The sequence below is a fragment of the Rhamphochromis sp. 'chilingali' genome (genome assembly GCF_963969265.1).
Source record: "Rhamphochromis sp. 'chilingali' genome assembly, chromosome: 5".
Classification (NCBI taxonomy): Eukaryota; Metazoa; Chordata; class Actinopteri; order Cichliformes; family Cichlidae; genus Rhamphochromis; species Rhamphochromis sp. 'chilingali'.
This window is the reverse complement of record NC_137932.1, coordinates 17133222-17205062: the sequence shown is the minus strand read 5'-3', so window position 1 is coordinate 17205062 and position 71841 is coordinate 17133222. Positions and strand designations below refer to the sequence as shown.

The 71841-nt window shown below is 39.6% G+C and overlaps 3 protein-coding genes across 6 annotated transcripts; 1 reads left to right on the top strand and 2 right to left on the bottom strand.

The window, feature by feature from the left end:
• Positions 1 to 14218: 14218 nt before the first annotated feature.
• Positions 14219 to 30105, bottom strand: gpr176 (G protein-coupled receptor 176). Of its 2 annotated transcripts, none has more exons than XM_080881964.1 (3): positions 29233 to 30105; positions 20467 to 20719; positions 14219 to 16415 (listed from the first exon to the last, which is right to left on the bottom strand). In XM_080881964.1, exons 1-3 carry the CDS (start codon positions 29462 to 29464, stop codon positions 15176 to 15178), a joined length of 1725 nt encoding a protein of 574 aa, XP_080738090.1. In that variant the 5' UTR covers positions 29465 to 30105; the 3' UTR covers positions 14219 to 15175. The 2 variants fall into 2 exon arrangements, with proteins under 2 accessions (XP_080738090.1, XP_080738091.1); XM_080881965.1 differs by lacking the exon at positions 29233 to 30105 and adding an exon at positions 23349 to 23477.
• Positions 30106 to 31245: 1140 nt separating this feature from the next.
• On the bottom strand, positions 31246 to 39426 carry LOC308396562 (acyl-coenzyme A thioesterase 1-like). Of its 3 annotated transcripts, none has more exons than XM_080881967.1 (4): positions 38859 to 39426; positions 33556 to 34071; positions 33283 to 33485; positions 31246 to 32431 (listed from the first exon to the last, which is right to left on the bottom strand). In XM_080881967.1, exons 2-4 carry the CDS (start codon positions 34010 to 34012, stop codon positions 31844 to 31846), a joined length of 1248 nt encoding a protein of 415 aa, XP_080738093.1. In that variant the 5' UTR covers positions 34013 to 34071; positions 38859 to 39426; the 3' UTR covers positions 31246 to 31843. The 3 variants fall into 3 exon arrangements, with proteins under 3 accessions (XP_080738093.1, XP_080738092.1, XP_080738094.1); XM_080881966.1 differs by lacking the exon at positions 38859 to 39426 and adding an exon at positions 35082 to 35152; XM_080881968.1 differs by lacking the exon at positions 38859 to 39426 and adding an exon at positions 35060 to 35093.
• Positions 38249 to 69764, top strand: susd6 (sushi domain containing 6). The gene is made up of 7 exons (XM_080881969.1): positions 38249 to 38500; positions 45114 to 45299; positions 64517 to 64714; positions 65223 to 65417; positions 65547 to 65685; positions 66427 to 66899; positions 67366 to 69764. The coding sequence occupies exons 2-7, from the start codon at positions 45155 to 45157 to the stop codon at positions 67389 to 67391; spliced, it is 1176 nt and encodes a 391-aa protein (XP_080738095.1). The 5' UTR covers positions 38249 to 38500; positions 45114 to 45154; the 3' UTR covers positions 67392 to 69764.
• Positions 69765 to 71841: the final 2077 nt, after the last annotated feature.

The window sequence follows — 71841 nt, the reverse complement described above, 5'->3', positions numbered from 1 at the left end:
ACTATTTTTTTAGGGTGGCATGAAGTACAGGCTGCAGGAGGCACAAGCAAGCACAAAAAATTGAACATTGAATATTAGATATATTTTCTCTGGACAGTGTTACAGTTATGCATTATACAAATTACATAAGAGGTCAGCCTCCTTTTGCATTCGTCATCATTATGATTCTCAGAATTGGGGAAAAGGTTGCCATGGGGATATTTGCTGGCTACCGTTCACCAGTACAGGTAATTGTTCCTCTTCACTGTCTCTCTCATGTCCTACTCATTCAGTACTTTACAGGCTGCTCCAAAAAAAAGAAAAAAACATACATACAAAAATGAAAGAAAAAAATGTTGCCTCTCATTTTTGTGGATTGTTTCTAATACTTGTTTTTTCACGTGACACTTGAGATGAGACTGAAACATGAGATTGAGGATTCTTAGTTGCTTGCGTTAATGTCAGGAAATTAAACTCTGAAGATAAACAAGAAGTAAAATGTAAACTAAACCTCCAGCACTGAAAAATTAGGCCGACAGAAAAGAGCCAAAAACGGAAATGCATTTCGTCACACGGCCATTCAATAGACAGTTTATGACCACACATAAGAGGCTTGACCAAAAGTCCACATTCTTTTTTTCTGAAACACAGCTGGGACAGATCCACCAGCATTTCAGCATTTCCATGGTGTATCAGTCCAAGAGTACAGGGATTTTGCAACAGTTGCTCAAGACGGGACATTCTTCAGCAGACTGAAATATCCTCTGTATTTGGTTTGTTTCCTTTTTTGTTTTCCTCTGTTAAGAAGGCATCGCATCCACTATTTGAGTCAACGAATCCGATAAAACCTATCCCAGCAGTCAGGGCTGAAACACATAGATGAACTGTAGGTCACCTGTCTGTTGAAGGGGTGAAGAGAAAGTTATATACAAACTGTGCAATCTTTGGCATTTTTTGTAGATCCAGCTTAACACATTTTGCCTTTTTGCACTTGGCTGCTAGTAGCAAAGTTTCTAAATTACAATTTAAAATTTGTATAAACACAACACCAGTTTGTCTTTTCAAATAGGTGCCTTTAATATGCTTAATTAAGTTGATGATTAGGCTAGGGTTAAAGAGTGATTAGACTAGCTTAGCAAAAAAAAAGTCATCATTAAATGGTCGGGTACAAGGACTGGACTGAAAATGATTGAAAAAGCAGCCAATGTTCAAAGAAAAGCTTTGATCCAGTAGAAAATCTACTGCACACAATACCCAAAGAAGATCAGGTTTTATGTGATGAAACTGTAGACTGCAGTGCCAAAGGTATGAAAAACACAAATCTTTACCTTTCCAGTTAGAAGTGTATTCTGTTTTTTTTTTTTTACTCACAGAAACATCAGGTGTTGTTTTAAAATGTAAACACATCTGCACTTTAGACAGGAGAGAAACAGAGTCCTTCTGAGTAGGAAAAAGGAGTCTAAGCGGTTCTACATCACCACCATCACCTCTGACAGAACCTGTCAGGTTTTATGCATCAACAAAAATATATTACTGATGAAAGACGAGAGGCACAGGTGAGGACTGCGAACAAAAGGTGCCAGCTGAGCTCTGGGGCCAAGTCTGCATTGATGCACATTTAAATGACACTGAAGCTTTGAAGAATACATCCTAAACATATTAACAGCTAGTTCTATAACATGCACAGAGAACACTGAGGATTTTGGAAAGACTGCTGAAGAAATGTCAAGCTTTCAGATGTAACCATGATGACCTGACACTAACAGAGATGACACCTGTCATTTTCACACCTACACACTAACTCTGCACTCACAGGAACAACCCTTAAAACTGAAGGGCTGAGTGTGATTGCGTAAGCTAGCTCACTAAGAAAGTCCAAGCAATTTCCATTATTTATCTTTAAAGGTTTGACGAAATTACCATTTAGTCATCGCTTGTATACAATAAAAGAGTCACGTGACATCCTGCTGATGGGTTTCAGGCCGAGGTAATTGCTTTGACTCACTTAAACTCACACTAAAAGAAAAAGAAAAGGCTGTCGAGGCACACGACTGTGACAGTTTCTTTTCTGGGCTGCCAGGCAAGCTGAGCTAAGCTGGGTGGAAAAATTGGGTCTCTTGGCCCTGTTGCTCCCAAACAGCTGCCTTCCACTTGTCACACAGGCTTCTTTTATTTATTGAGACCGCAAGAGACACATTTCAAATATCATAGACCAAAGAAAAACCCTGTTGCTGAGCTGTCCTCTGTTACACACACCCCAGAAAGTCAGTGAGATGTGATATAAGAAAGAGTGTGTTCAGGGGGTAATAGCAGACCAACGGGATGAAAATGAAGACAAGACCAAAACATTCAAACTAGTCAAAAAAAAAAAAAACAACTTAAAATTTACAAGTCAAAAGAGCCCTCAAAAGCTCTCCCTTATTCAAAAGTTTCTATGTAGACTTATACACCTCAGAATCAAAAAAGAACCCCGCACTATTTGAGATGTTCTTTAACAAGTTTAGTGTACCTGTGATCAACCCAGACAAAGTAGAACAACTCGAAAAATCCATAACTATACAAGAGATACAGCAAGCAATAGATAATTTACAGAACTCCAAAGCTCCGGGTCTAGACAGTTATACTTCGGAATTTTACAAGGCCTTTAAAGACCATATCTCACCCCTGTTACTAGAAGTATATAATGAGGCGCTGGACAAAAAAGCCCTACCGCCGACTCTATATCAGGCAAGCATCTCTTTGATCTATAAAAAAGAAAAAGATCCTTTAGACCCGGCTTCATATAGACCAGTGGTTCTTAACCTGGGTTCGATCGAACCCTAGGGGTTCGGTGAGTCGGTCTCAGGGGTTCGGCAGAGCCTTCGCCATGGCTCATTTTGTGCACCAGTAAAAAAATCACATTTTATTTTTCACTAAAGAGGGGTTCAGTGAATGCGCATATGAAGCTGGTGGGGTTCGGTACCTCCAACAAGGTTAAGAACCACTGATATAGACCGATCAGCTTAATTAATGTAGATAATAAGATACTTGCAAAGATTTTGGCAACACGCCTGGAAACGGTTCTGCCAACAATTATATCTCAGGACCAAACAGGATTTATTAAAGACAGGCAGCTGTTTTTTAATATTAGAAGACTTTTAAACATTATCTATACGCAAGACAAGCATAATCCTAATCCTGAAATTTTGCTTTCTTTGGACGTGGAGAAGGCCTTCGACAGGGTCGAGTGGGATTATCTCTTCTCGACCCTGTCGAGGTTCGGATTTGGCCCTTAATTTATTTCTCTGGTTAAACTACTATACATCCAACCAAAAGTGTCGGTACAAACAAACAATGTCCACTCCGACTATTTCGATCTGAATCGTTCAACAAGACAAGGCTGTCCTCTTTCACCTCTGCTTTTTGCATTGGCTATTGAACCTTTAGCTCTTCTACTGCGCTCAACAGACGAATATACAGGGATCAGAAGGGGAAAAGCAGAACATAAAGTCTCGCTTTATGCAGATGATTTACTACTGTATATTTCTAACCCTGCAAAATCAGTCCCAGTAATCATGGAAATTTTGCAGAATTTTGGAGAAGTGTCAGGATACAAATTGAATTTATCTAAAAGTGTGCTATTCCCAGTCAACTCTAAAGCAATAGGTAACCCAAGTTGTTTCAATACCTTACCATTTCGGGTTTCTAATCAGTTCTAATATCTTGGAATAAATATCACTCAGGATTATTATGGTCTATTTAAACACAATCTCTCTAAATTATATGATGAAACCAAAAATAACATAGACAAATGGATTAATCTACCAATTTCACTAGCAGGGAGGATAAACATTGTTAGAATGAATATTCTTCCCAAATTCTTATTTTTATTTCAGTGTATCCCTATTGTGATTAATAAAGCCTTTTTTAATAAATTAGACTCCTTAATATCCTATTTCATATGGAACAGAAAGAATCCAAGAATCAAGAAAAGCTACCTGCAGAGACTGACATGTCAGGGAGGGATGGGGTTACCATGCTTCCGTCTGTATTATTGGTCATGTAATGCTCGTTCCATGCCGTTTTGGTTGCGGACTAAGGGGGCCGACTGGACAACGATGGAGAATGAAAGCTGCTACCCCTCCTTATTAGAAGCTATGATCTATTCAGCTCTCCCTATCCCTAAACATGACTTTAAAAATCCTCTAGTCTCTCATACAATTAAAATCTGGACACAGATAAGGAAACATTTCGGGTTGAAGGAAGCTTCCATACTAACTCCACTCATGAATAACGCAACATTCACACCATCACTTTCAAACATTTCATTTCTCCAACGGAACCACAAGGGGCTGCACTCAATAAAGGATTTATTCATCAACAAGGTTTTTCCCATATTCCGGCAACTGCAAGAAAAATTTGACTTGCATAGTAATGACTTTTTCAAATACTTACAGAGCAGAAGCTTTGTAAGGAGGCTTTTTCCATCTTTTCCAGGTCGGCCCCCAGACTCTGCCTTAGATAACTTATTTCAGTTTGATCCACTCAAGAAAGGACTAATAACAAAAATTCACAACGCATTGTTACAACTGGATGGAATTGACACACTTGACTATCTGAGAGAGGCCTGGCAGTGTGACCTTGGTACGAGAATTACAGACAATCAATGGACAAAAGCCCAGGAAAATGTACACTCTTCCTCTGTTTGCATTCGTCATGGACTCTTACAGTTTAAAGTGCTACATAGACTCCATTTATCAAAGTTGAAACTGTCAAAAATATTCCCCAATGTAAACTCGTCCTGCGAAAGATGTAAACAGCAACCTGCTTCACTGGCGCATATGTTTTGGAATTGTCCCTGTATAGCAACATATTGGAATAATGTCTTTCATATCTTGTCTAAAATTCTAAAAAAAACACTTAAGCCAGACCCAATCTGTGCTTTATTTGGAGTGAAGCCGGTTGTTGTAGACCTATCAGCCACCCAAAATAATGTGATACGTTTTGTGACGCTGCTGGCACGCCGTTTGATTCTACTAAATTGGAAACAAAAGGTGCCTCCAACCACATCAGCGTTAATACAAGATTTATTGAGACACTTGCAGCTGGAAAGAATTAAACTCCTACTAAAGGGGAGGCTGGAGGAATTCCATTCAACCTGGCAACCTTTTATAGATTTCTTCAATACTGTACAGATATAAATGATCACTGAGCCTCATTGGTAGTTCGATAAATAACATCCTCTGTCCAACGTTGTTTGTTGTTGCTTTTTTTTGTTTTGTTTTGTTTTGTTTTGTTTTTACTTTGTTTAATTTTTATTGTATATATGTAATCATTTATATTTGAATCTTAGTTGCCTTTATGATAAAGAACACTGGAAAACCAAATAAAGAGATTTGAGAAAAAAAAAAAAAAAAAAAGCTCTCCCTCAGGTTATGTACTCCAGTCCGAGTGCTGACTGCTGAGTTGAGTCAGCCGTGCACAAACCGTTAACTCCACAGGATAAAACAGCAACCTCTGAAGCTAAATAATGAAGTGCCAAAAACTACAGTTTCTCCAATGGCCACTTAAAGCTGGCTTTAAAAGTGAGATAGTCCCTCCTGTAGTTGCAAAAAAGCAAAGTCCAAGAAAAAAAGAAAACAAAGGAAGAAAAACTACTTTCAAGTCATTGAAGAGAATATTAGGTTTGTTTTTAGCTCCTACGATAAGCTTATGAAATAGCTAGTCATCTATTGTCTGTCCAACCCTTCAAAGTTCACAAGAATCGTTGCACCTCCGACAGCAATGCTCAGACTTTTTCTAATAGGTTTTGATCCAACTGTGCTTCTGGTCATGATTATGTTTGTCATTGTCATTACTGCCAGAGTAATGGTCAGGTTTTAGTGAAACAAGATTATTTTGTTCTGGATATCACTGTTTGCGACGCTTGCCTTCTCAATAGATTCTCATTGGTTTCTTTCTTGTGATGGGTGAGCCGAATAAGCTACTACACTACGGATATTCTGGTTTAAATTATGTTCGTTCTGAAAGTCAGAAAGGAGAATTATCCAGGATATATCCTATTCCAAGTTATTAGCCAATGAGAATATAGCTTCCTGAGTTCCTCAGTGAGTTTGAGTGTTGGGCATGACACATTAAGTTATTGCTGTACTAAATTCAGTAATTATAATAAAGTTATAATTGTGCCTACAGTAGAATAAGAGTGGTGATTGCTTTAAAATCTCTGACTTTGCATCTGTCTGCTTGCCATCATTTGGGCACTCCACATTAGCACCACCACTCTATTCATGTCCTTAATACATACTCACACTTGTTCTGTCCTCAGCCTCCCATTTGAAACCAGCACTGAGGGAAGCAATGGAGCTGCTACAGCACCTGCACTAAAGGAACTGGGTTCAGTTGCCTAGCCATCACGCTAACTAGACATCATCATTTGATTCCACTTATTACCAGTAATGGCTACAAAAAATAAATTATACATTTGTTTGTTTAAAAAAAAAAAAACTTTTGTGCTGTGTTTGTATGTGAGTTCAATTTACATCTGTGTGCTTGTTGTTATTTAATGTTTTAATGATACCAATAATGGCTCTGTGGACCACTTAGTGACTCATTTTCTCAAATGAAAATAAGGCTTGACCGCTGCATAATGACGAGGAGCATATTAAATTATCATTAACGTTGTTGTGCATTTAAATGAACTAATCACCTTTAATGCTGCATTGTTATGTGGTGTGTTTCTGAGACCTCTGTAGCTGTGGCAACGTTTCTGTTCATGTACAGGATACACCTGATGAGTGATGCACAAATATAGTTTTCTTTGTGACGCAGCAGAGAAGTCCATGTTCCTAAGCCTTCTTTTATAGCATGGCTTCAAGCAAGAAGGCAATTATCATTCAAATGTTCTCATCACACTGAGTCTCTGGCTCCCAATTATTGTGTAATTGAAGTCTCTGGGTTTATGTTCTCAGGCCTCTCTGTCAGCCAAGCACAGAATAGCTGATCAGTAGTTAAAAGCAGCTTCAGCCTTTCTTGTTTTCAGTACTACATTCTACCAAAACCAAAGTCCTGTACAATCTGGTCATTGTTATATAAACCTTATATAAACTATTTTTTCTTTACCATAGTTTCTGTTATTTATTTCACCAACTGAAACAAGTTACAGTTGTGGTCAGGAGCTTACATACACTCATCATGGGCATGAATGTCATGGTACTTTGGGGCTTTTAATGATTTCTTTGAATTTATTTTTGTATTTCCTTTAATCTACACACAGCCAGAAGTATAGATACAGACTCAAATATATTCCGATAGTTCTACAATAGCTTTCATCTTTTACCGTATTAGTCATCATGATTGACTACAACTGGTAGTTACTCTTTGCCAGCATGAAAAGGGTTCCTCTGGAAGCACTGACTGAACTGACAGATTTTTAGAACAATGGAAAGATCCTAAAACTCAGTGAAGATCTAAGAAGGAGATCTATACATTTATACAAGTTATTTGAATGTCTAAGCACTTTGCTAAACTGTGAAGGAAGACCCAAAATCTCACCCTCAGATGTGAGGAAATTAGGTCGTATGTTCAGGAATAACCTAGGAACCACCAAAAGTTTCAAGCCTGCCATGAACTGGAAATGCTTTTTGGCCATAATACCAAAAGGTGTATTTGGAATATGGAATATAGGTGAGGTTTTTAAACCTAAGAACAGTGTAACTGCTGTCAAGCATGCTGATTATCATCATGCTCTGGGGCCGTTTTGCTGCCAGTGGTACTGTTAGGTTGCACAAAAAAATGGAATAATGAAGAAGGAGGAGTACCTCTAAATTCTTCAATTTCCGCTTCAATTAACAGCTAGATGACCTAAATCTGGATAAATTTAGGTGTTCCAGCAGGACAATGATGTCAAATACACATCATGGTTTGGAATGTTTAAGCAGGCTAAGATTAAGCTTCTGAGGTGACCTTTCCAAAGGCCTGACCTCAAGCCTAAAGGAAATTTGTGGACTGCTAAAAAGCCAGGCCCACTCCAGGAAACCAACCAATTTCAGTGAAGTCTTAGACCACTCCTCTGCAGAGAAGTCAATCATCCAACCAGAATGTTCCCATTCTGTGCGCATATTTATTTACCGGTTGGGTTAGAATTAAATTGAAAAAAAAATTCCAAACTGTGCAACCAATTCTTGTTGGGTCTTTTGGGGGTTTTTTTAAAAGTAATTTAGGATGTATGCTGGACAATCATTCAGCCCTGGGAAAAGAAAAGTCCACAATTTATTTATTTATTTATTTATTTTTTTTTGGAAGAAAAGTCCACAATTACCGTAACATTCATGCCCATGATGACGTTTGTAAACTTATGACCATTTATTACATTTTCCATCATAAACTACCAGCTGTGTATAACAAGAAAAGGCAGAAGTAGTTTGGTGCCTTTATATGCCCTCAGACTTTGACCCAAGAGGCTATTTGTGTTATTTATAGTCAGTGTTTATTTCTTGTGGAAGATTTTTTTTATTACTTCCCACAAGCAGTGTAAATTGTTTAGAATTAACAGTTAAATGGCACAAATGGCACATCATCAAAATAACATCAAAATTCCATTCAAGACCATTCTTCCCAAACGGGGATGTTGCATAAAGTTTGGGGATGTGACACAACCAAAAGGATTCAGTTTTAAGTCTGCTGTTTGCTATTTTAGCCACTCTGGGAACCCATCAGCTCGTCTGCGGACTTAGCCTCCGAGGTCAAGGGACAGTTTTTTGGGGCTTCGAGTGTAGCTAGCGGATATACAGGCCAACTTTCAGTTTTTCCACTACATTTTTTTTTTCTAAATAAAGCTATGAGCAACTATTCAGATGATAGATGATGTTTTAAGATTGCATTTCAGCTAGGGCATTCCCTTTTCTGCTCTCTTCATGACCTGTTTGCCTCCATGCACGCAACAGCTTGCTCAAACCTGATTGGTGAATAGAACTCTGACCACAAAGTCCTGCATATTAAAATGCAGATTTTAAACTAATTTCATTGAGTCTAGTTCACCACTTGTCAAGATTCTTTAATGGATGATCACTATCAGCCCTTAACCACTTAGCCAATTAGCCCTGAATATTTTAACCTAAATCCTGATTGTTGACTAACTATAATCTACATCATCTCTTTACAAAAGATACTACAGTTTCTAACATTATAGGCAAGTAATATTGTTGTTTAGTTTGCAGGACTTGTTAAAAATACTATACTAGACTTGGTGAACTCCTCAAACAGTCTTACCTGTTATCTTTGTTGTCAGAGTGTTGTTTCTACTCTTCACCAGCAGCTCACTTATGGCTTTCAAACTGTGCAGCCGAACGATTCCACACCAGACTTTGTAAAACTGGTTTTTAAGCTGGAGCCTTTTGGAATCATGAACTGATTTTATTTAATATGATGGTGGTTTATATTTCTGCTAGAAGAGCCTCTGCTTTTGGCTGTTTAGGTTCCAGTTTATAATAGTCCTCCCATTTTTTATTTCAAGAGAGCATCTTCTTGCTCCTTTGACATTTTACCTGAGTCTTTGTTCAAAAAATGCCTTTCAGTCTATCAGTCCCTGTGTGCTCAGTAAAACTGATGCTTCACTCTGGTCAGGTCCCTGTCTATTTTAAGAATGGCATCATCCTGCTTCAAAAAAAATTCTAGTTACATACCAACCTTATAATTAGATTTTATTGCTGGGTTTCAAGAAAAGGTTTTGAGAAGCAGCTTACAACTGTTCTAGAAAAATACGACATTATTGATCTTTTTTTTTATCTTTTTCTGGTGATTATTTCTCTGAAACTGCTCTTGTTAGAGTCTCCAATGACATTTTGGTGTATGGTGATGCAGGACATTGCTCTGTTATACTTATCTCTGTTGATCGTCACATTATGCTTGATTATCTGAGTTACTGGGTGGGTATAGCTGGGCCTGCTTTTGAGTTTACCAGATCCCTATCCAGCACATTTCAAGCACGCTGAAGGACATTTCTTTTCGCTGCTATGTAAGTGACATCATCTCTCTCTTATGAGACCCAAGACGTTTCTTAGTTAGAGAACTTGCATAGGTACTGTAATAAAAGTTGAATAGTTGGCAATTATTGTCAAGTTAATGAAGAAAAATGAGAAGACCTTGTTTGTGGCTCCAACAAACTTGAACCCAAGGTAATGGAAACTCCAGGTTCCCTTGACACATTTGCTCAATCTTCTATGAGGAACCTTGAGTGAACTTTTGACTCAGTCTTTCTTAAGAAGGAGCAAACTTACAAAATATTGGTAAGTTCAGTTCTTTTGTATCACACACTGAATTGGAGATTATTCATTCATGCCTTTATTTCATATTATTATTTAGATTTATTCTCTGTTTACTTGTCTGAACAAAACCTCCTTAAAATATCTGAAGTTCTACTGTAAGGCTTCTGATCCACTCGTATAAATCCTTGTATCGCACATTTGATAATTCTGTTACACTGACTCTCCATTAAAATCAGGGTCCACTTTGAAATTCTAGGCCAGTGAACTTTTACATCCATATATGCTCCGGAGGTCCCCTGAGGTTAAGTGGTTAGGACCTGATGGCTTTGCATGATACAAGACATAGCACTAAAGAAGAGAGAGTTTTAAAAATGGTGGCTGCCAGTTTCTTGAACTCTCTCTCAGTGAACCCAGAAGCTGGGGGCTCAGTGATCTCTTTAAAAGTAGGCTAAGCTTTTTAAATCTTTTTAAATTTGCTTTAAATTAACTTTTTGTCTTTGATTGTCACGTACCTTGTAATATTTATCTTGAAATGTGCTACATAACTACTGTTTATTTTAATGAAATACACAAATTTAAAATTATATGACTAAACAACATTTCCATGCTACTTTGTCATAGCATTTCCATCATTATCTTTGGTTTTACTTCTTAATGGCACCACTGAATTGATCGTGCCCACTGACTTGGTAAACAGCACCTAAAATCCAATACTATCTTCCATAAAAGGGAAAAAAACAAGGACGGTAACCAGTGACGACAATTCCTGCTTAGATTACAATAAACCAAAGCTGATAACAAATACAGACTTTGTTCTCTCACTTCAGTTACTCAAAAATCTGTCATGTGCTCCTTCTTACAAAGACGGCAAAGAAGATTAAACTTTTGCAGTCTAGATTGCAGCTGCTATAATTTGCTGTAATTAAAAATGTTGAAGCATGTTTTACTTAGTTTTTTTCAACTATCTTTGCAAGTCACATAACAAGAGACAGTTTCAGACTAATAAAAGATGGGGGGACTCTTTAGTTAGCATGCCTAAATTCAGCAGCTTTTCGAATGACAGAATACATTAGAGTTTTTATGTAGGTGGTAATCCACTGAACTGCTTCTAATACATCTAGACATTGACCACCCCGTTAGTCACAATAACAAAATCCTTGACAACATGACTAAAGCTCAGCCACAGCAGCAGTAAACTGAAAATATTGGTATTTTCCTGCAAGTGCAAGGAGTCCTCTGTACATGGTGCCTTATGAGGGGATTTTCCAAAGAATACAAATGGAGCACAAATCTTGTTGCCTGAGGACACCAAAGGGAAAGCCAACATTTCAAAGCACACCTACATCATATTGATAGTGGTACAAAATATCCTCCATGTCTTCTTTTGATTGGATGGAAGCACTTTTTTCATGGCCCATTTGGGCCACATCAACCTACCACAACACCTGCAGCTTCTCTGCATGTGTCACTCATGTATGATTTTTTTTCAGTTTTCAAGTTCCTCTATGACATAAATTATTCCCATAACCTTATCAGTAAATTTTACACCAAGGTATTGCATCTGATTCAAAGACACAGAACACTTTTTTATGGTTTTTCTCAAAAGTGATGTTTGGTTTCCGTTCGTACTTCTTTAGCATTAACCACTGACAGATGATGAATCCAGCTGAGGCCATGAGAAACGAAAAACCTTCTGATGATTTCAGCCAGACAGTTCTATTTTTATGCTTCCTTTAAGTTGCGAGTTGTCTGCAATGGTAGTTAGCTGCGTCTCACACAAGAACGTGACCCAATTTTCTGTCAGAGATTAGGTTATCCTCCTCAGTGTCAATCACTGCCTTTGAAGCACTTTCAGTATCACACTCTCTTATGCCATTTTTATTTCCCAGCAATTACTTGAACAAACTGGGTTTCACTTTGATAGAAGTTTAAATTATTTTATGTTATTTTTTTAAGTAAGCAGAAATTACCTCTCTATGTATCGATACACAGTACTCAAACAGTAAATAGTCACTTTATAAATTTTTGTGCAGCTGTCCAATATCGTGCAAAGGTCTTGAGCCAGATGTTATCATAATTTTCTTAAATGGTCTTGTACAATAGTTCTCCAGGCTGCTTTTCACTTTCAGTCCAGTCCTGGGACCTGCTAATTTTCCAGAAAATTGACCAAGGAATGTTTCTTTTTCTGTGTTTGTTTTATTCTTTTGTCCACTTAACACTGAGTAAATGAGCTATTTTAAGTTTTATTTTTAGGCACTTAGTTACCAGAAACCAGCTGCAAATTAATAAGTTAATTAATTAATTAATTTCAATTAAATAAAAAGATATTTTTTCCTAATTCTTTGGGTGAACTTAACAGTATTTGATTAATAGTTTGGGGAGGTTTTGTACTAACAAGGTGAATCACAAAACGTTATTAGCCAAAAGTGTGGCATCTTTCAACTTGGTGTGTAGCATATCCTTAATAAAAGTAATGAAATTTAATAAGTGGAAAACAAAAGAAGAAGTTACAAGTGCCTAAGGTATCTGCAGTGGATTAATAGTATCTGAAAGTGATGCCCAGCAGGCAGCAAAGACCTGACACTGAACATGAGAGATTCATCTGCATTTCAGCTGATCCATCTACTGTTCACTGAAGCCTCAACAGAAGAAATGGTCTCAGTGGAAGGGTGGCTGTCAAGAAGTCAGGAAGGAAGAGATACGGGGAGAAAAAGTTGATATATACCAAATTTCACAAGAACTGCACAGTGACAACAGATCTTATGAAGTGGTGGATTTAAATTTTTCGGTACAAATCATTGTACACAGGAGGTCAAGAGGTACAACACTGAGTGTCTACAGCCATCTGTAATAAATGATGGAGGTGCTGTCATGGTTTAGGGCTGCATTTCAGTCAGTGGTGTTGAAGAATAAAAGGTGGTGCTGTAAAATATTGATTTTCAAGCTTGTTATATTTGTGCAAACTCTGTTTTTGCCTTACATACCATATTTCCATTTATGTTTGCAAATGTTTCAATAAATCACTGCACCCATTTCCCATTTTCTTAGCAAAATATAAAAAAGGGAGGGGCTGACTCAAGACTTACGCAGTGTACTCTACAAGTTACGAAATGCAGTGCACACATGGACTTGCCTCAAGGCACAGGGAAACTAACACTGATTTAACTCTGTAAGAGGTTTTCTGTGGGTTTTGATTTATAATTTAATATTTGACATGAATTTACATAACTCTGTTTTTCTTTTTGTCTTTCTTCTTCAGGGCCATGTTAGCCTAAGAGCTTAAACTAAAAATTCATTACTGGCACTGATCAAAAGCTTCAGAATGGCATCTTAACCAACCTGTGATGGTAAGACCTCCCCAAGGTCAAGAACTACTGTATTCGTTTAGGAAGCAGACTTTAAACCTTAGTGTGACTTCTCTTTTTACAGTTACAATATTTCTGTTGTCAAACCCTTGATCATTGCAAGAGAATCAGGTTAGGGTCTTTGAATAAGCCTTGAATCAATTTGGGTGGGAAATACAAGTCAATATTCTAGGAAACAATCAATAATCTTCTCCTTTTGGCAACACTGAATAACATTTTCTGCTCGGTTTATCCACTATATCTATTACAGCAACTACCACACACAGCCTGACCGCTCAAAAAGTCACTGCTGCATCCAGTGTATTTGAATAAAGCTATTACTCATCTCTCTCTTGCTTTTAAGTAGCACCGGTGGATATTATTTCAAGTCAAGCATGAGTGAACGATTCGCCTGATAACAGCATGGGTAGGATGCAGCATAGATTCAGCTCCTCTGTGGACATAACAAGGAATTGTGGGTAGCCCCGAAGGGAGTTACGGCTTGACAAATATTTGAAGTGTAGCCCAGCTCTGTTTACCTCAGCCAAAGGTGCACGTCAAAGCTTTTACTGATGAATTCTGCATCACAAAGGAGACAGAGCCAGAAGTGTCAATCAGAGATATTTAAAAGGAAACATGTTTTACAGAGCGTCAGATGATATAAAATGTGCACTTGGTATCTCTGCTCCTACTTATTATACAACATTTTAATTGAGCAACTGACTTTCAGGAAATCTGTGAGAAATCATTAAGATTGATGTAAGGTCGCTAAAAGATCCCCAGTGTGCATGAACCTGCAGATTTCAGTATATGTGATGCACTTCCAGAAACCAAGACTGAACACACAGTTGAACTCGGATTGTTTCACATTGTAAACATGTATTTGCATACTCTACGTCAGTGTTTTAATCTTATGAAAACCATCGACATCGAAAGTGAAAATCACGACAACATCTAAGACATTACTAGAAATGTTCAGAAAGTGGAATTTGACAAAAAACAAAGGCAGCAGACAATACCCAAAACATTTCTGTAAATCAAACATAGAAAAGAAAAGTCCCACAATGGGTTAAGTGAAAAGACCAACACTGAGATGTGTTCATATACACAGTGCAATCAGATTAGAACTATTTTTAAAAACTGTTTTGTTAGCAGGTCCATAATGGTTGCTTGATTATTTGCTGTGGAAATATATTATCCATTATCAGTGCATCCCTCAAGATAATTGGATTTGTACAGTGTTGTTTGACTACTGATGTCACCTCCAATAAAAAGAAAGATTTATGAAGGCATCTATTTTCCTTCATCATGGAGTCATTGTGGAAGTCCTTAATTATAAAACTGGACCTCTCGAAGAGCTGTGAAATTGGATGGAATGGACATATTTGTCAGACTAGAAATATTATATTGATATCAAATTGATTCACAAATGGAAATACAGTGCTTCAGGGAACCTGCTTTTCTGCAGTAAAATGTCGAACCTGAACTTCTACAAGAGCTACAACTGCAAATCAGAAGAAGGAACCAGAAGAAACCATGCAGACATCATTGTCTTCTCCCAAAGGAGTTCTGATTTTTCCAGTGTTGCAGATCAGAGGCCAACAGTACAGTTCATGGATCCACGGTGGGAATTGTGCTGACCTTGTTGTTCCTGCTGATCCTGCGTTCTGGCTTCTGCTTTGGCACTTTGGTCTGGATCAGCTCCTCAGGCGTGTTACCCAGCGGTGGCAGTAGCCTCTTCTTGCTATTCCTGGTCTCAGGTAACCACTGAGGTGGCAGCTCAAAAGGTCCAAAACCAAACTGTGGGGAGTCCTCTGCTTCTGTAGGTGTAGCAGGTGCCACTTGTGATGAAGAGGCATAAGCGCATGTATGGACTGGAGAGGCCCGGGGGGCTATAACTGAAGGAGGGACCTCCTTGGTGATAACCAGCCCTCCTCCTGTGCCCTGCAGAGAGTCCTTTTTATTAATCACTTCACCTCTGAGGCTTCCCATTCTTGACCCACCTTTCTGGTCATCTTTGGGCCCTGAGCCTTCTCCTGATCCTTGAGATGGGAGCTCCACATCATTCTCCCCATCCTCCTCCTCTTCTTCTTCAGATGGTCTGAAGATCTGCTGTTGGCCAATGTTAAACATCTCTAGAAGCTGGCTTCCAGATCGACCAGCAGTCTCCAGTCCTACTGGCTCCCCAATCACGCCATCTGCTCCTAAAGAAGCCAGACCTCCAGTGCTAACCACGTTACGGCGACTGTAACGTCTGTGAATCCTGGCCAGCAGGTCCAGACAGCTGTGACGCGCTGAGCGGTTAACAGTCAGAAACAAAAGTGGGTTGGTGAGCAAGGATACCTTAGGAAGCCAGAGGGCTGTGAGATACAGTGAGACAGGCAGCTCTTTAGCATCTGCCAAAATAGTGCGGTAAAATACTAAGGCCCCATAGGGCGCGCTGCAAGCTGAGAAAGCCAGTACCACAGCCAGAAGAGTTACATGAAGTTCGGCTTCCCTCTGGGACACGTATGGGATAGAGATGCTGTTCTGGGGAGTTCGCAGAGCTGCGATGATCACCTTCTTCTTCTGGCTGGCACTTAGTGCTCTGCGGATCAGAAGCATGAGAAGGAAGACCAGAGCCAGGGGGAGGATCACTGTGGTGATGTTGTAGATCAACACATACACCATGTGACTCAGCGAGCGGGCGGGGTCATTTGAGCAGGATGAGGTCACGTACACATCAGTCACATTGGTCACAGCAAACACGGGGAGGCTGACCACAGTTGCATGGACCCAGATATAGATGACCAGATCTCGAGATCTTGCGTCTGAGATTTTCCTCTCCAGTGGGTACAACACTGAGTAGTATCTACAGACAGAAAGACAAAGTAATTCAATGCTTAACAACATGTATTTGATATTTGATATTTGATAAACCCACTCAATGTCCATTATGCGTTTCCTACTTCACCTTCTAGAGGCTTATTCAGAGAAGGCTTTCTTGCCTTGCTGAATGGAAGAAGTAATGAGTAATCTGTTTTCGGGCTAAAATAGAAGCAAGAATCCACATATGAGGCTGTGAGGAAGACTTTATTCCACTTTACACAAGTGCCTTACATGTTTGAGGTTCCTCGTGTTAGAACATTTCTTACAAGCAATTTCTTTTGAGTTATTTGGAGCTAGCTTGCTGACAAAGCCAACTAGCGTTAGCTGCTAATTTAGCAGTCTCTCGTCCAAAAAGTTGTGACTTCTGGCTCAACAAAATAAATAAACCACTCACAACTCTAAGCACTTGTTACTAAGCTATACTTGTTACTTAGCTCTCCTATGTAATCTGTAATACAGTAGCTAACTGCCTTCTCAGCCTGATTGTAGAGGAGAGCATCTATTAGCAATAGGTACAGGGCTGATAACAGCTGATAATGGTTATTAAATGGTCTGATAACATTCAAATTGGGCGCTTTCCCCAGTGGAGAATTTTTTACATCCTAAAGCTTGCAGCAAATCAATAGAGGCATAGTTTTGGTGATGTTCACACTGTGAAAAAAAAGCTTTTTCCTAAGCCAGAGTGTCACCTGAGTCCAGGCGTACTGAAAATGCTCACAGAAATCCATCTTATGGTGATTTATGTGAAAATTATTTTAAAATAAACGTTAAAAATACTGACGTATGAGCTTGAAGGGGTTTTAGCAGAAAGGTAGTGCTGGTATAAAATTATTGAATCCATTATACAAGCTCCAAATAGACAAAAAGGTGAGAGGTGCAGTTTTCTGGGAGTTTTTTTATGTAGTTACTAAATTTATCCTGCAGCCTCTTCACATATTTATTGTATTACATAGGCTTATTATTTGTCACAGCCATTTTGAGGTATTTTTATAAACAGGAAAAACAGGAAATTCCACAGGAAATGGACAAAGCTCAGTTATCTAAAAATAAAGCCAATTGTGCCATTTTTAGTGGCCACTTTGGATACATTCAATCATGAACATTTAGCCCTTTTTAGATCAAAGAATTTTAATTTATCCATGGTATATTAACTTCTGCAGAGGTTAAAATTATATGGGTGATCTCTTGATAACTGCAGTGCAGATAATAGCATGCAGATTGCCTCACATCCTTTTGTTTTCCCTTACTCATAAGGAGAATAAACGAAATGAAAAAGTCATTACTACGATGTCCCTTGACTATCTTGTCTGTGCTGCAGTATGATTGTGTGTGTTCGTGTGTATGTACACTGCAGTCCCAACCTGTGTACAGAATATCTACAGCCTCGATTACCCTCCTGGAGAATAAATAATTCATTGGTTTGATATCATTCTGACTGTACCAGTTGCTATGGAGGCAACATAATCTCTATAGCAGTGAAACGAGGGCTGAGAAGAGGTTGCAACAATACAAAGTCTCCCTGCAATCACTATAAAGTTGGTAGAGGATATTCACGTACTACTGCAGTCATCCATATTATCCCTGGTATATTTTAATATTATATATTAATAAAAATGTGGCTTCTGTGCACTTTTATGCTCCATTTTGAACATGTCTATTCATGATATTTGCTATTTTTTTCTGCATTACATACAGAAGCTGTGTTATCTTAAGCTGCAACATGCAAAGAGATAAAAACATGATTCGATAAATATCATATAATAATAAGTCATGTATACGATTCTGAAAAAGGAACTCTTTTAGGTTTTCTCAATACTTGTATAAGTATATTTTTTATATTTCGTATAAGTCTGTGCATCTGTACTTGGGCTGCCCACTGTTTTCTATGCCAATTTTCTATTTTCTTACTGGACTTTTTTTTAAGCAAAAACAACACTGGTGTGGAGAAAATGCAAACATTAGAGCCACTGAATAACTACAGTCATTTTTACACATGAGTTCTGTACAATGTTGAGAGACTCAGCTGGGAACAATCTGTGAGAAAGGTCAACTATGGACAAAGTGGACAACAGGAAATAGTCACAGTTTTAGGAAATATTATACACATAACCAGCACCCACTTGCAATAATTAATGAAAGCAAAAGGTTAATTAAAGGGTATAGCATAAGAAAATGAAATTAAACTAGTTAAACAATATGCTTCAAACACTTCAGCTGAGATAAAGTGGGGAAATAATTAAAATTATCACCTGTTGATTTTATAGGTTTGCTCATTTACAAAAATGCAGAAAAGTAAATTACATAAAGGTTCAAAATTGATTTGCATATCAGTGAGTGAAATAAGTACTTCATCCCCTACGAGCAAGTCAGAGTCTGTGTGCTAATGTGGCAGACAGATTGTGTTCAATTATTCAAACAATGACAAATACTCCTGATCTCAATTTATGTGTACAAACCACACCTGTCCAGAGAATCAATTTCTTCTACTCCAACCTCTCTACCACCACGGGAAACACTAACGAGCTGTCAAAGGACATCAGGGACACAATTGCAGTCCTGCACAAGACTGGAATGGGCAAGAAGCTTTATGAGAAGGTGAGAACTGTTGGTATGATTATTTGGAACTAGAAGAAATATAATGACCATCAATCATCCCCTATCTGGAGCCAAATCATGCCTCATGGGGTGAGCTACACAGGACGAGCATGTTAATGATCTCAAGGCATTTTGGACCAAGAACATCATTGGTAACACACTACGCTGTAATGTAAAGGATTCAGAGAAGGCTTGGAAGAAAGTCCTGGGGTCAGGTGAAACCAAAATCGAGCTCTTTGGCATCAGCTCGAGCCGCCGTGTTGGGATGCGGAGAAATGCTGAGGATGCCCCAAACCACCCTATCATCCCCACAGTGAAGAACGGAGGTGCTAAGGGTACAAGATGACTTCACTGCATCGAGGACACTGCCAATGGACAGGGCTATGTACAGTCATTTTGAATGAGAATTTTCTTCCCTCAGCCAGAACACTGAAGATGAGCTGTGAATGGGTCTTCTAGCGTGATAATTACAAACATTAACCCCAGGTTAACAAAGGAGTGGCTAAAGAAGAAGCACATTAAGGTCATAGAGAGTCCTAACCAGTTTCCAGACTTCAGTCCTGTAGAAAAATCTGTGGAGAGCGCTGAAGCTTTGAGTTGTCAAGCGACAGCCAAGAAACCTAAAGGAGTTGGAGAGTTTCTGTAAAAAGGAGTGGGCCAAAATCCCCTCTGAGATGAGGGTCAACCTGGTGACCAACTACCAGAAGTGTCTTACCACTGTGCTTGGCAAAAAGTGTTTCTCCACCAAGTACTAAGGCGCGTTTTGCTAGAGGATGAAATACTTATTTCACTCAGTGACATGAAAATCAATTTGTAATCTTTGTGTAATGTTTTTTTCTGGATTTTTGATTGGTAGTTTTTCTTTTCTCCATTAAAAAGAAACTACCATAAAATGAGACTATTCATTTAGTTGTAAGTGAGCAAACTTACAAATTCAGCAAATTCAAAGTGGTACTGGGAGGCCTGGGACACACGCTCCACCAATCACAACCCTGCACCTCCTCTTAACAGGGTGTTAAAAGAAGGTGTAGAGATGTTTTTCTGCTTTAAAAAAATCTTTCAGAGTTGGATTTCCAGGTGTTTAAAGAAAGAGAATTAGCCGAGTTGACTATGCTAAGCAACATATTGACAAACTGATCAGAGAGCTGATATAAAGGACCCACTTTTTTTGCCCCAAGCGGTCCATCCAGATACAGAGAGGTGAGTAGGAGGTGCATGTTAGTGTCTTTCAAAAGCATCATTTAAACACAGTGATTCTGGCTACAAACCTGAAGTGAGAAAAAATAAACACATCACTCATTTTACTGAAAGGATAGAGTGCTCTTTGGGTTTTGTAATTTCACGCACAATCCACACTTGATGACTGAAAACAAATGATGCTCCCCCTATCTACTTTAATTCTGTGTATACACTGAAAAGTATCATGTTTTTGCATTTACCTGTCCAATGCGATGGCGCTGAAGCTGAGAACGGTGACAGAGCAGAAGAGTTTGTGGAGGAACTTGAGAGCTTTGCAGAGCACCAGCGTGTGAAGCCACAAGCAGCACCGAGGATTGGCTCCGAGTGCCACATCAAAGGGGATGCACACCAGGCCGGCACAGATACCAGACCATGCCAGGTTCTTGATGAATCGATTGGTCACTGTTTTAAAGACGTTTGTGCAGCAGGTGCACCACAACACAGTGGCATTACCTGTCGAGAGAAAGAAAGATGTTTAAAGATTTAGAATAAAATGAGATTAAGTTTGCCTACTAACCTGCACCCCTCAGTAGAAGCTACAATTATCGACTCCTATAAGTCTGCATCTCTGCCAACCAGTCAAGTTTTGTTTATACGCACTCATTGTAATAAATGTAATGAAGATTTTATTCATTTAAAGGTTAGCTCCAAGGTTTGGTGTCACCAATCCTGCATCCAACCAAATGTGAAATATGGTCACAACTTGGTTTTCTGATCTTGAGTTAAAGTGTAGAATTATGGTCATATTATCAGTTCACATACAAAAACTTGAATTCTACAGTCTGTGTTGTCATAAGTCTAACTCAGTTTAAATAAAGGTTGGAAACCTGAACGCTGGTACAAGCAGCCCTTTCCTTTTGTTGTGCTGGTATGAGTTTTTACCAGGCACACCATAGATCTCAAAGAAAAGACCTGGTTAGCTTGAAGACTAAATTGCCCATTGACAGGAAGGAAGGCTTACTTATCTTACTGATCTGCTATAGCACAGATTAATGATTTCTCAGCTGCTTATTCCTGACGTCCATCCAAGACAAACACTGCGACTGAACAATGTAAGGAATGCAAGTACTTCTCGGACTGAGATTTAAGCCAACTGACAGATGTACGAAAGGAAAGAAAATGTGTCACTTTCAATCTGCCCGTTTTACACTTGCCATCAATGAACTCATCTGTGAACTGGAAGTCTTTACACATTAGATTGGAAGCTGCCTCACAGCAGGACGAGGAATCCGCTACCAAGAATACTGCTTCAAATCAAAATCAAACTCTTTATGAATTTGTCCAAAAAAAAAATGGGGGGGAAAGTTCAATTTGAATGTTATTATTTGCATCTGGACACCCCTTTTTACCCCCATTTTACTGCAAAAAGGCTTCCCCTGTGACAGTTCAAGGAGTTTCAGCCCCCAGACTTGCTCTTTCTTTTCTTTTCTTTTCTTTTTATTTTTGGGGGATTTCTTGAAAAAATTATGAAAATTGTTTAAAGGTAAGCGCCTTCTTGTAAAGACTTGATGGCAGAGCACAGGACAAAATTAGTGATGCAGGTGCCGCTAAAGCATAAAATAAAAAATAGCCAAATGAAATAAATCTATATCAGCAATAACAAATTCGTGCTGTATGTCACTTGTAGCAGGTTCAAAGAGGGATAAAAAGAAAAAAACAAAAAAAAAAACAGTTGGTCCACCCTCATAAGACATCCTCCCAATCATTTACATCTAATAGCCTGCAAGCTGGAACTTACTAAAAAGAAACTGCAACTGCAACCAAATCAAAAAGGACAACAGGAGACATTTTTATGTTTCTATTTCTCTCTGCATAATTTGGAGTGACAAAGTGGTAACGATTGGTAATTAAGTTTCAAAAGGTGAACTTTTTCCTTCTTGCACTGCATTAACTCATGTCAGGTCACACGGGACCCTGTGTGATTTCAGCTCCTTCAAAAGTAATTACCCACAGAGTGTTAGCTGCACTCTGGCTGAGAGCAAGATGTTCTGCAGTGAAGGAAACTGTTTCACGTTTTTCCTGAGACCTGTGCTTTAAAATAAAAGGTCTCAGTTTGTCAGAAGAAAAACGCATTCATCGTCAGGTGGATGGGGGAATAGAAAAGTAACCATAGTTTATAAAACTAAATGAAAGAGAGAAAAAAGACCTTTTCTATGAAAGCAAGGTCGTATATAACAACCACTTATCCCTGATTTCTGTTGTTATGTACCTCAGGAGGTTTCAAATGGAGGCGGAAGAAGCTGTTTTCAACAGGACATGGTGTGCTTTAACTATGCAGAACTCGATTAACATGCTGTGATACAGAATAGCACATAGGCGTGGTATTTCGGGGAAACCCTGGTAAAAGTACATTCTGCTAGGCTGACTAATGTGGAATAATTAAATCAGCACAAATATTAATTATTTCAAATGCAAACTCATGACGGGGGACATGGACCCGTACAAAGCCGCGTCATATAACGTGCGGAGGGCGGTGAAAGAGGCGAAGCAGCGCTACGGGAGGAAACTAGAGTCACAACTCCAACAGAGTGACTCTAGGAGCCTGTGGCGGGGACTAAGGACAATAACGGACTATAAAACACCAACAACCGGTATGACGAACGCGGCCGTGACTTTGGCAGACGAGCTGAACACTTTCTATGCTCGCTTCGAGGCTGCAGCTAAGGTCTCCAACAATGCTAGTGTTAGCGGCGCTAACGGCTGCAGACAGGAAGATACTGCCAGCACCGGAAACGTGCTCGTCATCTCCGAGCATGAAGTGAGGAGAGCCTTCAAGAGAGTAAACACCAGGAAAGCAGCAGGACCAGACGGCATCCCAGGTCGTATCCTAAGAGACTGCGCATACCAGCTAGCTCCTGTGTTCACTGAGATATTCAACATCTCTTTATCTCAGTCGGTGATCCCCACATGCTTCAAAGAGTCCATCATTGTTCCTGTCCCGAAGAAACCCCACCCTGCTTCTCTCAATGACTATCGCCCTGTAGCCCTCACCTCAGTAGTGATGAAGTGCTTTGAACGCCTGGTCAGAGACTTCATCATTTCTTCACTACCAGACACACTGGACCCACTACAGTTCGCTTACCGTCCAAATCGTTCCACAGACGATGCCATCTCTCATCTCCTCCACACATCACTCACTCACTTGGACACTAGAAGGGGGAATTATGTTAAAATGCTCTTCATAGACTACAGCTCTGCATTTAATACCATAATTCCCTCCACACTCACCACCAAGCTGGAGCATCTGGGACTCAGCTCATCTATGTGTCAGTGGATCTCCAACTTCCTAACTGGCAGACCACAGGCAGTAAGGATGGGCGGACATGTCTCAGCCTCCACCACTCTCAGCACTGGAGCCCCCCAGGGGTGTGTTCTGAGCCCCCTGCTGTACTCTTTGTACACATATGACTGTGTGGCCACTACCAGCTCCACCACCATCATCAAGTTTGCTGACGACACCGTCGTGGTGGGCCTGATCTCTGATAACAACAAGACGGCCTACGTGAAGGAGATTAGGAATCTGGAGAACTGGTGCCAGAGGAACAACCTCCTTCTAAACGTCAGTAAGACAAAGGAGCTGATAGTGGACTTCAGCACTAAGCAGGAGAGGAACTACCAGACCCCCGTCATCAACGAGTGCCCAGTGGAGAGAGTGGACAGCTTCAAATACCTCGGAGTTCACATCACGCAGGACCTGTCATGGTCCTGTCACATCAACACCGTGGTGAAAAAGGCCCGACAGCGTCTCTACCACCTCAGACGCTTGAGAGACTTCCAACTGCCCTCCAAGGTGCTCAGGAACTTTTACTCGTGCACCATAGAGAGCATCCTGGCGGGAAACATCTTAACCTGGTTCGGGAACAGCACCATGCAGGACAGACGAGCTCTACAGAGGGTTGTGCGGTCAGCTGAGCGCACCATCCGCTCCGAGCTCCCTGACCTGCACTCAATCTACAGCAGGCGGTGCTGGACCAAGGCCAGGAAGATCGTGAAGGACCTCAGCCATCCCAACAACAGACTGTTCTCTCTGTTGAGGTCAGGAAAGCGATTCCGCTCCCTGAAGACCAACACAGAGAGACTGAGGAGGAGCTTCTTCCCGCAGGCGATACGGTCTCTCAATCACACCACCACACAGTACTGACCCACACATATAGTTCTTACACACACACTGGACTTTCTGGACTTTGGTTTTGCACAACACTGGTCACTATATTCTTCATTTCCAGTTAATACTTGTACAGCTGCTGTTATTGTGTATATATTTATTTATATTTAGATTTCTTCATACATTCTTATATAGTTCTATATTGTGTATTGTGTATTTTGTTGTACAGTTATTTTATTTTCAACTTTAATTTATATATTTATCTTTATCTTATTCTTCCCAGTTAAATTTACCCTTCATTCTAATTTGTGTTGTACAGTTATTTCATTTTTAACCTTAATTTATATTTTATTCCTTCCTAGTTAAATTTACCCTTTTTAATTTTTCATATTTATTTCCTATCTTATTCATAGCCTTTCCTTTTTTGTTTTCTTTAGGTCACGAGCAGTTGTCCAAGCATTTCACTACATATCGTACTGTGTATGACTGTGTACGTGACAAATAAAATTTGAATTTGAATTTGAAACTACATAAAAAGAATGTTTATTACAAATGTCTGTTCATACGGTATGTTGACATTTTATCTTGCTACCTTTGGTCTCTAATGTGAGGCAATTAATACCCAGTCTTTCAAAAAAAAAAAAAAAGAAAGGAAGAAAGTGTGATACTACATTTATAAGGCGATAAAACTATTACTTAAGATATTTTTGTCCAGATCATTTCCAGAGTCATGCTACCATGTGATGTTCAAAGCAGATTTCAATAATCAAAATACAAGAGTTGATTTTTATCTTATAGATTTCAGACAGAAAATAAAAACCAAATTTAATCTCTGTTAAATACTCATAGAAACTGGTAGCTGCCAAAGATTAAAAAAAAACCTGCTGTGACAAAAAACAAAAATCGTTTTATTTTTTGTTTTTTCAGGACTTGTATTGTCTGGAAAAACAACATCACCTTGTACTTTTGAGCCCAGAATGCTCGCTGGGCATTTGAGGAACACCTTGGTAACCATAGTCAGAGCAGCCAATAGCGAGAGAGCGCAAACAGTACGGATGATTATTTTGCCCGCTTAACAAATGGCACCCTAACTAGTGGTAGCAGCAACGTGGTCTGCTTCAATTTGAGCTGGATCATTTTCCTATTGATGTCTAACATGTGCTGTTCGACATACTAAGTATACTTAACAGTTTTTTACTTACATCCTGGTGATTTATAATTAACCTAGTTTTAGTGACAGGCTCATTTAGGTGCAGTAACCGCAGAGCTAGTCAGCCACATAATTCCCCACAGACCTTAATACAACTGTTGGCAAAGTCAGCCAGTGCCATGCACACTGTGACACATTAATGAGATTTGCAGTAAAACTCAAATCTTTGCCTTATCAGTGAAACTGCATAATTATGGCAGCAAATGTTATACATTAAAAAAAATCTAAATTTTGAGGAATGTATTCTCCCTTTCTAGGAGAGTTAGATGAGAAAACTGGAATGGCTCGCACATCTGTGCATTGAGGGGGGGGGGGCATTTCCTGCTGATGCCTCTCTCTTTACTTCAGTTTAGTTTATATTTTAGGAAGAGTTACAGCTTTCTAATGGGGCCTATCTACGTCTGTTTCTGCAATGAAATGACTGCATCAAACTAGTTTCCTCTTTATTTATGGTGTAAACAAACAAGATTTCCTAACTGGTCAACTTTGGAGGTATTAGGCATGTTTGGCATGTTTTAGCACTTTCCCCTCCTACCAGGGTTTAAGCGGTTATCCTTAAAGGTATGAGACAGAAATGCCCTCCTGATCCAAATCTGAAAACAGAACAAGTGTTACAGAAACATTTCTGAAACGTGACAAAATCAGAATGAGACTACAGTCACATTTGAGAAGATTGTGTCTCTACACAACTTAAAGATGATAATGTAGAGCGTTACAAATGCAGTGGTTAAGTGGTGTAAAAATAACTCCCCAACTTCTAACGCCTTTCAGCACACCCACCAACAAGTGCCCATGATTCTCTGGCAAGCTACACACTTCCTATCTGGACACACGTGTATCCAGGTGGGAACATTGAGGAATTAAATGGGATATTTAACACCTGCCAAAGTACTCAGCAAAGTACTTTTGCTGAAACCACTATATGGCTATATGTCAGTCAACTCCCAAAACAGCATTTTACAGCACACTGTGGCTTTTCAGACCCGTTAATCAGCAAACCAGCTTGATGTTAAGCCAAGGATCCCTACATTTCAAAACATAAAGCAAAAGATGAAGGGGAGGGAACCTTAAAAGAAGCAGAGGAATTTCTATCGTTAATTACTTGTGCTGGAAAACAAACCTTCAAATTTAGATAGCAGGGTTTTTTTCCCACTAGAGAGACTGTTCGTTGGCCTAATTTGTGATAGAAAAACCCTTCTTACATATCCATTTCCATGGGTTCAAATGCTCCACATTCATGCATTATAGCTGAATGTCATTCAAAGCTTCACAGCAGATCCTACAGTTATAATTTATTAGTCTTATTAGTGTTGTTTTGTTGCACACATCTACAATGTGTGTTAAAAAAAATCTTTTAAATTTAAAAAAAAAATGTCATTCTTCTCGAGTTTGAGTATTTCAGACCAGAAGGTGGATGATTCAGCGAGTTAATACCGATACAAAGTGCACAAACTAAGTGAAAACAATCTGCATCACTGAGAATTTAATGTGCTCTGGATGTTACCACATTGAGGCTTTTCAACAAATTTGCAGTTTGTGCAACATTTAATTTCCTTCACCTTCGCACATCTCTGTGTGCCATAAGAGAAGAAGTCATAAGCAGATACAGAAGGCAGTTACTTTTATCTTTTCCATGTCAAATGCCTCAGGTAATAAACATGAATCCTTCAACGATTTGTATTGATGTGCACAAGTTGTTAATGACACAGATGCCTCCAAAACAGACATCTCCCCATAAAAATTGCATGTTTTTTTTTCCCTTTCAGCCAGTGATGCAGGTTTTCTTTTGGGCACTAAAACCCCCATAGAGACAACAAAGTGCCTACATAATGGAACCAGCATATCCTGCTCATCTATGATAATAAGTGATGTCTGAATATAAATATGATGCAGCTAGGCTTTTATCATACAATCAAAGCCTTTTTTGAAATCATTAAAAGTAGCTTGAGAATTGACCACAGACACTTTTTTAGGGGACTCAACTTCAAAAGACAGCCCCGTGGAACCATCATCATTTTAACACTCATCATTTTATGCTGCAGGTAATATAATGCATGTATTTAAAGGTGCCCACTGATGAAGTGTTCAGTTTCTGACTGGTCCTGAAATTGATTCAGATATCTGATGCTAATTATCTTTATTTTTTCCAGTAATAATTATTACTGTGATTATTGTGATTATTTCATTAGCAAAGGGGAACCCATTACTGTTATGGCACACACAGTCTGTTTGTATTTTATCACTCATTGTCTTATAGCTGTCATTAATATGTCTCCAAGAATCTTAGTGACCACACAAAGGTGCCCTGTTGTATTGACGTTAGAGAATTTATGCTATTCACCTTCCTGGAAGTGGGTTTGGTTCATTGGTGTATGTATTCCCTGCGACACGTAGAGCATGCAGAGAGAAACAAAAAGGCATTTTGAGCCATGCTGGCAGAGGGCAATTTTTACAGCTAGTCAGGGCACGCTTCTCTGACTCTGCGCATTGCACTGAGCAGCAGGAGGTGGCACTGGATCAAAGCAAGTCATTTGGACGTGTTTTTTTTGTCCGTTTTGTATCAGTTGCACAATATTTCATCATGGTGAGCTGTGCTCCTGCTTCTCACTGAGCCCATATGTTTCCATACAACACTAAGGCTGTGTGTGTTTCTGTAGCAGGGCAGAGAGGGCAACACAAAAACATTTGTGACAAATAACACATTTATTTGTAGCAATCATTAGAAGCGGGTTAATTATGCTTCTGGCGATCTATATGATGGAGACGGGATGTCAAAGCCAGGAGTGTGCAAGAGCAGTAGATCATTCTACACAGCTCCTTCCACACTTATACCACCATCATCATCACTGATGTCTAGTCAACACATATTCAACTCTAAGGAAGTTTAAAACATGTAAGTTACTGCTACTATTTATCAGTTTTCTGGTGGAAAAAAACAATAAAAATCTTCTTTGCTGACTTAAATATACAGCAAATTTTGCCAAAGTATTTCTGCTTATTTTAAATGGAATGCATCCACGTCAAACCAGAAAATCAGGAGTTATGTGTGTGACTGGTTTAGTGTTATTTGAATGGTTTTAGCACCTTGATCAAACTTATACATGACTGCAGGGGGCTGAGAGGTAAGCAGAGTAAGCAGGTGACATGGGCTGTGGGTTGTTTACATTTGGCAGCTGCTGGTGGTTTTAACGGGATATTAGATTAAAAATAATAATAATGTACCCTTGTAGCAGTTTTGTTTGTTTCTAATAAACTGGCCTACGCACTCATTTCTGTCATGCTTTTCTTATCCTTTACTTTTTAGTCGTCGTTTGACTTTTCTTTTAGTCGAAGATACTAGTTTACTATACTGACCAGAAGATGATTGATTGGCTGACTGATAAACGCTGGAAAAAGTCTCAGATATTTCAAATACATTCTACTGGGACACAGGTTGTCCGCACAGGAAGATCCCCTACACAAATCTTAGAGTCTCACTGTTTTCAATTGTATTTGAAAAGCAGTGCCCTGTAGTTCAAAAACTGTGCAGCTGTTTAATCTAAATTTAGCAGAAATGAATAAGTAAATACATAAACGAGGCTGGGTTTTTAATATGTTTATGATTCCCTACTGAGTTTGCATTGAATGTGTGGGAGTACTGAGCGGACTTACCGATCAGCGAACCTAGGAGGATGAAAACCTGAACGGTGGTGGTGAAGTCCCGGTAGGCTTGCTCTCGCACGAGTCGCTGCCGCTCGTCCAGCCCGGTGCCCTCGGCAGGCGGGCTGCTGTCCCACCGGGTCGATGGGCTCGAGGCGTTCAGTAGATCCAGCCAGAGGTGGGCTGCTGTGAAATTGACTGCACCGTCCCCCACCATCGCTGCCCGGCTCCCTGCACTATCCATGTCGATTCACGCCGAGATCCTAAATATGCCTTTCTGTTGTTGATGTTTGTTTGTTTGTTTGTTTTTCAAGAAAGCTCACAAAGAGTCAACAGCCAAGAGTAAAGGGGCATTTCTGACCTGCTTTTTTTTTATAGTAAAAAGGGGGATAATCGACATATCACATCTTATGTTGCACGGGAGATCTCCATGAAGATTTAACGCGGACACAGGCAGGAAATGCGTTCCTCTGCCAGCAATGAGATGGTCTTTTGTCAGTAATTATGTCTGATAAATTGGGGAGGAAAATACATGTTAAAATAATCCCAGTCTGTATCAAAGCACGGGGAGATGGAAAGCCTACGCTGTATGCCCCATATTTCCCCAGTAATGCGGATGCACGGCAGAAATCGGTCACTGAAATCCGTGCGCAGTGTGGCTGGATGGATGCTGGACTATCTGACGCCCAGTGCACCTAAAACCACACCGGTTTGCGAAGTGTCCATTCCGGGAACGACGCCTGCAGCACCGAGAACACAGCACCATCACCCCTCGCCGTCCAGAAAAAAATAAATAAATAAAAATATGTGTGGCTGACAGACTGTTACTCCTGCTGCCGCTGCCAATCGCACTGTCAGAGGCCGTTTATTGGTAGACTGGATGGTGCGGGGAGCCTGCAACTGAATATTTAACAACGTGAGGTGCAAGACTGAAGAGGAGAGCCCTCCTCTTCATGTAGCACCGAGAAACTCCACTTAATCTTATGAATGACAAGCAGCATGGAGGAAGAGGAGCCTGGCTGATACCGAGAAATAAAGGTAACGGATGGCTACATTCCTAATAGGCTGTTAAATCACAAAAAAAAAATACTTTAAGGAAATACTTCATTACATTACTTCACCTTAAAAGTCGTGTTTCTAAGCACTTTATAAACCTTTATATTGGTCAAAAGGCGGGATTAAGGATTAAAATTCAAAAACAAGGGTAGGTTTAACTTCACTCTCTTTTCACACTGACCCTGTTGTCTTGGTCAGTCTGTACTCTCATGGGAGCTTGCGACATTCCTCTCATGGTTGCTGAAAATACCAAAAATAACCCCGTACCAGAGGACATTTCATGGATCACTTAGCATTTTAATTAATAATGGACTTTCTTTTGGAAAATACCATGAAAAAAATGTTTAAATGTAGAATTAGTGCCATTTAAATACACTCCATGTTTTCCTGTTTGTTAAATAAGATGACATCCTATTACACAGAAAATCCACATTTTCATGTGATCAAAATATCAGTGAGGGACATATGTCTGTATGTTTTTCCCAGCTTTCGAATAAGACTCCCTTCTCTGGTGCAGTGTACTCTCGGATCCTTGCTCAGATCATCACAGTATATACACATTCTTGAAACAGGCATGGAAATAAAACCAGCACAGCAGGATTTATAATAGTATTTACATATTTGCTTTTGCTTTATTATAGGTTATATTGTACATGACAACAAATTTCTTTCATTTTTTGGGCAAACATCAAATATTTTTTACAAAGATCACTTTTTTCAGCTTTCTTAAAATACAGAATTATTCCAGTCCCTATACAATTTAAATATCAAATACTGCTAGATAAGTGCCAGAAAGATAAAACAAGATTAAAGACGCTTAACTATTGGTTTTCAGTAGGTGATTCCATAACATGCTACCGTTTTGATAGTTTTCCACTCAAGCTGAAGTTACAAACTGCTCCATGCATTTTCACCAGTTCAGATGCCCAAAAATCTGGCACCAGCACCACATATTTACCCCCCCCCCCCCCCCCCCCCCTTTTTTTTTTTTTTTTTTTTTTTTGCTATACAACATTAAACACTAAATAAGTTACAAATAGCACAAAAGCAGAACTGGTTCTGTACCAACATCATGTCAGTGGAGAAGTTATCATATGTAGGTTATTTTATAGGTAGACATTTTGTCAAGTAACTGCAGGAAAAGTCCAAGTGTCTTCTACTTTTGTGAGATACTTCAACAAAACAATCAAGTTTGAGCTGATGGCTGTGGCTTATGACGTAGACCACTACTCAGACCTTGAGTCTGCATCAAGAAGTGGGGATGACACTAAATTCAACACCCTACCCCAACAAAACTCTGTAGTGCTCTTTATGTGCAGTCCCTTTACATTTCCTTCCCATGACAAGACAAAATCTCAGATTCTTTTTACTATAGACGATTTTTTGCTACAAGCCCGTGTCCTACTGAAAAAAACTCATCTGAAACCAAACGATTGTTGGAGTGTTTCCGATGCAGAACACTAGACGGTTAATGGAGTTCTCACAATTTTACTAATTAGAAAATACAGGCACTGGTAACCATTTCTAAGAACAACCATTCAGAGATGCTCGATGGATTAATACAGTATCAAGTGCTCTTGTTGCCCAAGTGGGTCTTGAAGAACTCCTGGACTCTTTCCCACAGGTCCAGCTGAGCCTCAGAGTGGGCTTTTGGCTCCCCACCAAACACCACAACACTCCCTACAGCTGGATGAAAGCCAGATGAACAATAAGGCATGTACGGCACATCCAGAAAGTGACCAGCTTTTGGATAAGTAACAACCTCGTAGGATTTTTTGCCATGCTTTTTCAAAATTTCAGCAGCCTGACTGGCAAAAAACGTGCTGTTCCAGTTGTGGTCATCTTCAGAAGCAGCAAACAGGAAATGGCAGGTGGCTCGTTCAATTGGAATCAAAGACGCCCTGTTCTTGCCCTTGGTGGGGTCTGGTAAGGCGTCACGTATATCTACAAGCCCAGACTCTGTGAATTTCACATTCTCCATGACAGGGGGCAGTGGCGGGAATACAATGTCTTTGTAGTGTAAAGGAAGCACAGTGTTTGCATTACAGGCATTAATACAGACAGTCGCTGAGATCCCAGAGAGAAAAGATGACATGCTCAAAGCCAAGGCACCACTATGAGAGATTGATATGACGCCAATCCCAGGACCTTTCACCTGAATCAAGAGGTTTTATGTTAGTTACATTTTTTAAAGTAACAGGTGCACATCTGCTAATACAGTGCAGATCACAAATTGATGGACACTAGCATTTCTTTGTTCTTTAGGCTCAGCTTCAGTTAGAATGGGTTTACTTCAAAAAAGAAAGATATGCGAAAAGAGGAGAAAAGGGAGCAGCTCATATTGTTATCCGTTCAAGATGCTGGGAGTTCTGCAATGACTGAGAGACATTTAATTGTGCAGTAGAGGACAACAACCTTGTTATATATATCCAATGTGACCAAAGAGGGAGATTATCCTTAGCTGCACAAGTCAATCGACTCATTTTAGTTCAAGAAATATGAGAACAGGGTGTTGTATGCTCACTAGGACTAACAAAGTGTTTGCTGTTGTTTCCATGTCTGACAAATACTTTCTTTAAAATATAAAACTAAATTTTGCTTGTCTTTGTGTGTTTCTACTCAATTACTTTTGAACCCCTAAACATTTTGTAATGTTATCGAACTATTACTACCACAGATCATTACACCTTGCTGTAAACCTCCAAAATCAAAATTACTTATGGCCAATTAACTATTTCAACTAAAGAAAAAATGACAAAAAGCTTGTAATATTTTAAGACTTAAGAAATATAGAGGTTTCATCATTAATCCATGATGGTGATATCAGAAGAAAAGCCAGCAGGTGGCAACATTGACACACTAGACACAAATATAGGCCTCTATCTCAAATCCACTTCAAATGCAGATGTTTGAGCAATATTTTCACAACCTTCACATACATAAGATGCATAACATTGAATTACTTCTAATAAATATGTCCTTTGCTGTTTGCTCTTCAATACTAACCTCTTGCCGCTTCCTCAGATATGTGACCGCCTCCTCGAAATATTCCAAATCCAGGTTTTTAGGGTTTTTTGGGAGATCCTGGTAACGAAAATAAGCCAGTGCCAGAACAACAAAGCCTTTACTTGCCAAGAGGCTGGATCTGGGTTCAGTGAGACCTCCACCAAAAGTGTACAAATCTACAATTCCTGGGAATGGGCCATTTCCTAAAGGGGGGGACAGTTAATGTTGACTTGATACCTAATTTTGTGAATAATTTGTTAAAATCCTACTAACCTGGTGGTATGAAGAGGACACCTCGTATTCTGCCCTCTTGTAAAGGTATTCTCTTCATCCCCTCAATCATGTATCCTCTCTCATTAGATTCAGATGCTAAAACCTCGCCAGTCTCTCCATTAAGAGCCTCCAGGGCCATGCGTGTTGGGCTGAGCACATCCTTCTTCATGAGTTTAGTGTGTGGTGCGTCTGGTGCCAGGGCCCAAAACAAACCCATGGGCTCCACGCCGGTGTAACTACCACCCAGAGAGGGTGTGCGGAAGACATCCACCTGACCACTTTCATCTGCTTTGTACAGGGCAGAGGCTTTGAAAGTGACACCTTTGTCATCAACCAGTCTGGACCTCAGCTCCACTGGTTTGTGAGGAGTGAGTCCCTCTACTTTTACCTGCACCATCTTGTCAAAGAAGCTGCGAACACTAGGGAGAATTTTCAAGCGGATCTGTGATTGCACCATTTCAGCTGTTTAAGATGGGAACGGTTGTTTCACTGTAGCCTGGAATCGTGTCACTGCACCTGTCAAGGCAATTGAGAATTAAGTCAATGTAACTGCTTTCACCTAGAAATCACTTTTATGGGTTAACATCATCATTTACAATAGAAATATTCACAAAACAACAAAAAAAAGAGATAAATTTTAAGAAAAACTATTTATACCACAATACGAAACCTAACTGGGCTCATGAGATATATCACAAATCTCATTTTGCATTTAAGCAGCCTATGCATGGTGCCTAGGTGGAAGATAAAAGACAGTCTGTATTCAGCAAGAGGCCTTGAACATAGCCATTGCTCCAGTTTAGATAATTTATTTTGGAGATTGACTACAACAACCAAACAAGGACCGAAGCTGTGAAGTTAAATTGGAAAAACAACAAATGTAGATATAACTACTAAACTTATGATTATCTGTACACTTGCTTTTCATATATATGTAAATTAAAATAGCAATATACCCGGTATAGAATTTGGAGAATACGTGGGGTATTGTAGGATGTGTTCTCTCCAGCCTTGTTGGTGAGCCTTGTACATTAGAATGACGGCATTGACACAAGACCACAAATGAAATTTAAGAATAAAATGGATAAATTTAAGTGAAAGTAACCAAATGAACACTATAATGTACACGTTATTATTAAAATTAACCTTTTACGCACAATAAGAGAGTGACGAGTCACATTGGCACAGTTATCAGGGGACACTATGGTCTGTCACACTTTCTAGCTAAAGTGTTTAAGTAAGAAATGGTTTGATGGTCATCAGTTGATGGGAAAGGCTGGTGTCACGCTGAGATTGAGCAGCCACACGGCGTCACACAGTAATGTTTAACTGGGTGAAAGGTCAAGAAATTCTTTCGTTTTCTCCGGTTGACAAAACAACAAGGGTAGAAAACACAAACAAGCTAACTTGAGTTGCTTTCATTGTTTGGGCTAGCTATAGTTGTGGGCAACCAACAGGCTAAAACCAGGTCAAAATGTTTATATTAATATCAGAATTAACACACCCCCTCTCCAGTCTGACCGTACCTGTCCAACCTTGAAGCTTTAATGTACAAAATCGACGCTAATAACGGAAGTAGCACTGTCCAAGTAGAAAGCAAGCGGAAGCAGCCACTTATAAAAACGGGGGCGTCGGGGGTACGATTTAAGATCACCTGTAGCTTTGTCGTGTTTGTATTGCGTTAGTGTAACACTCTTTTTTACCCTGGTTTTCTAAATATGCCTTTCAAAATGTCAAAAGTGAGAGACATTTTTATTTCATGACAGTTTGAGAAGAATTGTTATCACCACCACCCCCACCATCCGCAATGTAACCGTCCATAATATTTTGAACCAGGTGATCTGTCAAAAAGCGATCGTCTGCGCGTGATTTCTAATGTTTCTATACGATTTTATGCCTAATGTATTTGCTTATGTTGGTAACCTGTAGTCAACTGGAATTACAAAGGGTTTATATAAAAATAACAAAATTGCCTGTTTTGCAAGTGTGTTCATGAGTCTACGTTATTGTACCTACTCAGTTTTCTACAGTATAATCAGTTCAATCATTTTTGGCTACTTAAAATATCCTTACAGAAAATTTATGTTAAATTTGTCGCAATTTCTGCTGCACATTCATTCACATAGACGTTCACATTCACATACAGTTTTAATGTCAGTTCCTGTTTTTATATGGATAAATAAAAGATACATACTTACACTTTAAAATCATTCATGAGAAATATGTCTGAGATTTCCTTGACAGATTATGGGGCAACTCATTTATATAACTAAATACCAGTAATCATCCATTTTTATCACGACACTAGAATGTAAATGAGTGTAAATTAACACATTTCTAATGATAAAGTAATTTATACGGAGATCTTTCTTTTTTTTCAGCAAATATCATGAAGTAAAATACCTATACATGTAGGTAAGTAGTCGATGGAGCCACTAGATGTCAGCACTAGTACAGACTTCTAATGCACAGTCTCACTCAAAGATAATACAGGCTACTTTACATATAGCCTGGGTCTTCTGTAGAAGACTAGCACTTTTTATATATACATATATCTTAACACAGAATAGACATTTGCATCCAGAGCATGCCCCAGTCTTATCTGTGTGAACACAAATCCAGAACAGAACATGATAAGTCATATCTCATTTACTTATCTAATGTATTTCAATGTAGAGCGAGAGATATTAGTTGTTAAACCACCTTAGTGCATACATTTAAATTTTTATGAACAAAGCGGTTGGACAGTGGGTGTCCCGCTTCTTGTTTCTCTACTGGGTATGAGTTTCTTTACAAGACTCAGTGGCATGTCTAGGTGTCAAACTGGAGTCTTAACATAATCCTATAACTGGCTGACCTTTACTTGGGCCTCTGTTATCAGGGAGATTTCTTCTCAGGGAGAGGAGAAGAGAAAGGAAACTTTTATGGAAAGAGGGGAAATTAAAACATGACAAAGGTGTGAGTAGGGATTAGGACGGCATCCAAATTTAAGCAAAACTGGAAAGGGTAAATTTTAAAAATGTGTTTTAAAAGCTATGCAGACACAACACGTTGGCAAAACATTAAACAGTCGTCAAAATTAGTGATCTCTTATTGGACTCTGAGGGATTTAAAAGGAAATTATTCACGTGACTCGAATGGATTTAAGAGGATAAGAGAGATTACTGTATGATAGGGATGAAATTAAACTCACATTAAAGATAATTCTGGTTAATATCATCCAATTTAAAATCACTCAGTGAGACCTTATTTGGTTTCCATGACTTCTTTATCGGTATTTCTTTTTTTTTTCTCTTTAGGACAACCATTCTTTAAAAGTGGATGACAGAATTGGTTAAATGTTTTTTGATCTATCGGCAGTGATGTTTGCAAGCAATTGATCAACTTTCTTATGGTAAGCTCTAGTAACATAAGGGGTTTAAAAGGAGTGACTACCCTCTTTCATCCATATTTGCAGTAAAACTTCATGATCTGCAGAGCTGAGTGACGTTACAGTGATGTGTAAACTGCATTTAGCTATAATGAGAAATCTCAAAGATCTCACATTTCTCCTCTAAGCGAATGAAAGCAAAAATTTTCCCACTCGTTTCCTGCCTTCTTCTACAGGCATATTGCATAAAGGCAGACATTTAGATCATGTGTCTATTTATGCATTGCCTCCTCAGTTTAAGAACCAGCCATCTGAGTTAATACACACTGGGATGTTCTTTCACTGTAGCATCAAAACCAATAAAAAAAATCACATCAAAAGATCTAATGACACACTCACAGAGGCACCAACCAAGGCATTGTTGGTTGCCTCTGCAGAAATCATCGGGAAAATTATTCATTAGATATAAACCCTGGGAGATAATTCAAATACTAATACATTTACATAATCTCACACTTTACCTGTGATATAATGGTAATGTCCAGAATGTATTTGTTTTTAAAGCATGGTTGATGTATATAGAGTATATTAACCTCAGTAAAGGGGAGACAGACAGGCACTAGCATTCTGTTAAAGAGATCATCAGAAAGAGCAAACCTTTAAATTAACAAATAAATTAAAAAACACCTATGCATGAAAAAAGTATAATAATTCAAACATGAAAAATGCAAGGCGCACACAAATAAAGAATCTATTAACATGTCCACAACCCCTCTGGACTATTCTTTTCTATTCTTAGCATTTTAGATTCTGTGGAAACACAGGAACATCACATTATTCCATTCTTCCCTAATTCATGTAATAACGTTAAATGTTAATTGACAAATAGTATGTTATAAAATTAGATATTATATACTAGATATATTGTAGAATGTTAACAAAATGAAAAATCTTTACAGTCATTTTTACAGTATTTTACTGTCATCTCATAAAGCATAACTGATAAACAGGTGAATATTATTTTCGATTATTACTAATTCTCTGATAATATTTGGCTTTTTATCTCTTGAAGCTGATATCTCGGGATATCAGATATTTATTAACCCAAATCTGTTGGCGAGCATACTCATACGACTTTATAAAAACTACATGCAACTGTAGCATACTGTTAAGCATTTGCATTTTTATTGTCCTTTTGTTTGATTTTTTTTTTAGTGATTCTTTTGTTTCCCCTCACCAAAACTCTGCGCTTTTATTTTGAAATCCAGCCCAGTGACTTGACAACCCATGGATCCGCCCTTTTTTTTTTTTACAGAGGTAGCCATGGACACCGCGCGAGAGCGAGTCAGCCCCGTAGAGTTCTCACAGCGAGTGTTTCCGCTCACCTAAAATAAAGAGCTGGCTGAGTCGAGGACAGGGGACGAGCGGAGCGGCACTGACGGAACTTGACGCCGAGGACGTCGTATTTTTATATTTCTATACTCAGGTCCGAGCGTCTCCATTTATACAGTCCTTAATGCCTCGAATGTGAATGTAAGAGAGGAGGGCTCGCCGCCGCTGGTAACCTTTACGTTGGTGAGTCTTGAACGTATTTTCGCCAGCTAAGCACACACAGGCCACACGAGAGCTCTTGGTCTTCTCTCTTCTGTCTCTGTCTTTCTTTCTGTCTCTCTCTGCCCGTCAGTATTTGGTCATTACATAATAATTATAATAATAACCAGGAAAAGCGTAACCAATCTTAGGGTCACGCTTACTAACTCGTTAGTGTAAGTAATTAGTTTGATCTTTTTCCTTTTATTTTTGTTTAACAAACGAGGTCGATTATTAAACTAAGCTAGCGTATGATAAACGTAGTTACTGTTTGGCTAAATGTCATATTTTTTTTCTCTGACGGTCTCTTGGATATAAGTTTGAATCTGTGGAAATATCTCACCTTGACTTGTCAGATACAGTGAAACAAAGAGCAAATTGTCTGTGGTAGCTGGTGAGTCCCGTCTAACAGTTACCCACTGTAACAACGTTACAGCTGGTCATGTGAACAAAAAAAGGAACGAGGAAGCAAGAAGTCTGCTTGTATTGTGTTGTTTATGGTGCATACATAAGAGGCTGAGTCGGTGAAGAACCGGGTACATCCAGGTGTATTGCTTGTTTGAATCGTGTTGTTTTCTCTTTTTATTCAGCTTTTTTTTTTTTGTTCCCGTGGCATTGGCAGCCCACCACACTCTTTGTTTAAATACCTCACTGTACAGTTGCACGTGTTGAAGCGTGTGACTGCCGTAGGACTGCTAAAAAGAGCCAGCTGACCACATTTGATACAGTTGCAGAGATGCATCTTTGAGCTATTATTTGTCTGTGTGTGTGTGTGTGTGTGTGTGTGTGTGTGTGTGTGTGTGTGTGTGTGTGTGTGTTTGCGCTGGGGGGGTCTCTCATTCCCAGCAGTGCAGTTTCCCACCCCACGCTTTTGTTCCAGTAAAACTTTTTTTTTGAGTCGTTTCCTGTTACTAGGGAAAGGGTAAGATGTGACACTTGACCCAAAGCGGAGAGCAGGGAAGTTCAGATGTGAACTGTTGTGTTTATACCGAAGATCAGAGTCTGGGAAGTATTCAGGTTCAATTTCCTATTGTGGTCTCTTGATAATACAAGGCTGAGAAATGTTTTGATCCGATCTCTGTGCGCCACCTTCTTATTGTTTTGGTCGTTTCATAACATATACCGTATACAGTAGCCCTTTATTTAAGCTCCGATTTTCAGCCCAGTTATCATATTTTGTAATCATTTTTACCTTTCTATTTTTGTTTTAATAGAAATACAGCATTTCATATCATGTAGACATCCCAGACTTTTTAAACATGCACCAAAGTTTTTGTCTTTTTCAAAAGATTTTGTTTTTTATTAATATGTTTCAGTTATGTGCAAAACATTTTTATCACGCTAGTTAAATGATTTACTCTAACATGTGTACAACATGCTGTGAATAGCACTTTCCTGCCTACTGGCTACTTTATTGAGCAGGTCAAGGTTCAACAGTAAGTTGTTTGTGCCCATCCCTCGCTCGGTTTGCTCTTTAGAAATCCAGCTTACAGCTTCCATCTGCTGTCAGCTCATGTTTTATGTGAAAAGACTTCAATACATTCACTAATATGATGGGCTTATTGCCCCAAAATTTCCCAATATTTCATAATGCTGTCACTCCTGCTAGTTGTTGTTCAGCGATACCCAAATGTTTGCGTCTAATTCCTAGAGCTTATTTTTGTTGGATAGGTTTTTTTCAACAGAATTAAGGCGTGAGATGAAAGGCTGTTTTTCTTTGCTGAACTCACTCATGTTCTTAATTTATTTATTTATTTCCCCCATTGTTTAGACTGACTAGTTTTGTTTTCATGCATTGTACAAGCCTTAGCATCCGCAGAATAATGGATATACAATGTGAAGCTTTAATGGTTCTTAGTTTAAAGGACATTATGTAACTGCAGTGAAATTTTTATAACTCCGGGCCCTGAGTTTGGGGGCGTTTTCTGTTTTGACAACATACCTAGAGAAAACACATTGTGAGTATAAATGAGAGTACTGCTTTTGCCTTAAATCCTTTCCTCATCTTTCACCACTATCATATTTCCCCCTTTTCCCCTTGTTTCTTCTTCTTTCTCTCCTTCATCTTTCTCTGTGTCTCTCTCTCTTTCCTTGCGGCAGTACAGAGGGATGCTGAGGCACTGTGGGGTTTAACACTATCGTACTTAATAACAAAGGGTCCTTTCTCTTCTGCCATGCAGAGCCCCGTTTCTGGGCTCCCTTCATAGGCCCACGTAGGCTCTACCAGCAGCAGCAGTAGCATGGAGGGCTATCGGATGGAAATCTCCTCTGGGCTGTTTCTTTGGCGCACTGAGTCCTCTCTGTTCCCGGACACATGCCTGTGCTGCTGCTCTCTCCTTGGCTCCCTTTGCATTCCAGGAGCCTCGGGCAGCTGAAAAACTGCAGTAGCAGTCTGCTGACTGCCTGGTTGGCTCATTGGTGTCTCAAGTGGAGAGTTACATAGTTTTTTCCCCCAAAGTTCAAGACTACACACTCTGAAAATGTGTTTATGTTTTTAAAACCTCAACTTCTTTAATGTGCTAGACCTAAGTATGGCCTACAGATGTAACACATGGAATGAGATAAACGACCAAGAAATGTCCAAATGACTTATGAAGTGCAGTTTTAAACTTGAGGGATGTCATGATCCAGTTTTTTCCATTTGATAGCCATTCCTTGGTTTTGGGTATCTGCTAAGACAGAGTACTTATCCAGGTCCAGTGTTAAATTACCACACTTTTTTTCCTCACACTGAAAAAGAGACTGGGAATCATCCTTTTATTGGGCTTTACACAAAGATTTTATTTTCTAATGTTGTAAAATAAAACTTGATGGATGAATTTGTTGAAGAATATAAACTTACCTAATTGGTATTTTTTTTAGTAAAGTAATGCATAAAAGAACAGACCAAAAACAACTGAAGTTACAATTTTATATATCTTTTTTGCCAACATCTCATTTCCACTCAATTAAAGAGAAAGTCATGGTAGTTTCTAGTTTATTTAGGGCTTTTTTTTTCCGTCTTTTTTTTTTTTTTTGCCTCTTTGTACACACACAATGCGGAACTGACAAGAGATAGCTGAAGTGAAATATTAATCTAGTTCACAGTGTGTTGCTGTAAGTGTAATAAAAGCTTACTGAAACAACATCCTTCTAGTTTCTACTTTATATAATGTCTCTCCCAGCACAGATAACGAGAGCAAAACTAAAAGGGAGAGAAGACAAAAAACATTTCGTTGTCTGAGCTTTTCACTTGACCACAGTTTGCACGTAATGAAAAACATATAAAGAAAAGCTGTCAGTTTAGCAGGCATGAAATACATCCAAATCGCTTGCTCTTTTGCTGTTAGCTCTTTTCAGCTCTGCTGCTGTCGCATGGCGACATAAACATAGAACAACAGTTAAAAGATTTGAATAGATTGGTGCAGAGACTGGGAAGTTGTCACTGATATGCGATCCAGCTTTACAAGTCAATATCTGATTACAATATTGGATCGTTGCATCCTTAGTCTTCTTAATCAGACTTTGTGGTGCAGATTGAAAATTTTGGTCAATAGACTTCCTTGTCTATTAACTTAATGGCAAGCTAGAACTGCCCGTACCAGTTTTGTTGGTTGGCTGTTCTTGCCACTTCCTGTCCTCCTGCCTCAGAATGCTGTTACAGTATTGTTTACTGTATCTCATTTTTATGGGGGGTTGGTATGTTTTCTGAAACTCACACAGTTTTTTCCTTTTAGTTGCCTTTTTGTTGGTATATATAATTTGATAGTGATATTTAGTATAATAGTATAATGTAAAGTAGTTATACTCTAATAATTCATTTAGAAGTCAACCATTTATATTGGTTTGATTTCTAATATTTGCTATCTTTAAAGACACTGTACTTTAGTTTCGGTCTCAATTGCTTTGTTAGTACTGTGCAGCTTCTGGCAGGAAGTGTTTTTGTGTGCAGGTTGATTAAAAAAAAAGGTGTTTCAGGAAACTTGAGGTTGAAAATAGAAGCACATTCTATAATGTGATGTTTCAAGCTTAACATCTTTTGCTGCATTTGACAGGAAACCCACACATTTGCAAGGCAGGTTGACATCCAGACTTAAAGTATTCCTGTGCTTTTAGCTGTCAACCTGCCTGCTCTGTTATTAATCAATTAAATATGTGAACATAAAGTCAGTGCATTAGAAGATGTGCAAAAATTCCTTTCATGTTGTGAAAATGTCTTGTTATAGCTAATTGGAAGCTGTGCTTTTTAGGATACCCTAGAACAGACTTAATGACTTTCTCCTTTTTCAGACTCTCTTGTGTGAAAGCAATTAAGCTAATTCTGCTTTAGTTTTCACTTTGTAGACATTCTGGCTGGTCAATACTATGCCCTCAGCTTTTTCAGGAGGTCAGTCCTGCATTTTAAATGCAGCCCTAAGCAGTTATTTAAACCTCAACAATTGCAGTTTTTTGTCTTTCCTTTGTGCATTTTGTCCTTGATACTTCTAAAATTGACATTCATCTGTCAAAAAGATAATGAAGGGCCTCTATATAACCCGACAATAGCAGCCAGCATGGACAAATGAGAAAGCATCTATGGATCAAATGGCTGGCACAGATCCATTGCATGTGCTTTTGACTAGCTGCCCTTTGGCTCAATGCAGTGCCCAGACTGTCCTGCCAAAATTGACTTACGTCACTGTTTCCCACTGGCTTGCGCCACAGTCAGGTATGACTCTTCATCCCACTCTTAGGGGCATCAGAAAGATGGCAGGCAGTGGGTGGGCTGCTTTCCCTTGTTTGTGTTGGAAATTTGGAATATAGCCCTGTCCAGAGCACTCAAATGCTAAAACACAGGCGATTAGAAATACAATGTTGAAGTTAATTAGAACCTATCTAATCACCTTGATGCAGAAAGCACACTAAAAACACATGACTCTCATTGACTTCTTAGTGAAGCAATGAGGAAGCAGCTATATTTTAATTAAACTGTCATATCTGCATCCTGTACCTGAAAAACGTAATAAGATTCCAGTATATAGTCACTATATACTGGAATCTTATTACGTTTTTCAGTAACTGTAACTGTAAGTAACTGTAAGGACATATACACTATATTATAGTGTATATGTCCTTACAGTTACTTTCTTCTACACAGTCCAGATCATATGCTGTGTCAGTGCCAGTGGCCATCCAGCAGATCAGCAATTAAATTTGCGGCTCTCTAAGTGCAGCCATGCCATTACTGTAGGCATTAGCTTCGCAGCCTTGTGGAAATGTAATGGGCCTCTGCCTCCTCTTGAGAATATTTTGCCTGCAGGCCATCTAGTTTCCCACAGAACAGAGCCACTTCTACTTCATCCTTATCCCTCTGATGCAACATAAACAGCTCTATGTGCATCTGCATCTCATTTACGTAATGGTGTGTTGCATCGTATCACCTCAATCAACCAACAAATGCTTTTAGGAAGTTATTTAAGTTGGTATCATGGAGAGATATTGGTGGAGAGAGGATGAGGTTGTTGCTCTCTATTTGCATATTACTGTTTAAAGATGTCTCACAGTAACTCTTGATGTCCTTCATGCTTTTGTTTGCTGTCTGCCCAGAGAACTAGGTGTCTGATTTTTGCATTTGCATCTTACCTTTAAAAAAAAAAAAATTACAGCACTGATTTTGATTAAACTTTTTTATACAAGAAAAATAATCCGTAAGTATTATTTTCCGTCTCCAAGTAGTATAGGGAAAAGGAATCTGAACAGACTGATATCATTGCCAATTTACAGTATATGGTAAACAAAATATGGGAATCATTTCTGAATGCATCACCTATTGCCATTATCTTTGCATACATTTTCCATCACACTCCATTGTAGTAAACAACCAACAGTATGGAATAGAATCACAGTTGAGGTGCACACATAGCATGAAAAAATCTTTAAGAACACTGTTTATTTAGATGTATAAATAATATTATGAAATATAAATGATATCCTTACAAATGTCTGAATTTTTGCTGATGCTGACTGCTTTAACAGCACAGTAGAGTGTGAGACATGATCTTCTGGAAATTAAACTTCTTTCATGATGATGGTTTTCTTAGACAAACTCCTTTTTCCCAGTCATCTGGGTCTTTGCAAAAGTTGCAGTTGTAATCACACCCAAATTTTCTCTCTCACACACATTTTTAGCCTCTGTCTCCACCATGCCCAGCCGCCAGTGTTGCTAACTCACCAGCAAGAGTGATCTCGTTACATCATCTACAACGGACTTTAACGTCTGGTTTATTTGGTTAGATGCTGTGGCAGAGCCAAGATTAGGGATCGAGTGGAGATAAGAGGAACACTGGCTAATGCTGGAGGATCCTAATAATAGATCAAACAAATGAGGAGGAAATGGACGTAGAGTCATTCATGCAGTTATTAATATTAGGAATTCAGCTGCTGTTTAATAAGATGCAGGTCAGGGCTTCACTTTGTGACTCTGTCTTCCAGCCCGTGCACTGTGGCTATCTCTTAATTCCCTCCTGTCTCTGTGTTGCTTGTGGTTACGTAATCCTCGCTGAATGTTGATAGTAATCCGCGCTCTTCCTCCCCCCTCCTCATACCTCTCTGTCCCTTCCTGTCTGTGTGGCCTGCACAGGTTAAGCCATAGAGGACTCTCCCTGGTTGTCGGAGGAAAAGATGTGCGATGGAATGGTAGCGTTTCAGACGAGAGCCCTGTCCTCCTCTTCTTCATCCTCTACCTCCTCCTCCTCTCCAGCTCACAGGCTGGCTGCCTCCGTGCTTATCCTCCTCTTCATCCTGCTCCCTCATGGTCACGCATCAGGTAAGTCACATGCTCATGGCTTTTTGAATTCTCTGCCTTTTCTCTCACACGATACACATCAAATAAACTGTTATCTTTGCCTGTCTCTTGTGAATTGATTGAGGTTATTTTCCCCTCCTCCCACAGGTCAGTTAGATTAAATCGTCTTCCTTTACCCTTGGGTTGGTCAGGTTCAGAGCGGCAGCTAAGAGCTCAGTCCCACACGCTCTGTGAATCCATTCACTGTCCTAATGAGTCACAACAGTTTTCCTCCCCTATTGAGTGAAACAGAGAGATGCGGTCACATTTCTGTCATAAGGTTTTAATCAACCATGACATTTAGAACCCTCCGAGAGCTTTTGGCACGGCTAGACAACTTTTGTTATTGCCCCACAACAACCCTCAGATCAGGTTTGGCGTTTTACCCTGAGGTCCTACATTATTTGGGAAGTGTCAGGTTTTAAAACTGAATTCATTGTTGTCTAATGGAGGGAAATTTGGTCTTGCACGTGGTAAACAGTAACATAATACAGGAACTATAAAGCTGATGTCCTTTGTTTCCTCTAAAGAAGTGTAATGTCGATGCTGTGGACTTGCTGAACCCCTCCACTTGTGTCAGCTTTCTTTTCTCTTCCAATCTTCCAGTCCCCTCCCCCCTACATACACACAAAACGCAACCACACTCACACTCACATGCACTTTCCACACATAGCCAGCTTGTGAAATGTGCCAGATGTCCTTGCCACAGAGTGCAAGCATACTGTGTGAGCGTGTGTGTCTGTGTGTGTGTCTGTGTAAGGAGTGGTTTAAGGCTCTCAGATGTTTATATGCATTAATTGATTTTCTTCTTTAATTCCTTAAATAAATAGTGTGTTTATGAGAGTCAGAAACAGCAACAGTAGGAGTATAAAACGAGGGAGATGTGCTGTTGAGCAAGGGAGGAGGGGATTGCTAATGGCAACTGTATTATCTCTCGGTATGCCTTATGTAACACACATGACTCATGTTGAGCCCAGGGGGGCTGGTATCACGCTCACGTTCTGCGTCCAGCACACTCGCACGCATAGACTGTCTACCAATACCAACAAAAGTGTGTCCTCAAATCCCTAGCCCACGTGCTCAGGGTGCTGTAGAAGATTGTGTGTGTGCACACGCGTGTGTGTATGTAATCAAGTATTTCTGTTTGCTGTTTTGCCTCCTGTAGGGCTGAACACAGATATTCGAGCCACTTCATTCTTTTTGACACAGAAAAAGGAACCTGCGCCTTTAAGACTGTCAGTCAGCTTCTGGGAAGTCACAGCTAGTTCTCTATACTCGCAACATATATTTGAGCATAATATGAAGTGTCTTGATCCCTCCGACATACAGGAAAGAAAGCAAAACAATGCTTAGAAATGAATTAAAAGACAACATTGTGTTAATGAATCTCAACGTGAATGACTGTAATGAGTCTGTACTGCTGTTTAACTTGGTTCCAACAAAGGGTGTGCCACTAATGCTTGCCATGGCCATGTCAAATGATTCAATATTGGTATATGTGTACAAAACAATCCCTTTTTTAAATATATGGTAAATATTAACCTAAGTCTTCTATCCTCTTACTGCAAGCATATAAATGTTTGAATTAGGAGACAAATATTACTTTTTGATGAGTGTAAAACAGTCTGATTTGAGTCTGTGTTTGACCTCTGCAGTGATGCATATTATACAGTTGAAAGGATGTAGGCTCATTTAGTTGTTTATACAGCATTTCAGAGGATTGTTTTATGTAAGTAATCTTTGCATGACAATATCAGTCAGCTCAAACATAAATATAATCAATTGTGCACCCTGTCTCACATGGGATGAAGAGGACTAGTACTATTATGGTATGTAAATTGTACAAAACAGTCAACATTTTTAAAGAGAAAGCTCTTGTTTTTTGTTTTTTTTCTTTTGTAAAGAGAGACATGCTTTTGTAGGCCAACAAACAGCCTACTGTAAAATAGTCTGCTGTGTGCACTACATTTCATGGAGTTTTACCATAATTCTGAAATATGTGTGTCGTCTGTCCATTCCGTGGCCCTTCATTTGCTTCTGGAAAACAAATGTTGCACACCCTTGCTTCAGCACTAGACTTTTAAGCTCTGTAGCATTCTAGTCTTGCTGTCTTTTTAGCAAGTTGCTTGAAGGAATCTGTATAAATCAAACTAAGTGTTGAAGTTTTATAGTGATTTTGTATATACTTTTTTTCTTTCTTTTTTTTAAACTTCCACTTTTATGCAAAAAATTGTTTGTCATGCTGCAACTAGCTGTTCAGGAATGCAATGGAACATTTCAAACGCTGCTGCGTGTTAACTGATAAAAATCCAAAGGTTATTTTTAACTGTTGTAGCTCTGTAAGTTTTTTTTTTTTGTTTTTTTTTTACTTACTTCCGACCACTTCCTTACAGTACATAAGGCAGTGTTTAAGCTGACTCACAGTTCAAACGTTCAAGTGTCCTATAACACTTAATATTTTCCTCTTTGGCATTAATTAAGTCCAAATGAAGATGGCTTATGCACAAGTTTTGGGGGGGTTTTCAGTACAATATTTCAGATTTCCTTTGAGGTTTCTGGGGTATCTTTTCAATTCAAGCACCGTATTATAAATTTAAATATTTGATCACAATCACAAGGAACTTGTAATGAGCAATGAAACATTTAGAGTCTTAGCTCCTTAGTAAACAGAACTTGAAGCTCATTTCATTCTTCTTAATTGAGCCCAGATCGCACAAAGCAAGATGAACCTGATATTTATTGATGAGACTCTGGTAAACTATGTCAGGATTAAAAAAAGAGAAAGAGAATTCAGCCAAGAAAAGTCATTGGAAATAATGGTAATACGGAGGGTTGGCTGTAAACATAAGTGCCATTAGAACAAGACACGAGTTGCAGCATTTACAGCAGAAGTATGGTGTTAAATCGATAATTAGAGTCAAATTACCATAAAAGCAAAACACTCATGTTAAAGCGTTAACTTCATCATTAGCTACTGGCCGTTTCCTTTCGCTCTCCTGCTCGACATACATAATTCACACAGGTAATCCCTTGACGTGTTCCAGGGATGGAGATTGCTGTGGAAATTTCATGAATCTAAAATTTCATCACAGCCAACAGGCCTATTCCAGACTCCAGCAAACAGCAGTGTTGATGATGAATAGAAATGGATACTAGAAAATATACTATAGTCCATTTAAATAGAAGTTTACACTACAGCAGAGAGCAGCATCAGATTTCTACTTCAAGTCTGTGTAGGTTTTGTGGATATAACTCTTTTAGGAAATTTGACCTTTAGCTGATGGAGAGAGAAAATGATAGACATTAACCGTTTGAATGTGCTTTGCCTGTCTTTGGTTCCTTTAACACGTCCGGGAAAAGCTTTAAGCGCCTGTATTTTCGGCCTCATGTTCTTTCTGGAAAAGGTCAGGAGAACAATTTCTTGTAACTGCTAATACAGCCTGTTAGAAAGTAGTTGCAAAGCCTTCAGAGTCTAGGTATTTTTAAAACTGGCTATGTCTTGTCTCTTGTCATGTCTTTTATATCTGTCGTTCAGCTGTTCATTGTAAACAAGATTACCAGAAGGTTATCTTCTGGGTTAATGTAAATGGCTCTCTGGGATTTGTGTTTGTGATTGCTTCACATGATTACATTTGCGTTTATGATTCTCGACATTCTTCCCAAAGTAGCAACATACTAAACAAAACATCCTATTCATTGAAGCAGGGTGCCAGTAAACAAACATGGCTACGAAGCAGCACCTTGGGTTTTGTGTATGCAAAGGATAAATAGCATCAGTCTGGAGGATTTTCAGGGCACAGTGCAAACGCTGCTTGTTTCATGTCTTTTCTGAGTCTATCTGACATCCCACTATGCTAGCTCCACAGAGCTCAGTTCCTAATATGGTGTCAATTCCTAACAGTAAGCCTTTGTGGTTTGTTTCAGAGGAAGTGAGCCCAGACAGTGAGTCAGAAGTGAAAGAGCAAAGATGGAAGCTCAGAGGGTCTATTCACATAACTGCATGCTGCATGTTTTCTGCTCTAAATGTGTTGTGTATCAAGAGCCAGAAAGGCTATAACTTTCCCAGTCAAATAGATAAATATTGCCCCCCCCCCCCCCCCCCCCCCCCCCAAAAAAAAAAAGAAAGAAAATTATCCTCTGAAGTTGAGTTAAAGCTGTACATGAAAGCACTAGCAAGGACCAGAAACAAGCCCGCTGTGTGCTCTGTGTGGTGGTGACATTAATGTATGTTCATGTGTGAGAAAAGGAAACGGCTCTCCAGGGCTCTGGGAAAAAAAAGTATAGGATAAAGAAAGTGGTGGAGGGAAGAGGGAATGAGAGCAGGACAGGGTCCAGAGGGCTGCATGTTTAATTTCCTTTGTAATTTGTGTTTTTAACAGTCAATTGTTGTGCATTCATGGAGTAAATACATTTTTCTCTGCCTCATCAAGAGCTATTGTGCTCATAAATCCATTTTTCTTGGCATGTCATAAATCAGTCCAACCCAAGGAACTTTTTTTCTTGAAGGCTCAGTTTTAAGTCTTAAAGAACAAGACTTGACAACTCTCCTCTCTCTATAATAATGGAGAGACTCTAGTGGCTAACATAGCGTCATTGCTCTGACCACAGAGGAAAATATCTGAATGGGCCATGCCCTACTTCTTGCATCTTCAAACAGGATAAGTCTTTGAAACTTGTTGCTTTATGTAGCAACAAAATGGTGTGTGTGTGTGTGTGTGTAACAAAAAGACCACAGTGTGTGAGTCTCCTTCTACACTATTGGTTTCCAACCATCACAGAAAGTTTGCTAGATAGGCTGGGTTTACAAACAGTGCAGCCCAAGGGAGGGGGAACAATTGTTCCTATGCAATTAACTCTTCAGAAAAGCCCCCTAAAGTCCTGTTAGCAAGGCGGTTGCAGGCAGGCAGGAGTAATCCAACACACTGGCTACTGGCTCCTTACTGAAATGTGAGAACAAAGAAGGCTTTTAGCCCTCTATAGCCCAAATCACAGCAAGCTGCACCTCCCCTAGATCACCACTCAGCAATTAGGACTGCTAACTCAAGTCTGTGTGTGTATGTGACTGTGTGTAGAACACACTAGAGCCTTTTTTTTATATGATGTCTCTCTTCTTCTCTCGCTCTCCTTCTCTCTCTTCCTCTATGTGTAAAGCCAGCCATTAGCCAGGTGAGACTGGAACCCATTAGCAGCAGTCTGGTCGAATGCAGCAGCCTTTCTCTTTCATTACCTGTGTGTTTATCACTTGAGCCATCAATCTCTGCTCTCATCTTGTGTCATTTAACAGCTCTACCAACCAATCAAGCCCTAAGGGGAAACTTTAAATGCCTCACCAGACAAAGAAATACTTCATGAAAACAGATGCTGCAGTGTGGACAGGTGATGCAAGACTATCTCATTCACTTTAAAGTGTTGACCAGACAGTTCCATTACTGGTACACGTCCCAGATGGCCAGGATTATTGTTAGCTACACAGTGCTGCCTCCCAGCTTTTTGCCACTAAGCTTGTCACAATGTATGATTTACATTTTTTTCTTTAGTGTTTATCTGTATTTTAAATTTTCTTCCCATTGATTTTGGTGCAGTTTTTGGTTAACATGTATATTGTCCTGTCCTTAAGATGCTTGACTAGTCCTTTGCCATTGACAGATGTTTCATCATAAAGGTTAATGAATGTCAAACAAGGAAGTAGTGGTACAAGCGCACCACCAGTAATGTACAAAATGTACACAAAGCTGCTTTTATAACATAACCTCATTCTTACTGGTTACACCTCAGGCTGATGTAGTGTGTGTTGTGTTAAAATCTATGCAGTTATCATGATTAAAACATGCCGCTTTGTTGTTTAAAGCTTTGGTTTTGGGCCTCTTTTCAAAAACTGAGAATCATTTTGAAGCAACATTAAGGCTGTGGAGAGGAGAGGCGGTTTGTAAATTGTTTTCCAGTGAGATGTGTGTGGTTGTCTGAAGCAGCAGGCAGTCATAATGATTTCCAAAGGGCCTCATCTGAGGGACCAGCCTGCTGAGTAGAGGACATCTCTGACTAATGAGCTGCTAAATATATCCCCCAGTCTCCTGTCTTGTGTTGCTTTTGCTTCTGCTTTTTTCTTTTTGTCATTTATTCACTCAATTTTTCTTAACGTGCATTAACTCCCAATGTTTTTGCCTACCTTTGTGAATTTCTGTTTTCTGTTTCATGTTTTTTTTGTTTGTTTGTTGTTGTTGTTTTTTTGGACTTTGCATTGTCAAGCTGTCACACCTTTATGTTAATCTCTTTCTGTCGTTGACTCTTTTTTTTCTATCGAAGTTCAGTCTCCTTTTTTTTCTGCCTTGTCTTTTTTCCCTCCTGTCTCGCCTTAACTTTGATGTGTGTTTTTCAGGCATACTGAAATGGTGTGGGCTGGGTTTTTTTTCCCTCCTTTTTTTTGTATCACACCGTTAGTCAACAGCAACATCCTGTTCAAACAAGTTCATCAGCTCACACATAAGGCTCCGAGCATCCCACACACATATGCTGAATCTGCCAATGGTTGAGACATCCAAGCTGTTTCAAACTGTGAGCAATCGTCATGAGCGCACATGACGTGGGTGCATCGTGCATCGTGAATGGTTTTCTGTGTAGCAGTATGGAAGGGTAAAATGGAACTCACACTTAATCTCATGAAAATGTCGGCAGGATCAAGCATTGCTGCAAAGGTGTTATCACTACTACAAATACTCTACATGGTTTAGGGAACGAAGCTGACCAGATTAGCTTTCACTGGACTAAGACAACTTATCTGTTCTGTTGTTGACTTGGACAGCAGCAGACAGTACAAACCGGTACACTGAAGTGGAGTCTTTACACATCTGCATGGAGCCTTGCACTACATGTTTGATAATGACCTTTATCTCATCAAGATCCTAGCTTAATGGAGGAACGGAAACTCTAGCTTGCCTTGAATATATGCAATGACTTTACAGTGTGCACAATCTGACACTGAGTTAACGTCGAGAAAAGTTCAGGAATTTGGTTTTAGTGATAGGGGCCAATGATCAGCTTTCTGCTGATTTGACCAACCCCCATAATATAATTGGAAAAACAATGTTATCTTGCTTTGTAGCTCAGTTGATCTCTGACACTGTTGGCAAATAAAGCTGCACTTCCTGTTGTTGCGTGTCAATGAGGCCTTCCAACGCATCGCCATTTGAAAGCTTTTACCATGAAGCAGAACAGCGGCTACAACTCCAAAACATAGAAAGATACTTGGCTATACAGAAATGTTTTTGTCCTTTTACCTCAGCAGTACCTCTTTTAATGGTACCTATCATGTTTCAGCCAAAACTGCAAAAGTGAAGTACATTGTAGATATGTGCAGTGTATGTTCAAGCCTCAACATGTGGAGCTGTGCCGAGGCAGTGAAAATGGGAGAATAATGCACTGCCTCGCCACACAAACCCTAACTGTTACCCTAACTGTTACTTCAGCTTTACTGCAACTCTTCCTTAATCTCCAGCTTTCATTTTAAAAAATCAACTGGTTTAATAACTAAATAACTTCTCCAAAGTGCATATTGGCTGCTCAAATACAGTCACTCTCATGCAGAAAAAATGGAAAGCAAGATAAAATTTGTCTGACAGATTTACTGTTATTGAGCCAAGGGGAAGGGCTGGGCTGTACATGTGCTATCCTGCTGCATGCGTGCCGCTTGTTGTCATGGGTGGAGGTGCTGTACAGCTGTTTCTCTTTAACCAACTGAAATGCAGTTGGTTAAAGAGACTCTTATCTGATGTTCTTGCATAGAGAAATCAGAGAAATACCATCGCTTGATTTTGCACATGCTTTCAGTATTGAAAACGCTTCAGTATTATTTGTGTTTACTGTTTTGCAGGCCTGAGATGGGTTCTCACATAAAGCACATCCCCTTAGTCTCACCCTCTTGACACGGCTACTGACTTTGCAGTGAATGCATTGTACGAAACTTGGCTGTGGTCTCAGGAGAATGTCCCAATTACCAATCAGCATTTCCTGTCTATTTCTCATTATTTCGTGTTTCTTTTTCCTTCTTTTCTTTTGTCTTGTCTCATCGCTAAAACTTTAAACAGCCCATTAGTTGGAGTGTTGAGATATTTCGTGGCCAGTTGGCTTAGGTCCACTCTAATGCCCTCTGTGCTTATTACGTAATTTGTAAACAGCTCTCTGTGACAAACAGCAGCCAAATGGTGAAAGTGTTTGTTTATGCTACCCTGGAATCCATTTGGATAATTGTGTTAGCATTTACAGGAAGCCGGCTTGTGTATATCCTGAATATCCTATTTTTGTATTTGCATATCTATTTGTATAGGTGTCTTCCATCTATCAGAGTCAAGAAATGTCTTTTAAAGTGCTTATTTTGTCTGACAAAGTGTTTAGCCAACACACTTAGATTTAGAAATTATGTGTTTTTTTGGCTCTTCATTTTCATGCAATGAATTTGCTAAATATGTTTAAATTGAACAGCTGGGGCTTGCATTTGTAGGCTGAAGTTATTACTACTAGTTGTTTATGTCGCTGCGCTGGAGTCCCACAATTTAGTTTTGATAATGTATTTGGCACATTTAAAAATAACTAGAAACTTGTGACACTCTTAATGACTGGAGGCTTGGCTAACTTCTAAATATGAACAATTATTCTATTGTTTGTAAATGACTTATTTGTTGTTCATTGTTTTGTGCTTCCTCTTTGTGCTCTCATTCACAGTGCTAAAATGTAGTGTGGGTAAAGTTGCCCTCCTGGCCGCAGGGCCATTCAGGCTTTGAGTTTTATAACATAGCCGTTCATGTCCATAAATGGCTATGTTTTAGGTCTACCCAGCAGTATAAACTGTACTTTGTAATTGCCTTATGATGATACAATAGTTATCTCTCCTTCTCTTTCTGGACCACTTACTAATAATAAAATCAACCTGCGTTTCTCGCTTGAAACTCTGTTGTTTTGTTTTTACCCTTTTTTCAAGCTATTATGTTTCTATATTCTTAGAAATACATCATTTTATATTCAGTGTTTTCCATCAGGGATGTTTGGCCAAAGAAATCAATTTAAAACTAAAGACGATACTGGAATCATTTTGTATTTATCGCTGTTTCATACGAGCCTGGAATTTTTTGGTCGTGAATCATTTTTGTCTGTGTTGAATACAGGCAGGAACATCTTTGCTTTATTACTCTATTCAGTAGGACTGACAGTAAGTGGAGATGTCATTATCAAGTTTATATTGCCCCTGATGTGTATGCAGTTTCTGAAATAGTTAGCCTCTGACATACTGAACACAATTCATTGCTTGCTAATATGTGAATTTAAAGTGCTAGCTGCTGTTTCTTTGTAACAGTTGTATCTCTGATTAGGAGATAAGGTTGCCTCTGCTATACACAGAACAAACAAAGGGTATAAATGGATCAGGCTTTACAGTAAATAGTCTATCGGAAAGTGTCTGGATTGTTCCCCGGGAAACCTTATGAGAAAATTAACTGATCGTTACAGCAGAGTAAACAGACTTGCAGTGTTTCTTCTTAGATTTGCCACAGACATCCTTTGACGTTCTTAGCTTGTTATTAAGAGTGTTTGGTAACAGTTTAAGGTTTTATGCTGAAGAAACATGAAACGGTGTATTGTCAGCTAAGTATGTTAAGTATATGGGCCAACTGTTACAAAAAATGTGAGGCACACATGGACAAGAAACAGCATACCACTTCTATCAGCAGAGCAGGCTGCAAGTGTTAAGAGGTGACACACACTCATGCTTGATGCCATTTGTCCACCCTCTCGGTGACTTGCTCAAGCAGTTGCTCTGTCTTCGTCCAGTTGGACTTCATTACGTTGGTGGTAAAAGCGAGGCTGCAACAGTGACTGCATTGTCTGAGTGTGGGTAACATTGTTTCTGTATTCCCTGCCTTTCTCTTTTTGACAGGTATAGGATACCATAATCCTGTATTACCCGATGTTGACATAACAGAAGTAAACATTTATTGTTCTTGCTAAGTCTTCCAGTGCTCTGCAGTACGACTGCTCCATTTATTCGTGCTTTCCCTCTAGCCCAGAGGTGTCAAACTCATTTCAGTTCATGGGTCAACACGGTGCAATTTGATCTCAGAGGAGCCAGACAAGTAAAATGAGTGCATTAAAAAATCCCTTCCTTTCATTGAAAAGATGTATAAGTTACTTGTGAAACCACTGAGATTTAATGAGCCATTCATTCACAAAACACCCTGAAATCTCTTAATAAAAATAAGTGCAGTTTTGTCAGTATGTCTCAGATTACAAAGCTGTTCAGTGGAATACACTGAACCCTTTGGCCATATGTTGGACATCTCTAGCTCTAGCCAGTGTGTTGTCTGTAATAAACTTGTGTCCTGTGCTTTTGCAGTGAACCTGTTAATGAAACAGCTCACGCAGGACTGAAAGGATGAGTTGGCCAGAAAAGAGCAGCCAGCTGCAGATTGAGCTTATGTCACGAGCACGAGTTTTATATAACATTTCTTTGCTATTATATCTCGTACACTGCTCTCAGCAGTGGCTCTGCTACTATTAAAACACCAGCATGCCAGCTCTGGTGAGCAGGGTTGGTGATTTCACCCTGACTTTCACCTTCAACAAATGTTCCAGGCTCAGCATTCATACCTCTTCAGGCTGTTAAGCTCACACTGTTGAAATATGATCAACCCACAGTTGCACTGACACTGCTTTGGTTAGGGGGGGGGGGGGGGTTGTGTGTGTGTGTGTGTGTGTGTGTGTGTGTGTGTGTGTGTGTGTGTGTGTGTGTGTGTGCCTGAACACATGCACGTGTATGTAGAAGGGGTCCCACACACTCTTTTGTTTTCCTCTGAAAGCTGAGAAGAAGGAATGTCTGCCTCCCAGCTGTCCTCAGCAATGAGGGTAACAGCAGAGCGAAGGGGGAGCTCACTATTCGCCTCCTCTAACATCCTCCCATCTGTTACATGGAGGCTGAGAGTGAGTGTGTGTCTGTATGTTGAGGTCACACAATAGGGGTACTCCCCCTTGCCCTTACCCTTAGTCGCCTTGGCCTCTCATGCATATTTAACCCTTTAGATGCAAAGTTGTCTGTTGCCCTATTCAGAGGCACGCTGCTTAAATCTGTCACTGTGCCCCATCCCTCAATGAGCAGGAACAATGGGATGTATTGGCAGCACACGTGGCTTGCTAAATGCATTGCAACAGCAGGGGGGTAATGGGTGTGGAGGGGGAGGGGGAGGATGCCTCTACCTGCTTAGAGGCGATGCAGCGTGGGTTAGTTGCTCTGGGGTGCAGCTGCAGGAAGATAAGTGGCGACTGGATGGCTAAGTTTTCTGCAAAATGCTCCTTTGGAGGCTGGCAGCTGTTTGACTCATGTTTTCTGGCAAGTTTCCTGTTTACCCTACAAATGACAACGTTGGCTTTGGCAGCAGTGTAGATAACCAATAGTGGTTGGCCTTGGAGAAAAACAAGTATAGCCTGACTGATGCTGGATCAGGGGATGGGGGTCGGGGGAAGCTGTGTTTATACATAGGGAGTAAAAATTCAGATTCTGATTGATATTTACACATCCAACCCCTTATCCAACTTAGGATTGGCCACCAGCTAAAAATAGACGTGCGCGTGTGTTATGAGATTCAGCCAAAGTAGCTTTAGTTTTTATCGACAATAAGGTTGATAACAGAAGTAGTGAAGATGATGCTGTCGTTGATTATAGTGGAGCTGGAGTCTCTTCAGAGGGAAACAAATAGACAGCGCTGCAACTCACAGTTTTCTCGAGCTAACAATAGCTTAATGAATTTCTACGAACATTATTGCTAAGGATTGTCTTATTGCATTGGAGTCACACTGGGTTAAATATGTACACTTGGGTTTTAAGGGGTATTTATTATTTTCTTCTTTTTTTTGGGTTGTATGGAAGCCCCAAACGCAATTTCATTGTTCTTGACAATGACAATAAATAAATAAATACAAATAAATAGCAACGCTCGTTACTATAAACACAATCAAAGCCTTTGAGGCGAGGAAAACTGATCTAGTTCTGGACAAATGTTAGCTTGGACAGCTCTCACCACAGGGATAAAATGTATGTGCAAGACACCTTGTGATATACCTGCAACCTCTGCTTACATAGTGAGTAGACTGCTTGTATTTGTGAGTACTCAGGCTATTGTATAAAGGCAACATCACCTCCCTTTTCTTCATCCTCCACCTCCCTCCTTTCTTATGTTCTTCCATCTTCCAGTTAAAGCTCAGGACATTGATCAGCAGCACCTTAAAAAATGTGTTTCATGCTTTTAGATTTCAGCTGTGTTTGAAATTTATTCCAATGCTACAGTAATAGAAGTTCACTGTTTTTTTTTTAAATATTTTTTTCTTTAGTTTCATTTCCAATATTTTTTCTTTTTCATTTTTTGTGCTCTTTCTTTCTCTTTAAGCCCAGCCTTTACATATTCTAAGTGGAGTATGATTTGAGTAGGACTGTGTGTTTCAGTGTATCAGGGTTTTTAGTACAACAGGACACTGCTATTATCTGTCGCTCACATAACAAGCATCGGATGTTACATATCACCCACCTAGGTCGGCGTACTCGTTGTGTCACTGTATACTGTGTGAGATGTCTCTCTGCTTTGCTTGAATGTGTGTGAAAGAATAAGTATTACACATAGGATGTTGTGTCACATTATGCAGAAGCAATGACTCATCTAATAACTTCTAGTTTCGTGCGTACATGACCAAATTATGAAATGCTTTCACTGTCATGACTTCACAATAATAGGGTTTTTCCCAACATGTGGAAACCACTAAAGATGTGTTATCCTCCCACCAGATGAAAATAACCAAGACGCTGAAAAGTTTTTGACCTTTTTAAGTGGAGTTTAATTTACTAAAGCATGGAATACATTTGATTAGCAAATGGCCAAAAATGCCAGGAAAATACACAGACTTCTGTTGCGTAAGGCACCCTAGACCAATTGATGTAATTATGTGCAGACCAGTCATGTTTATGAGGTCCATTATAAACCAGGAAAAATCTTTTACAAATACCAAATTTGGTAAAGTCAAAACTTTTACTGACCAGTTTTCTGTCAGTAATCATTTTAGTAATATTTTTACTTTTGGTAGACCTTTCACAATGACCACACTGTCAATTTTTTATTCTTTTTGGATATTTAAAATGAATCATAACAGATTTTACCAATGGTAGAAATGAGTTGGCGAGACCACTAATTCTTTCCAATGCTACCCTCAACACAGGCTCTGGTGTACTGTACTGTACTCTAATAACAACAGCTTGGCTAAAAATCCCACGGATTAGCAGGAGAGACAGGGGAACGTGGCAAAAAACAAAAAAACACCCATCCCAAAAATGACAGCAACGTCGTCAGAAACAACAACAACAGAGGACTTGGAGGGAGGCCGAAAAATGAACAAAAACATATTTACACAGCCAAAGAGAGCATCATCATCCCCTCGGTTTTGAGCTTAATCCAATGCACCCCCCCCCCCCCCCTCCCCATAGCATATATCCATGCACACAAATTCCCTCGCTCCCTGACACACTTAAACATGCCCACTGGAAAACACACCCTCTTTTATGGCCCATTGTTGCATAGAACAACCAGACAGTTGGCTACAGAAGTCATCAGTATCTGATTTGCTTTAGAGCACACCCAGCTTGTAATGGAGGATAATTAGAAATTTAATTTGCTGGGGCAAAGAGGGCTCAAACCCTTTTTCCCACTTCTGTTTTCCTCAATCCATTCCCCACCCCCTCCAGCTCTTAGCAGACTGACTACCATCAGTAACAGATGGGAAAAGGGAGATATTCACAGCCCGTCCGACACTTTAGAGCAAGGCAGGCGATATTAACGCCCCCCGTGGTCTTAGTCTCCTAGAGCATAGCCTTAAGGCGCTGAATGTTGGGATTAGCATTCAGCCTCATGGGTGCCCTGTGTGGGCCCAGTCCTCCCAAATGTTTCCCCAACCTTTTAGCAACTAAGCTCTTTCGTCAGCTTACAACTGCGTTCTTAGATTTATTCTAATATTTTAACCTTTTCACATGTTTGTTTTATTTAACTCAATATGGTAAATGTTGGAGCATAATACTGCTGGGGTCTTCAGTGGATAATGAAGGCAAGTAGGGGATAATCTGTTGGCCACATCCTTAAACACAAATGTATTTGTACAAATGTATTATTTTTTTTTGAAATTCTATAAGTGTGCTTTTTACACTTGTTCCTTCCACTGGCTTTTACAAGGCACTTGTGACTCTCCTTTAGTCATTGTTGTTTTTCGACATTTCTCAAAAACCTGCTCTCTTGAGCAAACTCTTAACATCAGACCAGCGAGAGAACAGCTTGTGTTTAACTGTGACTCATTCCCTTCTTCATAAGCACAAAACGTGGTGTGCTGAAATCCACTCTGGCATTGCTTAGTGCTTTAATCATTTTTCCTAGTGTGTGCTTTCAAAGCTAGTATTCAATTTAGGCTGAGAGGCTGATGGAAAAGGGGGAAACAGCAAGGTTATACATTATCTTTACCACTGCACCATCTCTGGGCACCAAACGAGTGTTTATTCTTTCCTTTAACAGCCTCTATCCGTTTTTGCTTGTCCGATCCATGGTGTGGTATGAACTGAAGACTCATCTCCCCATTGCTGTAGTGCAGAGCCTCTCCCTCACACTTATGACTGTTAGTTGACACTTACCTGCCGCAACATGTCTCATTGTGGATTGTGATTGCTCAGAGCCATCATGTTCCACGGTAATGACGTATTTCTGCGCTCTTCCTTCTCTCGCTCTTCCTCCCTTCTCCTCCTGTTCTGTTTATCTCATGATGAGTGCATATTCCTGTCAGTATTTTATGATTTTACTGCTTCTCGTTATTTTCTTTACCGCTTCTAAACGTCACCTCTATCTTCTTTGGTAATTTTCAGAAGTACTTCTTTTCCCCATCTGTGCTCTTTTTGCAGTTGAATATAATTATATATTTGACCCTCAGGTAGGCTCAAACTAGTTTTGACAAGTACAGTCCCATGAGGGTATGGGTTTAAGTCAAATTTCTTCACTGCTCCACTTCCTTTTGACGTTTCTTTATTTTCCAGATCTTTTTCATCATTTTCACTTTTTAAGCTGTCATCCATTTGAGTTTCTCTATTCCCAAAGGATCCAGTAAGGGAAAAAGTGCGTGTGTGTGCATGTGTATTTTACCCATACCTGAGTCCATGTTAGCACTATAATGCAACACAGAATTACTTTTATTATCACTTGAACAGCTAAGTAATTTCATAGCACCGTTTTAATAGTTTTGTCTTAAGCTTTATACGAGAACCTTCCTGAGACCAAAGCTGACATATTGAAAAAAAGATACATTTACAGTCTTTTCCACAAATTCTTACTTGTGTTGTTCAATCTGGGTAGATAATAGAGGTATCTGATGCTGTTTAAATCATCCTTACAATAGTACAGGGAACCACACTGTGTTCCTCTGCAGTTTGTAAAAATATTCTGGGCTGTTTCTGTCGTGACAAGCAAAGGCTTGTCACTGATTTTCTTTGTGAATGCTAGTCTTGGTGTAGCAGATGCAAATGAAAACTCCAATAATGGAACTCTCACAGAGCTCATATGCAGTTCAGGTTTTTCCTGCCTTGACTGAAAGCACTTAGTTTGCTGGGCTTCTTAATGGAGCAGAAGTTCCCACATTGCCATGCATTTCATTGCCTACGGGGTTCATTCAGACTGGCCTGACTTCAGTAAACTGTGTGACCTGAACAATCTAAGCCTGTCATTGGAACAGTTTCTTACTGCCCTGTCAGCTAACACCATGATCATGCAGGAGCCTTGTTGACTTACCAACAACATAAACAAAAGTGTATGTGCTTAAAGTTACAAGAAGAGCGAGCCTCTCATTCTTCACTCACAAGTATTATACATGATTTGAGATAAAGCCAGATTAAACTCATTCTCTGGTCTCTTCTGTGTTTTTCGGCTCATTATTTTTTTATCAAGCAGCACATTTAAATACAGTATGCAGTCTGAACTCATTACTATAGAATAAAGAGAGAGAACAGAGGAAGCCTTTGTTGTAATAGGTTTAAGGTATTGGCATTGTGCATCTTTTTTTTTAAATCTGTCTTTGTTGAAGAATAGCATTAACTCAACTTACATTAATATGCAGATGCATATTCAGATGCATTTGTATCTGAAGCAGTCCTGCAGATAAGAAAACATTCAAAAGAACAAAAGGATGAATGCAATTACCACTGATCTGTCTTCTGCACTGCTATTGACTACCTTGCAGTGCACCACAAAAGATCAAAACAGTGGCTAAAGGCTGTTGCCCCAAAATGCCCCCTCAGGCCTTTTTTTTGTTCCCTGCTGCCTTTCAGCCCAGGGTCATTAATTCATCACCTTACCACCTCCGTTACTACCATCCTTTACTCAGAGGTCCTTTAATCACCCACAAGCAGTTCAGGGACCGAGTCATGGTGTCAAATGGCATCCTGAAATAAGTGCAGACAGTGTTTGTATGTGTAGGAGAAAGCGTGACTGTGTGTGAGTGTGAACACTTGATACTACTTTAACACACAAAGCTTGGCATTTCTTGTAAGGAAACTCCAGCTCATTGTTAGGGTCTGATTATTACTGGTAATCTCTTTCAGTACATTAAGGCAGCTCTTTAAATATCTCTTTACAGATCCTGCCTATCAAAGCCAACATGTTTGTGTCTGTTTGGATTGTAGATTTTAATTTAGGTAGCTGCTGTAATCATGTTTTTGAACTTGAGATTCAGGATGGATCATCTAATTACATTTTGAGATGTGTGTTCTGTATTAAATCTGTGTACTATAGAAGCTAACTAGAGCATAATTAGTATTTGATTAAAAAACTAAGCAATCAAGAAAATGAATGTAGGAGCAATTATATTAAAACCAAATGAGATGTTTCAGTAAAACCAAATGTGAAACATTTGTGTGTTTCTTTGTCTTACATCATCTTTGACTTTTGGAGACTTGACAGGGTGCAGCTGCTAATCTGGTGATATCATCTGTCCTTTTGGGAAACTTTAATCAGCATTTTTCAGGGTGCTATGTTCTAAATAGTTAGTTATTCAAGATAATAACAATGTTATCTTGAGCTTAAGCCATAATGAAAAATAATTGCTAGCTTCTGCTGATAAAATTAGATGATTTGAAAGTAAAGAGGGTTTAATGTCAACCTCATTATCTTCAATTTTATATCTAAAACTGTACTTATAATTTTAGAATATACATACAATAATGTTATGGTAACTGCATGTTTTGTTCTGCTCAAAACACCCAAACACACACACCCACGAGCTCAGGGTGTGCCTTGTTTCTGGGTGTTGACTTTGTGTGTGTGTGTGTGTGTGTGTGTGTGTGTGTGTGTGTGTGTGTGTGTGTGTGTGTGTGTGTGTGTGTGTGTGTGCGCATGTTTGTTGTGTATGAGTAGGCACTCGCACATTTAGAGTGTTTGCATTTAATCTTGTGCTGCCAGCTTAGAGCGGCATTTCTCTACGGAGATTACAGGATGTTCGAGGCACTGCTGTGGAAATAGTCTCTCTTTCAATCTCTATACACACACACACACACAAGAGGCAAGACAAAGTGCCTGTTTGTGGTGTTGGTGTGTTTGTTTATGTCAAGCAAGTGATAAAGCACTGCATTAGACCTTGGCTAATATGATTTTATAAGTACTCAGACCAGGGATTAAATAATGAGCCATATGGTCATTAGCGCTGATGGCATTATTAATGTTTTTGTGTTGAGTGTTTAATTTTACTTGTTAGTAAAAAAAAGCCACAACACAGTGTATAATTCAAATCAATAAATCAGACAAATATGATGTACGGATTAAAAGACAAAAAAAAATCCTTCACTTATTATGACAAAATTAATTTATACATTATTGCCCAAAGGGGTTTAAGTGTTTATTGGAAAAATACCCGACCTCCCTCCAAATGGGTCACATGGGTGGTAATAAAAATGTATGTGTATGATCCGCATATCTTTTTTCAGTCATACCGAAAGCAAAGTCAGTCTCCTGCTGTCTCAATTTACACAGGTGTTGCAATGTTGATGTCAGATCGGCTGGATTTACAGGCTCTGCTCTCGCCAGTACCAGCTCTTGTTGCCTGCATGTATTAACATGGCAGTGGGAGTGCAGCACAAATTCACTCTAACACGCACAAGACGCAAAGAGCAGTTGCCGTGTCATTGCAGTATGTATGTGTGATATATGGAGCACAGGAAGGTGGATCAAAGCTCGATTAACTTTAGGTCTTCTGACTCATCTTGTGTTTATTGGCTGGCTTAGAGCTTCAAGTCTGTCATTAGCACGGAGCAAATGAGCCTCGCTAAAGACTCTGTCTCTCTGCCAGACAGATAGAACCAATGTTAGCGTGGGCTGAAAACGGTTTAATGAACAGCAAATAATCAAGAGAAATTAGATCTGTATGAAGCTCCTTGTGACATTTTAATCCACTGTAGGCTCTTGAGGTATTCTCTAAGATGCACAGCACGGCTGTCTCCACCTAACTTGTCATGTTGATACAGTGCTTCTCTCTTGCTGTTGTAAAAGCAGCCTAGTTTCAAGTAACAATACCACAGAGCTTTAATTATAAGCTCAACCTGTCAATTTGACAGAGGCTCCCTCTGAAAAGTTGTTTGACCCTGTGGCAGTCGCCTGCAGGGGAGACCAAGATGCAGTTTATGTCAGAGTAATGAAAGGACAGCACTATATTCCAGCAGCATTAATCTACCACTAAAATTTTAGTCAACGGAAAATGGGTCCCTGTTAAACTTTGATGGAGTCGGACAGAACACAAACTGTTTAATTCATAAATTTGGCACAATAATGGTAAATTATTCTTCAGATAACCCAGCAACTTCTCAGTCAAACACTTCCTGTTTCCTTGTAAGCCCTATAAATTGGAAAATTCTACATGAATTGATCCTTAAGATGTACATCATTTCCAGAAGGAGTTTCAGCTTCATTTAGTTACATAATTTATAATCGCTTTATATGGATCAAGATCCCAAATTGGATGCTGGCCTGCAGCTGGCAGTTCCCTAAGTAAGTGAGGGGAAGAGTTCTCAGATCCTGTTTACGTCTTGCTCAGAAGAGGTTCTCCACTGACAACTTAAGCAGCCCACTAATAATTATTTCTTTGACTTGTTTTTGTATCTTCAGGTTGTCAGCACCCACCTGGTGTGCAGCACGGATACCTGCTGAACCAGACTGAATCCAACCGGGGCTCTTTCCCACCTGGCACTGTGTTAGTGTATGGCTGCGAGTCTGGATACATTGCCGAGTCTGGATCCAGATCCATCGTGTGTACCACTTCTGGAACCTGGTCCCAACAACTGCTACGCTGCATCAAAAACAATGGTAAATAAGCTTCAAACATGCAAATATACCTGTGATAAAGCAGACAAGCAATGCAATTTAGTGTTTTTAATGCGACTTCAAGTAGCGTACTGTCAATTTTGTGGTCAAAATCCACATTTTTAGCTGATTTTGCACATAAGAAAGGCACTTTTCTTTATGCTGATAAAACGCGCAAATTATTTTTTAATATTGCGTATGCACTTATGTAGGCAGGGCTGGGAGGATGTGTATGGATATTTGTATTGCTGTCATACATATTTGTATTTTATAGTTTATTTACTCTTAATGTCTTCCCTATAAGGCGACTTTTATTACTTCTAACATTGATCACGTGCTCATAAGAGACATGGCTGTACCAGATCTGAAGTGTCAGACCTCTTTAGAAAATTTAGCTTAATTCTGAGAACTCAAGCCAAAGGAATTAAATAAGTACACATGTAGTAAATAACAGTGAACACATTTTCAACAACAAACATAAAATCTCTATTGCCTGTCTCTCTCTCTCCAGTATGTTCACTCCCTACCCAACCAGAAAACGGGGGCTACCGTTGTCATCCGACTCACTGCAGCCCTCTGATTGAAGGCACCGTCATCGAGTACTTCTGCGCCGAGGGTTACGCTCTGAAGGGAGAGTACAAGTTCCTCACCTGTCGGAATGGCGAGTGGGACCGTCCCATGCAGATTAGCTGCCGACTCACAGAAGGTCTGCCATCTCAGCTAATCTCTGTTAGCTGTTATAGCTCTCTTCATGAGCATGCATAACCAGTTGCAGATATGTTAAAATCAGCAGATCACATTCTCACTTCCTCTACGTCTTGTTTTGTCCTCTCAGAGAAGGAACCGAGTTCTCCACTGGGTACACCTGCTCTGTCTATTGTGATAATCACAGCCGGCTCTGTGGCATTCGTCCTGCTTTTAGTGGTGCTGTTTGTTCTTGTACAACCAAAGCTCAAGTCTATTCATCACAACAGGTAAGACACATAAACTTTGCTGCAGTCTCACACCAGCAAATACTTCACGATAAAAAATTAGTTGGATATGTTGCTGATAACAAAAACGCCGCTTCTACGCAGTCGTGTAGTTTCTCAATCGACTGAAGGCATTTTTAGTTGTGGTTTCATAAATTTCAGGACCTTATGTAACATTTTAGAGGGTATTTTCTAAGACAATTGAATAAATTGTGTTCATATCCTTGTTGCAAAACATAGTTGCTCATCTCTTCTTAATGGACTCCATTGTAAAGCTGGTTTCAGGGAAGTTGCTCCTCCGAAAACATCAATAAAATTGGCCAGTAAAGTGTGATTACTTGAAATGACATCAGGCTTTAGATTTAGTCACATTTTACAGCCCGGTAAAGACTTTTCAGCCTCTGTGTGGCTCTGTTTGTGTTTTGTTTGTTGAAAATATATATATCATATCAGTCTTACATGGAAACTTTCGGAAGCTTAACCTTTGTGCCATAAATGAACACAATCTTTCTGTGACACACCCATCATTCAGACGTTTTGGTTGGCTCGAATCATAAAAGGTTTATGTTTGACTAGTTGCGCAGGTTAGCATTTCTTGAATTCCTTAGTAATGAAACATAACCTATGTTATGAGTTACTGCCATCTGCGTAACTAACCAGCTGTGGTTTCAGCTTGAACATGGACTTGGTTTGGTGATTCACCTGGTTCACACTTTTCATTCTTTCTTCATGTCTGTTTATCAGGAGGGAGCAGGGTGTGTCGGGCCAAGCCAGCTCCATCATGGTGGAGGGTGTACAGGTGACCCTGCCCTCCTATGAAGAGGCAGTATATGGAAGCAGTGGACCATGTGGCCCTTCCGGTTCTCTTCCTCCTCCTTCTTCACCGCCGCCTCCAGTCCCTCCAGAGTCTAGAGTTCCTATTGTGCTCTCTGAGGGGCTTCCTCAGGGAGCCACAGGAGGTCAAAGCTCCAGGAGAACCCGCCACCACAGAGACTTAGACTTCTGTCTCCCATCCACCTCCTCTTCATCCTTCTCCTCCCGCCGTCATGCAGAGACGGTGTTGGTTCACCAGGCTCCCTCTTCCTCCTCTTCATCATCATGGATTACAGAGCACCCTGGGGGTGCATGCGCAGGTCCCCTACCTCTCCGTAGAGACTCTGACAGCAGCGACCAGCACAGCCTGCTTTCTGTCACCTCAACAGATGATTTTTGTGATGGTAAGACAATGCAGTCTGCTCATTTTTCTCTGATTTTTAAGTTGTAGCTGCATTGGTCTAACTGTGTTCATATATATTCCATAGACTGAGTTACAGCTAAGATTCTGAATAAAGACAGAGGAGCACTTTAGATTAAAAACTCAACCACTCTGCATTGGATTAAGTTTGTAAATTTAAATAACTGATTTTTTTTCCCTTTTTTGTTTGTTTTTTTGTTTTTATAGAGGATAGCATTAAAAAGTAGCCAGTGTGACACCTGTGTAATATGTACATGGATTTTATTTTCCATAGAACATGTAAAGTGCATATCAAGGGCAAGAGTAGACAAGATCAAAAATGACAAATGAATAAAACTCAATATAAACTTTGATGTAATGTATTTTAAGTGTGATGGGTTGAGGACTGCACTAAGAATGACCCTAAAGGTATTGGTCATTTGTCATATGACTCTTCTCCTCTCCTGCAGATATTCCCCTGTTGAAGGAAGCATGAAGCCTGCTGGCCTGCTATCAGCATCAGCAGCAGAGCCCCTCTTTCCTTTTCTCACGCTGCTGGCCAGAACTGACTGTGGCTGTCAACCTTCTTCCCTGATCCTGCCCCACTGCAGCCAGCAGAGAAAAGACTAGAACTGTGCCCTTTCCCTATCACAGCCTCTTCTGCCATTGCTAGACATGCAGAGCAAAGCTGACAACCAATACCCATATTGCACTGTAAGGCAATTACGGAGCACCACAGGACCCACCTGCTGGATCAGACTAAAGATGAGCCAGACAAGCAGAGTGGTGCCAGTTTAAGTTAAATCCTGTAGATCCTGTGTATATGAGTAAAAAACATACCTGAGTCAAGGTTGTGTACTATAGGCTATGTATTACCATACACTTGCCTCTACCCAGATGTATTTCTCTATATTAACATTGCTAAAAGAGGCTTCTTCAGAGAAGGCTACAACAATCGAGACACGCCAGCTGCATCTGACACAACTGTGGATACAAAAAAAAAAGAACAAGAAGAAAAGGAAAAAAAAGTGTGATTTTCGCTCCTGATGCTGTCGGCACTCAGTCTTCCCGCCATACTTGAAAAGTTGTGAGTGATGCCTGAGTTCCTTGTGAATGCTGCATGTGGTTTTCAGTTGTTTGCTGTCACGGCACGGCGGCCTATTCTGAATGAAGCATGAAGCCTCCTCTCTGACTGTCTGCTTATCTGTGCATCCAGTTGGCGTCTAACGTGTGGATAAGTAGGAGTGACAACCACTTCACCAAATCACAACTATAAAAAGATCTGTTTCTTCTTTTTTTTTTTTGTTCTTTTGCTCGCTGCACCCGGCATCTGGAAGCTGCTCCTTCTCTCAAATGAGTGGGATTAATTGGTGTTTTGGATCCACAACTTCGCTACACATCTTAGCTGTACAGGGAAAGAAAAACAAAATGCAACATTTTATCTGAGCTTAAGAGTGAGCTGTTATTGTTGTTGTTGTTGTTAAACAAGGTGATTGGGCACATGAGCCAAATTTAATTTCTTCCCATCGTATTTATTGCGTGGCGTGTGGCTCGGTTTGCTTTAAGTTGCTTGATTTTGAGTGCGTGTCTGTGCGTGTATGTTTATGTGCCAGCGAGGCCACAGAGAACATGTCCTCTTATTGGTTAGGCCTTGATACAGCCATTTCCTGATTTGCCTCCCTTCTGATCCGAGGCTGGCTTCACAATGTCCCTGTCAGTCACCATAGGAAAACATCCCTCCCAGCATTGAATAAGTCACATGAACAAACCAGCTTCACTTCGGGCGTCGAGTCCACAACACAATGTGTGTATTATTCATTCGCTCTCAAGCTAGAATAGTTATTATGTTCTGCTGAATGGCTGTAAAACACAGGCCTCCTCAGAGGAACTGGCTCATGCTCATCTTCACACTGAACTAAGGACTCTCCACTTTTGTGCATTATTGACACAAACTGCAACTGGTTGCAGTGAATTAAATAAGAGTTTTGTTATAAATATAAATATATACAGCACCCTGTCACATGTACTCACTCACCCCTCGAATGCCAAGTGCAAGCTTAAGAGAGAATCTTGTTATTCTGTTAGAAGTCATCCTCTGTTTTCGTTGCCACTTGAAAAGCTTAGGGGGTTGAGCTGGTCACCCTGACAACAGCATGACTGGGATGGATCCTCAGAGCTACTTTATAACCTTAACTGCCTGGGAAAAAAATACAATAACACAGCAACCTGTCTGAATTTCTATTCTCAGTTTTATTTTGACATTCGTTTGTCACGTCAATGGCTACATTATTAATGCAAACAGATGTTGCCTTAGACTTGTAAATGTTTTTTCTTTTTTTGATGTATAATCTTAAGCCTCTGCATTGGTTGCGCCACAATACTGCAACATGTTCTGTTTTCCCAATGGCCTTACTCTATTCTTTTCTATTCTATGCATAAAACTGTCTGTATATGTATCAATGAGTTTACTTTTGTTGTGGACACGACTAAATGAATGTCCATCCTTCTCTGTCCTCCCCTAGCTTTTCCAGCTACTGTGATGATGATGATGATGATGATGATGGTGATCCTTTAAGCACCTATGTTCTATTTGCCCTTGGCTTTCTCTTTTGTTACAGGGCATTAAAAAAAATTATGGTAAAGGGGAAAAAATTTAATTCATTTGCATTCAGAAGCACTGTTGTACAGTGTTGCTTCCCAGTTAGAAAAACATCTGGATTTTTGTTTGTTTCAATGCTTTCAGCTTTGGTTTTTCCTCTGTACATGGCAGTGGGTGTGAAGATAGTAATTTAATATTTGTATAAAGTTTAATTTAATTTTACAGTGTGTATATAACTTTCTAATTAAAGCTTTCTTTTGAATGTGTAAAGTGACCTGTCTCTTATTCATTGCCACATCGTGCTGGACCTACTCTGTGTTGCCGAATTTATGCACTTCCAGGAAAATATTGATCACATTCTCATGTCAAGACATTTCCAGTGCAATGTGTATCCGCTTGTGTTACTCGGAACATGATTCATTTTCCTTTGGACTGGAAAATGGAAAACCTGATTCTCGTTTTGCACATGGATGGCCAGCTCCAGTCTGAATGAATGCACAAGCAGACTTCCTAGAACCATATTTTTAAGCCTAACAGGGCTGTGCAGTGAATCAGATTTTTATTTAAATACAAGTCTAGCTTCCTGCAATTATTAAAACAAGATAATCAAGATGGAAATTTGGGGTGGGCGATATAAACGATATACAATAGAAATGATATAAATTTGGCCAACGATAGAGATTTTGACTATACCGCTCTATCACGATAGCGTATGTTGATGACGTCATCAAGCGGCGCCTGTTCTGGTCGAAAGCATTGCAGCGGCTACAACCATTATCATCTGCAAATTATGATGGGCGACAGTCACAGCAAAGAGGTGAAGCACTTTTGAAATATGGGGAAAGCCAAAAACTGCGCTTCCTCCACTTTGACATTGATTCATTAATATTGAATTCTCTGGCAGCTGCGCTATTCCAATGTTGTTGCAGTATATTAATGACTAACCTCGTATTGTGGATGAATAATCTCAGCTGTTCTCCTGGCTGAAGTTTGCTCTGTGTATAGCTTCCTGCTATGCGATTGCATTTGTCCCTAACCACCAGAATCCCTCACGTTAACTTTTATCAGTGGAAAGAAGTTGGCGTTCATCCTCCAGCGTCACTGTGCTAATGTTATGCTAACATAGCTGTGTCGCTAGCAATCACGTAGCACAACATTATATACCAGGTAGTCCAACTTCAGTAACCCTGCAACGCCACTGCTGTTTAGTTTTCTGTCTTTATGTTGGAAGTGGTAGCAGAGCTGTATGTTTGAATTGTTTCAGAAATCTCTCAGTCAGAACATGGTATGTCATGTTTAGGTGGAAACTAGCGAGCTAACTTCCTGTTAACTTGTAACTCCGTTAAATTTAATAAATTCTGTTTTCATGGATGCCTGGATGTTAAACTCAATTGTTACACCTGGTAAAGCAGCAACGCTGATGATTTTATTAAAGATTAAAGAATTTAGACCGTTTTAACTCTGTGTTCGTTTGACTTTTGGACCCAGATTACTCCGCAAAGCTCCTCACTACGGCCAGTGTTGCCAACTCCTCAGTAAGGAAAATCGCTATTGGTTGTCCTAAAAGTCGCTAGAAGTCGCTAAATGACGTCATCGCCTAATTTGCATAATTGGTCATGCTAATCTAATTGTAACCTATGTTGTTGGAGAGAGAAATAACATCGTGGAGGAGACATAAAGTGAGTAAAAAACGTCCTAAATGCATTTAGAATTTATTTAGAACTACAAATTAAATTTCTTTTAGCAAATATTGTTTTTTTTAATGCCACAATTCCAACCCTGATCCTTTACCGGGCTTGGACCGGCAAAAGTGACCCGAAATTGGCACTCTGGTGTGTGTGTGTGTGTGTGTGTTTATAAGTAGTTTTAAACCTTGTGATCCACAAAACAGCATAAGAGTAAAAGAAGAACTGACTGTGTTACAGCACCCGCTGCTTGTTGAGAGTAAAAGAAAAAAAGTGGTTAAGGGGTCTGAATATAGCGACAAAGTCGCTAAGTTGGCAACACTGACTACGGCAGCCATGATGCTCTGACAATCCATCAAGCAGTGCAGCTTACCAAAGTTGTACTAAAACATTTTTTAACAGATTTCTGCACGCTCAAATCGGTTCGAGGTCAGTAAGCACAACCAGAATTCATACATAAGGAACACTGGATTTTTGAGAAAATTAAAGGATTTTAAGTGTTCTTTATAGTGTAAATAAAGCACACTTCACGCCTCAAGGCATGAAGCACCTTGAGGCGACTTTTGTTGTGATTTGGCGCTATATAAATAAAATTGAATTGAATTAAATGGTGTGGAAAATACAAAAGAATATATTGCGATATATATCGTTACCGCACGTGC

What these genes read in the sequence shown, in the direction of transcription:
- gpr176 (XM_080881964.1), bottom strand. Translation starts at nt 29,464, where the DNA reads ATGGATAGTGCAGGGAGCCGGGCAGCGATGGTGGGGGACGGTGCAGTC. An exon ending in CCTCCTAGGTTCGCTGATCG is followed by an intron (nt 20,720 to 29,232) that starts GTAAGTCCGCTC and finishes TTCTCTCGACAG; the next exon opens with GTAATGCCACTGTGTTGTGG. An exon ending in AGCGCCATCGCATTGGACAG is followed by an intron (nt 16,416 to 20,466) that starts GTAAATGCAAAA and finishes TTCTGTCTGTAG; the next exon opens with ATACTACTCAGTGTTGTACC.
- LOC308396562 (XM_080881967.1), bottom strand. Translation starts at nt 34,012, where the DNA reads ATGGTGCAATCACAGATCCGCTTGAAAATTCTCCCTAGTGTTCGCAGC. An exon ending in TGTCCTCTTCATACCACCAG is followed by an intron (nt 33,486 to 33,555) that starts GTTAGTAGGATT and finishes CCCCCCCTTTAG; the next exon opens with GAAATGGCCCATTCCCAGGA. An exon ending in ATCTGAGGAAGCGGCAAGAG is followed by an intron (nt 32,432 to 33,282) that starts GTTAGTATTGAA and finishes CTCTTGATTCAG; the next exon opens with GTGAAAGGTCCTGGGATTGG.
- susd6 (XM_080881969.1), top strand. Translation starts at nt 45,155, where the DNA reads ATGTGCGATGGAATGGTAGCGTTTCAGACGAGAGCCCTGTCCTCCTCT. An exon ending in ACGCTGCATCAAAAACAATG is followed by an intron (nt 64,715 to 65,222) that starts GTAAATAAGCTT and finishes CTCTCTCTCCAG; the next exon opens with TATGTTCACTCCCTACCCAA. An exon ending in TAGCTGCCGACTCACAGAAG is followed by an intron (nt 65,418 to 65,546) that starts GTCTGCCATCTC and finishes TTGTCCTCTCAG; the next exon opens with AGAAGGAACCGAGTTCTCCA.